We start from the raw sequence: 72,089 nt of genomic DNA, 5'->3' as shown, positions 1-72,089 counted from the left end.
TACCATTATAGGGTGGTTGTGTACATTCACTGCCAACACACATTTAAGTTTAAACAACATGTAAAAGTGAATTTTGCATAATAGGTGCTCTTTAAATCTTCTTTCTTCCGCATTCTGATGCTCCTTTTTGACTAATTGTCTTGAACTACAGGTGCATCTTAATAAATTACAATGTCATGGAAAAGTTAATTTATCTCAGTTATTCAATTCAAATTGTGAAATTTGTGTATTAAATAAATTCAATGCACACAGACTGAAGTAGTTTAAGTCTTTGGTTCTTTTAATTGCAATGATTTGGGCTCAAATCTAACAAAAATATACCATTCATTAGAATAATTTATAAGACCAAAAAAAAAAAAACCTTTTTAGTGAATTGTTGGCCTTCTGGAAAGTATGTTCATGTACTCAATACTTGATAGGGGTAATTTTGCTTTAATTACTGTGTGGCATGTAGGTGATCAGGTTTTGGCACTGCTGAGGTGGTCTAGAAGCCCAGGTTTCTTTGACAGTGGTCTTCAGCTCATCTGCATTTTTTGGTCTCTTGTTTCACATTTTCCTCTTGACAATAGCCCATAGATTCTCTCTGGGGTTCAGGTCTGGTGAGTTTGCTGGCCAGTCAAGCACACCAACACCATGGTCATTAACAAACTTTTGGTGCTTTTGGCAGTGTGGGCAGGTGCCAAATCCTGCAGGAAAATGAAATCAGCATATTCATAAAGCTGGCCAGCATAAGGAAGCATGAAGTGCTCCAAATTTCTTGTTAAACGGGTGCAGTGACTTTGGTTTTCAAAAAACACAATGGACCAACACCAGCATATGACACTGCACTCCAAATCATCACAGACTGTGGAAGCTTAACACTGGACTTCAAGCAACTCTGGCTATGAGCTTCTCCTGAAAAGAGGACTTCAGACCACTGGATAACAGTCCAGTTCTTCTTCTCCTTAGCCCAGGTAAGATGTCTCTGACCTTGTCTGTGGTTCAGGACTGGCTTAACAAGAGGAATACAACAACTGTAGCCAAATTCCTTGACAGGTCTGTATGCCTTGACCACAGCCTCAGTCCAATCCTTGGGAAGTCCTTGACAATCCTCATAAGGCTGCGGTTCTCTCAGTTGGTTGCACATCTTTTTCTTCCACACTTTTTCCTTCCACTCAACTTTCTTTCAACATGCTTGGATACAGCACTGTGTGAACACCCAGCTTCTTTGGAAAATGAATGTTTGTGGCTTACCCTCCTTATGAAGGGTGTCAATGATTGTCTTCTGGACAACTGTCAGATCAGCAGTCTTCCCCATGATTGTGTAGCCTAGTGAACCAAACTGAGAGACCACTTGAAGGCTCAGGAAACCTTTTCAGGTGTTTTGAGTTGATTAGCTGATTGACATGTCACCATATTTTAATTCGCTGAGATAGTGAATTAGTGGGGTTTTTGTTAAATGTGAGCCAAAATCGTCACAATTAAAATAACCAAAGACTTAAACTACTTTAGTCTGTGTGCATTTAATTTATTTAATACACGAGTTTCACAATTTGAGTTGAATTACTGAAATAAATGAACTGTTCCACGACATTATAATTTATTGAGATGCACCTCTATGGATGCATGCCTAAATCCACTAAATTTCTGCTATGATTAGCTGATTAGATATTTGTCTTTACAAGCAGCTGAACAGGTGTTTCTAATTAAGTGGTTTATGTGTGTGTGTGTGTGTGTGTGTGTGTGTTTGTGTGTGTAATGATCACAAACCCCCTGAAGTTCCACCATGAACCTCTAGGGGCACAGTTGTACAGTTGACATAATGTTGACAAAACAGTGACAAAATGTATTTGTGCTATTAATGTTCTTTAAATAATGCTCTGAACTGCTACTGCCACCTTGGAAAGTGCAAAAAAAAAAAAAAAATCAAACTCACATCACATGCACTTTATGAATACCCTAGTGTGTGCGTAAAAACAAAGCATACTTTGGTCTTAAGGTTGATTGCTTGGGTGTCTCTTTTATAGGTTTCGGAGCATTGCTAAGTCTTACTTCAGGAGGGCTGATGGGGTTCTCCTACTCTATGACGTCACCTGTGAGAAGAGCTTTCTGAATGTGCGCGAATGGGTCGATATCATTGAGGTATTTCCTACACAAAAACAGTCATAATTCTGCTATGTAGACTTGACCATTATCTAATCTCTCTAGGAATTAACTAGGCCATTTTTACCTGATGCTACTATGCACTTAAGCCTGCTGATAGGATGAATCTTGTAAACATGTCTACATAGATTTATTTTAATGTGAGAAGCAGTCTCCTACATTGTGTGGAATCAGGCTTGGGGGAAACTCTGTTTTTCTTCTGAATATTGATTTGTTAACATTTGTGCAGCTGCACAAACCTATGGAAAATCAGCCTGTCAAATGGGTAGAGTTTCCGTAGCATCAAGCATAACCACTTTCAATAAGTATCAGGGTTCCCATCTAAGATAACGTTGGACCATGAATCTCTGTAGAAGCTCTCCTGATGCTTGTTGTATGTACCTCCCAACCCCCTGTCCAAATCTGGTGTTGGAGTGTTGTGTTATTGCCAATGCTGATTCACCACATTAGATGAACTCGCACCCACAATATCCATTGCTGTTAAATCCACTGCTGTCCCCTTGTTCCAAGTTGTTTTTCAGTAGTCAGCCCGGCCCAAATCCAAATCCAATTTGAATAGATACTGATTGTGATTATTTTCTGGTACAGGATGTGTCTCAGGATGACATTCCCATCATGCTTGTGGGGAACAAAACAGATCTGAGGAAGGAAGCTCTTCTGGATGGAGTTACTTGCATTCCAACCAGCTACGGAGAAAAACTGGCCATGGTTAGTTCCCAGGCATTATTCACTGTTGCTTTCTGTTTGTTTGTTTGGTTGATTTGTTTGTTTGTTTGGTCGGACTATTTACCAATAATGTTTAATTTACAATATATATATATATATATATATATATATATATATTGTTCCCTGTCAAGGGAACTTCGAACTGCGTCCTCTGAAGGGACACTATGGGGAACACCTCGTCGTGACCCGTGTCTGAAGCATACTTTGAAAAACGACAACGTGTTGGCCGGCGACAGCCTCTGACGCCGCTACCGGCGCGACTATAAATAAGCGCCCGTAGGACCCGTCACTTATCTTCTTCGTCTTCATTGACTGTTTTGTTTGAAGCGTGCATCTAAGAAACGACCAGAACGGTAAGAGCGATCTATTATCGTTGTCATGGCATCCACTAGCAAGGCGTTTAAACAGTGTGTGCATCCATGTCAGCGTTATTTGACACCTGATGACGCACACAGTCTTTGCGTCTCTTGTTTGGGTGAAGAGCACGCGCGCGATGTCCTTGAGGGGGCAATCTGCACGTACTGCGAGCGTTTTTTCTGTGAAAAAGCTCCGCTCTTGTTTGTCATCTGGATCTCGCGGCTCAGTACCCGCCATTGCCGAGGCACGGAGGAGAATGAGCTCGTGGGGATCACAGGTGGATCTACACTTCGGGAGGAAGATGCGTTGTCATTAACCCTTTCTGACACTGAAGTTAGTGCTCTGCTGGGTTCTACCCAGAAAGAGCAGGAGATATTTGAGAGTGGCGAAGAAGCTGAGGCTGAGCTGCTCATTTCTCCTGCTCTGCGTATGGGGAGCTGTTAGAGGTTATGGATCGCGCCGCGGCAAAATAAATAAAAAAAATAAATAATAATAATAATAAATAAAAAAAATAAATAAATAAACTTGCCATGGAAGCGTTCCAAAAAGGTAACGTCGCGAGGTAGCCTCGATTAGCGTTATTTATCTGACCATAGCCCGCCAGCCCAGGTGAGCCTCCCATTCTTGCCTTCCAGGATACATCCCGCTTAAATGGTAAATCATACACAGCAGCAGACCCTGAACAACAAAGGGGTCCTGGCCCATCTCGATCTGAGGATCGAAGACGGGCACAGAAGGCTAGTGTCGCGGCTCGTGCTCCTCCCCCGCCTGAGGGCAGGGGCAAGAGGAATCGCGGGTCACGAAGAGGTAAACAGGGTCTGAGGGATGTGATTCAGACGGGGCAGCGTTCTCGTCCGGATCGGAGCGATACCTAGGAGTTCGTCACTTCCATTTGGATGTTTTTAACTTCTGTTTTATTTCTCCCCTGCCTAATTCCCCTGTAGCCACCAGTGCTCCACCTGATCGGGGTTGGGTGGAAAGTTTCTCACATAACAGTCTCCTATCCTGGACCTGTTATGTTTTTGGTTGGTCCTATTTTCATAGTGACCACCTTACTGACGGTCCGGACCAAAAGGGGGCGCCCGTAAAGCGGGACTCCAGTACAGGAGTGTGGGTGAGTATGTAACCCTTTCTGCTTATGGGTGTTATGTTGCTGGTGGTTATGTCTACTAACAAACTTTGTGAGTTTCCTTTACAGTGCTCAGTTCCAGCCTTGTGCTCTGGCCACGATCACAGGCTTTCGGCAGGCGGCCGTGCCGCGTGGGTTCGCCCCCCACCAGGGTGCGACACCCACCGCGGAGCGAGTTCCACGTGCGGGAAGCAAGCGCTCTGCGGTTGCTCGTCCCACACCCCTCCCGAGAAGCCTGGCTGATCGTCAGAACTGGCACAGCACTGCAGGGAATTTCATGTATATCCGGCCAGGTCACCCTGAGGTGCCGCCTGGCGGCTTGGCGCATCCAGGGAGGTGGTAGTTACGGAGTCCTTCTGTATGTACTGCCTCAGGTGATGCTCCCCTCGCTTGAGGGTTGGAGCTCGCCTCTCCCGTGAGATCCAGCGCCTCTGCGATGCTTAGGAACCTTTCTGTACACACGCTAAGCCTGTGTACTTTCTCAAAACCACATGGTGGTAAGGGTTACGCGCTCCGCTTCATTCCCTTTCTTAAGATGATTAGCCCCGAGGTTCCTTGGGCTTCATTCAACCAGTGTGTATTAGTTATACACCCCAATCATCGCTTCCCTCAACATGAGGGGCTGTGTGGACTCCCGCATATTGTGGTTTTTTCAGATAGTAGGCTTCACCAGGTCTCTCTGAAAGCGAGCTCCCACAAACTGTGGTTGTCAGGTAGTAGGCCTCACCAGGCCTCCCTGGAGATTTAGCTTCCACATGCTGTGCGTTTCCACTAAAAAACAAGCTCCCACGGTTTGTGGTTGTCAGGTAGTAGGCCTCACCAGGCCTCCCTGGAGTCGAGTTCCATATTACCTTCCACTGATGTGGTTATCTGGTAACAGGTAGTAGGCCTCTCTAGGCCTCTCTGTAGGTGAACTCCCACATATTGTGGTTATCAGATAGTAGGCTTCGCAGGTCTCTCTGAAGGTGAGCTCCCACATACAGTGGTTGTCAGGTAACTTTTCTGTACACACGCTAAGCCTATGTACTTTCTCAAAACCACATGGTGGTCAGAGTGCACATGAACACTTTGCGCACTGTCTCAAATCCACGTAAGTGGTAAGTGTGCACACAAGGCTTTGCGCACTTTCTAAAATCCTGTATGGTAAGGGTTACGTGCTGCGCTTCGTTCCCTTTCTTAAGATGAACCTCGGGGTTCCTTGGGCTTCATCCAACCAGTGGGTATTTGTTATACACCTCAAGCACCGCCCCTCAACATGGGGGGCTGTGTGGGCAATTCTCGCGGTAGTTTAGCAGCGCTCCCCTTTTCAAAAAGGGTCGCCTATGAGCATGCTGTTCGGGACTCGGAGTCCTCCTCTCATGGGAGACTGAATTCTCGGTTTTTTCATCAGAGCGCTCCAGTACTACATACTGTTTTGAGACGCACTGTGAGAGCAGACATCCTGCTGAGGCAGAGGCTGAGGCTCGGGGAATGGCACCTTCGCACCAAGGTGTTGAAGCAGAGTTAGAGAGGTTGGCCAGACCTGGGTGGATCGGTTTTGCGGCTCAAGAGAGCGTCGCACTATCCCCTCTGGCTTCCTCTGACTCATCCAGCTCCATTGGGGCTGGACGCCATGGTACAGGCGTGGCCGAGGCTTCATCTGTACATTCCGCCCTCCAATTGCTCTGCTCCCGGGCCATTCCATCTACGAGCTGCTCTATCAGAGTGCCACGAGAGCCCCTCCTTTGTGACAGGCAAGACTTGGTAAATAAGTTCTTAGCCGTATCCCTTTAAAGGAATCTTTCGTGATTCCAAGCCTTCAGCTCTACCCCGGGCCGAGGCCCTTCAGGTAAGTTGGGTATGTAGCTTAGGCCTTTGGCCATAAGGGATAATGTCATGGTCAGCTGCGAACCGTCCCAGGGGCGACTCCCGGTGAAATGGTAGAGTTGGTACTTAGTTTTTGCCATGATTCTGGCCTGCACTCCCTTCAGCATGGCGGCGTGGGTATACTGTTCCCCATAGTGTCCCTTCAGAGGACGCAGTTCGAAGTTCCCTTGACAGGGAACGTCTCAGGTTACGAATGTAACCATGGTTCCCTGAGAGGGAATGAGACACTGCGTCCTCTTGCTCCCTGCCATGCTTCGGATGCAAGCTTCACGAAGAAGATAAGTGACGAGTCCTACGGGCGCGTATTTATAGTCGCGCCGGTAGCAACGTCAGAGGCTGTCGCCGGCCAACACGTTGGCGTTTTTCAAAGTATGCTTCAGACACGGGTCACGACGAGGTGTTCCCCATAGTGTCCCTTCAGAGGACGCAGTGTCTCGTTCCCTCTTAGGGAACCATGGTTACATTCGTAACCTGAGACGTTTTTTTAGGTGAACTTACTTTTCTGTTCTTTCAATTTTGTCTGTAGTTGTTGATTTGAATTAATCCTTCACATGAAAGAACATTTTTTCTTTGTTAGTATAAAGGCTTATAGTTAGGTTAGGCTAAACTGTGGCTGCTGTCTGTGTTCAGACATACAGTGCCTTATTCTGTGAGACGAGTGCAAAGGATGGATCCAACATCATTGAGGCTGTTCTTCATTTAGCCAGGTAAGCTCTGCTCCCAATTCAAAAAGAAAGTTTTTTAATCTGATTTACATATTAGTCTACATTTGATTTGTAAACTGAAATAGACCAAATAAACTGAGAAGAATTTAGTGTGTGTGTGTGTGTAAAGCAGTGATGCAATTCATGTAGTAAAAAACAAAAAAAATATCAAAATATTACTTTGGACACATATTCTTGATAGCAGGTTTTGTGAGATTCACCGATAAAGAGCTTTCAGATGAACTGACTGCATATAGCCCCCTTCCTCAAATCTTACCCTGGAGGTCCAATGCACTGCAGAGTTTAGCTCCAACCCTGGTCAAAGTCACCTGCCTGTGATTTTCTAATGATCCCAAAGACATTGATTGGCATTGATTAGCATGCTCAGGTGTGTTTGATTTAGGGTTAGATCTAAACTCTGCTGGAAAGTGGATCTCGAGTTCCAGATTTGAGGATCCCTGGCATATAGTATCGTTTGTAATATTAAAGCCAAGCACAAGAGGGCAGCAGTTTTACTGAGTTTATAATGCCTCGACGAAACTTTGTGAAGTGAATAATAACATGTCCCTATGACTGCCATGCTTTATTATTGTATGTTATGCAGCATGTCTCTGTCTTCAGTTCACATGAGAAAACTTGGCATTTACCTTTGGCTGTTCAATTAAAATAATGATTATTTAACATAATTGCTCACAGACTTTAGGCACAATCATGCATTGAAATGTTTTAATGTAAAACTTTTAAACAAACTTTAAATATGAACTAAATATATTAAACTTTAAAAAATGTTTAATGTATATAACAAAATTACAAATGAGAGGAATAAGCTGAATACATTTTGTGTGTATATATATATATATATATATATATATATATATATATATATATATATATATATATATAATATAATATAATATAATATAATAGATTTAATTAATATAAAAATACAAATAAATCAGATCAAAATCAATAAGCATTTAGGGAGAGGGGAAAGGATTTATTACTCAAGACAAAGCAACAACATTGTTGTGAACCTGATTTTTCCTGCTGTTACCAAATTCCCAGCATTATACTTACATATCAAAACTGTGAATATTGGTGAATGTTTTGTCTGTCCTGCACTTCAGAGAGGTGACGAAGCATGCTGATGAGTACAAGGAGCCCGTATCAGTGGCCAAACTGTCTGGAAATCACAGCAAAAAGATGTCCAACCCTAACTGCTGCATGGGCTGAGGCGACAATGCAAGGCTTCTGCACACAGCTAAACAATTATTTAACCATTCATCTATTCAGATGGGAAATAACATTTAGCGATTTTGACTGTGCTAAGTTTTGTCCTCAGGACTTTCTCTGATTTTGTATTTTTAACTGACGAGTCACTTGTTGAAGCAGATCACTGTGTGTCATGCATTGCCTTTAACAGCCCTCAATTTCACAGCTTCTTAGTAGCATATTAGTAGCATATGGAGTAAACAGACACTCAGGCTTACAGAGCTCTGGATGCTGCATTTAGACTTTATTTATTACATGAAATCTTCCTTTAGCTTAGTGAAAAAGAATAATAGTTCCTTAATGAGTTATAGGATTATTGAAAAGGGTGTGTGTGCGTGTGTGTGTGTGTGTGTGTGTGGTATGTGAAGTTGATTGAAATAATGTGAAAAGTTTGTCAGGTAGGATATTATCATTGCTTTATGCAATTCACAACAGCAATGTTGGCTTTTTAATGCTCACTACATATGTTATGTTATATTCTGTAATAAACAGCGCACACTTTTTACAATAAAAATATTTTCTTGCAGGAAAACATTTGTTAAATCAGTTAGAATGACGTGAGTAAGATTTGAATCCTGATGTATTGTTTGTATTTCTTTTGTCATGTTGTCATATAAAGCTCATTTCACTGTTATCTATCAGAAATGTTTCATTTTCATGATGGTTTCAATTTCAAATCTTAAGCAAAAATAAAAATATTGCAATGTTTTCACTCCAGTTTTATTGTGGCAGTACTAACATATAAAACAATTATTATTATTCTTTACATAAAAACAATCAAAAATCACTTTACAAATTTAATAAGGCGATTCCCAGTGGATCTGGGTACTGATTTTTTTATATATATATTTATACTCCCAGAGTTGTATTTTGAAATTAAATGACAGGCTGTTTTAAACGGAAACATTTATAATGCTGCTAAACATGCAAACAAAACACAATTCACATACACTGTGAAATCAGCAAATACTCAAGATCTCAAACCTCAAAAAAAACAACAACAAAACAAAATCCATACAAGCATTTTCCAGATGTTCAGTTAGTTTGCATATTTTCTTTTTTTATTATATAATTAGCAGTTTTTAAAGGGCAGTATGTGTTTTCATGTTTAACCATATTACGTAAGAAACATCTGACTTTTTTTTTTTTGACACAAAACCCTAATAAAGATCTCAAAGTAAATGACAAGAATTAGCGAATGTTGCTGTTTTTTTTTTTTTTTTTTGGCTTCCCTTAAAAGACAACTGGTTTTAATCACAGCATATACAATTAAGTCAACTCTAAACTGTTATCCTTTTCCATGTCATACTTCATCCTGAAAACACATTAAAATAAAAAATAAAAAAATTGACTACTGTAATGAGAGCAATTAATGTTTTTGTTTCTTCTACACTGTGAAGATGTAGAAATACTACACAATTTTTTTTTTTTTTAAATAAAATAGATTTTGCTATTTTTTTTATTTATTTTGGGGTACATAATAATCCTGAAATGACATTCTTTGTAAGAATTCTCCAGAAACATTAATTGCTAATGAACATTTGAAAACATGACAAGTGTGTTGTTCTTTCAGAAAATGCTGGGATAAAAAATAAATAAAAAGTATTTTGAATTTCCAGTTCTACCAGTGTTCAGTTTTGGTTTTTTTTGTAGGCAAATAAAATCACAGTTCTACCAAACATATAACAAAGAAATTGGTTAAATTAGTCTTGGGGTCCCATCATGCAACAGAATAGCAAGGCTACAAAAACAATAAACACAAAACCCAGTGCATAACATTTCTGAATGCTATACGAAATATGTTCACCCTCTGGCCAGTTACAATGTGTTTTGACATCTATATTTTGCCACACTACGATATGTGATTAGAGATAAGGTTAATGGGTAAATTCAATCAACCTGCTTTAAAACAAATGAAGATCCCAGTCTGTCTGTCACTGAAGCTCTGGCTTCCTCTAGCAGATTGACTGAATGTGGCCACTGCTTCTCTGCTTTCATCGGTCATGATAGCACACATTAAAGCAAAAAGCATGACTATCTATTATTTACACTTTCCACATATGTGATGATTTTATTATAATGAGAACCACAACATTGACTGCAGCATCAGAACAAAGCATCGATGGTGTATTTCTATTATTGACTGCCTGATGAATCTATCAATAAATATGACTCAACCCTGAGCTGAAAATCCAGAGAAACCTGAACACAACACAATAGAATAAAGCCATCGTGTCCTTTTCATAGTCCTATGATCATATACAAATAAGACTCCGATGAGCTAGCTGAATACACGTGAGGGATGAGAATGATTTCTTTTCACAGTATTTACAGATGTTTTACATGCAGAAGAACGGAACTCAAAGAGACCTGGTCTGTGTTTTAATGTACACATTTGGTTTTGTGGATGTTTTCACTACCGGAGAAAAGTTTGGACACACTTTTTTGTTAATAAATTGTTCATCATAATTAATTAGTCATTAAAACTATGAAAGAACGCAAATGGAAGTGTAGGAATTACGTAGTGACCAAATAACAAGGCATTAAATAAAATTAAATAATAAAACAATTCATTTTCTGTAAGTATTTGCTCTGAATTAAAATTTTACAAAGCAATTATCCATAAGACATTAGTTCAAAATTAAATCGTTTAAAATTTATAAAATATTACACCCCGCTTTTCAGTGTTTCTGACTACTACATACTTCAAATAAGAAACAAATTAATTAATTAATTACAAATGTACTAATTGTGTTCATGTTGTTTAGCAAAAAAACATTGTAATTATTGATAGAATTACAGAAAATAATTATATATGTAATTACATGCAGGTATTATTTTTTTTAATATAAAATAAGTGCATTTTATTACATGCCTAATTAAAAGTTAAATTGTTAAATGTTTAATACATTGTAGTTAAAGAAACTTAATATAAACCAATAAGTAATTAATTAATAAGTTAATTGTTTGTAGGGGGAGGTTAAATGTTAATATCAATGAAATATCATCATGAATTAAAGTTATTAAATATATATGAATTTTAGTTCATTACATTTACATACAAATTAAAATTAACAATTTATGACAAATTGTAACAAATTCAGTTAACTGTGTCTAAGCTTTTGTCTGGTAGTGTATACAGTATGATCTTCAAAAAGAAAATGTATTCATGATATATCAGAAAAAGATATATTAATTTACATTGTTGAATACCGATTGAATCACAGGTGTATGCAGTATGATTCTGATTTGATGATGCACACATTGTAATGGTGATTAAATATGAGTCTGTATGAATATAAACCACATGATCCACAAATAACATACAATAGCAATCAAATATCTACTTTGCGGTAATGTATCTATATAAATGCCTGTATGCTAATATGCATATTTGTTTTGTTTTATTTATATATTTTTTTATCAGAAAATAAAGATCCTTCAGTATTTGACATTCGTTCCTGAGAGCGCCACCTGCTGTTAGACAGTAAATATAAGTGATCTGGGTTTATGTTGAATTGGATTCAAACTACAAATCTGTTGAGCGTGATGCATTGACAGAAATGTGTCATTAGCCCTTTTGCTATCACCTCAGCAACAGATGTGACATGACAAGTAGCTTTGTTGATTTGATTAGTTAATATGCTGCGCTGTGAGCCGGCCAGTCCAGAAGACATCAGTCTCATCCTGGACCTCTGAAGGAAACACAAATGTAATCAGGTCATGCACTAGCTTTGATTTAATACATAAAAAGTGTAAATGGAGCAAGTCTTCAAAGATTCTTTAGGTTTGGCATACTGCCATTGCAGTATGGTAGTAAAATTTGCAATTCAGTTTTTTTCTCAGAATTTTTAATTTAATTTTTGTAAATATAAAATTTTATTGTTTGTTTTTTTTTCACACACACAAAAAAAAGATAAATTAAAGTAAAAAAGTGAAAAAGGCAATTCTGACTTCTCACAATTGCACGTTTATATCACACAATTCAGACTCCTTCCTCAATTTTCAGGTTTGTATCTCACAATTTAACCTATTTTCTTCAAATTTGTTTATATCTCAATTTAGCCTCTTTTCCACAAATTTGCGAGTTTATATCTTAAAATTTGGCCTCTTTTCCTCAAATTAGTGAGTTTAATCACACAATTCAAACTCTTTCCACAAAGTTTTGAGGTTATATCTCATAATGCAGATGGATTTCCTCAGATTTGTGAGTTTATATCTGACAATTTAGCCTCTTTTCCTCAAATTTGTTTACATCTCACCATTCAGGCTCTTTTCTTCAAATTTGTGAGTTTATATCTCATAATTTACTCTTTTCCTCAAATTTGCGAGTTTATATCTCACCGTTTAGACTCTTTCCTCTAATTTGTGTTTATATTTCACAATTCAGACTCTTTCCTCAAATTTGCAGTTTTATATCTCACCGATCAGACTCTTTCCTCAAATTTGTGAGTTTATATCTCGCAATTCAGACTCTTTCCTCAAATTTGTGAGTTTATATCTCGCAATTCAGACTCTTTCCTCAAATTTGCAGGTTTATATCTCACCGATCAGACTCTTTCCTAAAATTTGTGAGTTTATATCTCACAATTCAGACTCTTTCCTCAAATTTGCAGGTTCATATCTCACCGATCAGACTCTTTCCTCAAATTTGTGAGTTTATATCTCACCGATCAGACTCTTTCCTCAAATTTGTGAGTTTATATTTCGCAATTCAGACTCTTTCCTCAAATTTGTGAGTTTATATCTCGCAATTCAGACTCTTTCCTCAAATTTGCAGTTTTATATCTCACCGATCAGACTCTTTCCTCAAATTTCTGAGTTTATATCTCACAATTCAGACTCTTTCCTCAAATTTGCAGGTTTATATCTCACCGATCAGACTCTTTCCCAAAATTTGTGAGTTTATATCTCACAATTCAGACTCTTTCCTCAAATTTGCAGGTTCATATCTCACCGATCAGACTCTTTCCTCAAATTTGTGAGTTTATATCTCACCGATCAGACTCTTTCCTCAAATTTGTGAGTTTATATTTCACAATTCAGACCCTTTCCTCAAATTTGTGAGTTTATATTTCACAATTCAGACCCTTTCCTCAAATTTGTGAGTTTATATCTCACAATTCAGACTCTTTCCTCAAATTTGTGAGTTTATATCTCACAATTCAGACTCTTTCCTCAAATTTGCAGGTTTATATCTCACAATTCAGACTCTTTCCTCAAATTTGTGAGTTTATATTTCACAATTCAGACTCTTTCCTCAAATTTGCAGTTTTATATCTCACCGATCAGACTTTTTCCTCAAATTTGAAGGTTTATATCTCACAATTCAGACTCTTTCCTCTAATTTGTGTTTATATTTCATAATTCAGACTCTTTCCTCAAATTTGCAGTTTTATATCTCACCGATCAGACTCTTTCCTCAAATTTGTGAGTTTATATCTCGCAATTCAGACTCTTTCCTCAAATTTGTGAGTTTATATCTCACAATTCAGACTCTTTCCTCAAATTTGTGAGTTTATATCTCACAATTCAGACTCTTTCCTCAAATTTGCAGGTTTATATCTCACAATTCAGACTCTTTCCTCTAATTTGTGTTTATATTTCATAATTCAGACTCTTTCCTCAAATTTGCAGTTTTATATCTCACCGATCAGACTCTTTCCTCAAATTTGTGAGTTTATATCTCGCAATTCAGACTCTTTCCTCAAATTTGTGAGTTTATATCTCACAATTCAGACTCTTTCCTCAAATTTGTGAGTTTATATCTCACAATTCAGACTCTTTCCTCAAATTTGCAGGTTTATATCTCACAATTCAGACTCTTTCCTCAAATTTGTGAGTTTATATTTCACAATTCAGACTCTTTCCTCAAATTTGCAGGTTTATATCTCACAATTCAGACTCTTTCCTCAAATTTGTGAGTTTATATTTCACAATTCAGACTCTTTCCTCAAATTTGCAGTTTTATATCTCACCGATCAGACTTTTTCCTCAAATTTGAAGGTTTATATCTCACAATTCAGACTCTTTCCTCTAATTTGTGTTTATATTTCATAATTCAGACTCTTTCCTCAAATTTGCAGTTTTATATCTCACCGATCAGACTCTTTCCTCAAATTTGTGAGTTTATATCTCGCAATTCAGACTCTTTCCTCAAATTTGTGAGTTTATATCTCACAATTCAGACTCTTTCCTCAAATTTGTGAGTTTATATCTCACAATTCAGACTCTTTCCTCAAATTTGCAGGTTTATATCTCACAATTCAGACTCTTTCCTCTAATTTGTGTTTATATTTCATAATTCAGACTCTTTCCTCAAATTTGCAGTTTTATATCTCACCGATCAGACTCTTTCCTCAAATTTGTGAGTTTATATCTCGCAATTCAGACTCTTTCCTCAAATTTGTGAGTTTATATCTCACAATTCAGACTCTTTCCTCAAATTTGTGAGTTTATATCTCACAATTCAGACTCTTTCCTCAAATTTGCAGGTTTATATCTCACAATTCAGACTCTTTCCTCAAATTTGTGAGTTTATATTTCACAATTCAGACTCTTTCCTCAAATTTGCAGTTTTATATCTCACCGATCAGACTCTTTCCTCAAATTTGTGAGTTTATATCTCGCAATTCAGACTCTTTCCTCAAATTTGTGAGTTTATATCTCGCAATTCAGACTCTTTCCTCAAATTTGCAGGTTTATATCTCACCGATCAGACTCTTTCCTCAAATTTGTGAGTTTATATCTCACCGATCAGACTCTTTCCTCAAATTTGTGAGTTTATATTTCACAATTCAGACCCTTTCCTCAAATTTGTGAGTTTATATTTCACAATTCAGACCCTTTCCTCAAATTTGTGAGTTTATATCTCACAATTCAGACTCTTTCCTCAACTTTGTGAGTTTATATCTCACAATTCAGACTCTTTCCTCAAATTTGCAGGTTTATATCTCACAATTCAGACTCTTTCCTCAAATTTGTGAGTTTATATTTCACAATTCAGAATCTTTCCTCAAATTTGCAGTTTTATATCTCACCGATCAGACTCTTTCCTCAAATTTGTGAGTTTATATCTCACAATTCAGACTCTTTCCTCAAATTTGTGAGTTTATATATCACAATTCAGACTCTTTCCTCAAATTTGTCAGTTTATATTTCACAATTCAGACTCTTTACTCAAATTTGCAGGTTTATATCTCACCGATCAGACTCTTTCCTCAAATTTGTGAGTTTATATCTCACCGATCAGACTCTTTCCTCAAATTTGTGAGTTTATATCTCACAATTCAGACTCTTTCCTCAAATTTCTAATTTTCTCACCCTACAGATTCTTTCCTCTAATTTTTTTTACATCTTTCCATTCATACTCTTTCCTCAATTTTTTTTATATCTCACAATTTAGCTTATTTTCCTAATTTTTTCAGGTTTATATCTCACCATTCAAATTTTTTTCCTCAAATTTGCGAGTTTATGTCTCATAATTTAGACTATTTTCCTCAAATATTTTTATATCTCACAATTCAGACTCTTTTCCTCAAATTGCAGAGTATGTATCTTGTAATTAAGAATTGATTTCTCAAATTTATGAGTTTATATCTCATAATTCTGAAGACAAGATTATGAGATATGAACTCAGAATTATGAGAAATAAGTCAGAAAAGGTAAAAAGTTGCAATTACCCTTTTATTTATTTTATATTGTGGCAGAAACAAGCTTCCATAGAAAACAGCCCGCATTACCAATAAATAATAATAAAATAATAATAAAAGTCAGTTGTGCAAATTAAATCTAGTTTTCAATTTACAACTTTTTGGGGCCAAATGAAAATGGTTTGTAAATAAAATTTAGCTGCACTTTCAATGTTTGAATACGTTCAATCATTTGACTTCGACAAAATGATATTGACACATATTTGGATTTGTGGCGGCTTCGTGCATCTTCTTTAAATGTATTTTGTGTTAATGTACTGTATGTTGTGTGACTGAAGTGGTCAGTTAAGAGCCTCTCAAATGTACTTGCAACCTGCTATCACATCTGCTCATGACATCTGAAAATCTGAAAAAGAAAAAAAAAATGTTTTATACTTTGTGCTATTCTATATAAAAACACAGCACAGCATTTTAAGGTAAATTTGTTGGTGATAAAAATATTTATACACCACCTACTTTTAGTGTAAATCAGTTTAAATAACAAAACTTAAGCTTTTTTGCTGAAAAATATAAGTAACTGTAAGCGTCACATAAAAATGTATAAAATTTTAAAAACAGATATTAAGTTTTAGCATGTATAGCTTGCCCTCTCTCTCATATCTGTGTGTGTTGCTCTGCAAGAGGCAGAGATTTATTCCAATACAGTGTTATGAGGTCAGAATCTGCTAGTCTTATTAGCTGTGATTTGGTTTTTAAGAAAATAAGTCTTGATTTAGGGAAGCAGGTCTGAGCTCATTACCTGTCCGTGCCTCTTCTACATTTGACGTGCATTTTTGGTGTTTTTATGGAGGTTGACTGGGTCAAAGACATAAAATAATTTGAAACTGACTTCTCAAATGTGTTTATACAGGATTTCACACTTAAACCGGCATCAGGGTCCACAATTAACTTTAGAAAGCATCACATGTAAATTAAAATTGGCTTTGATGGATAAGCAAACTTTTTTGTTGCTGTTTTACAGGCCACTTTACTGAACTCATTTAAATAGTGACCATCGCTGATTATAAGTGAATCAAATCAAAGAAATACTGTACAAGACAAACTACGCTAGGAGGCCATGTGGAAAAACATTTCTGCTGTTTAGCCAGCAAAACAGAAATATGAGAAACAAAGTCATAGAGTCAATTTAAAAGAGTTGACTCTAGTAAAATAACAGAAATTTCTTTCTGAATAAAAATATTGATTTCTTTCCAAAAAAAAAAAAAAAAAAAAGACTGTATATAGAGAGAAAGGGGCTTATTAATAGTCACAGGAACACCAAAAACTAAGAAAAACCTGTAAAATAAAATTAATTAAAATAAAATCTTTTATGTCCAGAAAATTCAATTACCATTGTTAATTTTGGACCCTGACTGACACTCTTTTTTTAAGTTTATGACAACAGGCAGATGAAATGAATGAAGATATTGAAAAAGCATACATATCCATCATTGGTGAAATGTATGATGTTCCAATGCATTTCTACCAAAGCTGTGCAAGTCATACAGCTTTAATGAACAATTTAAAGGCTCATGTTGCTGTCGGATAGACACTAGACAACTACAGCACAAGTGCTAGGAAACTGCCTCAATTACTGCTACGAGAACGTATCGCCTTGATCTGCAAAAGATGTAAATGAATGAATCATGTGATGTAGTAGAGCAAACCTGTACTGTCCTGTCCATTATATCCCTGCCCCCTGTTCCCTGTATTTCCCACTGACCCTCAGTCGCCCCAGAGCTGCTCCATCATGAGTTCCAGTTTGCAGAGGAACCAGCGACGCAGGGGGCAGTAGTACTCGTAGTGGAACTGCTCAAACTCGGGCGTCTGTCGGATGTCATGCAAGAACGAGACGTCCAGGTCCGACTCCAGCAGCACGAGCAGGAGCGGAAGCAGAATCATGAGGAGACCCGTGGCCATCACCACCAGACGGGCGGCACTGCGCAGACAGGCTTGCATCTGCTGCCGTCCACTCGACGGGAGGCACAGCGACTGACCCAATGCCACTCTGGCCACTTCCCTCTCCCTCTCGGCCTGGAGCTCCAGCTGCATCTCTGGGTCGGCGTGCAGCTCCTTCAGCAGGCGGGCGGGACTCTGGAACAGCAGGTCTAGGTCGCCCTGGCTCTCCTCCACCGGCGTGGGCACCATGCTGGCACACGGGCTGTACGCTGTGTCAGATATGGTGAGAGCCGCGCACACTTCATCTTCTTGGTCTACGTGTATCTCTCTCCTTTCCTCATCCGCTCTCGTCCTGTTGGCTGCCTCGTCTTCGTGTCTGTCCAGAATGTTGTTTTCCCTCTCCTCCATCTCCACCTCCTCAGGAGTGACCGATGGTTTCAGTGGGGACAGATGAACCGAGTCTTTCAAAGTTGAGAGTCCTGCAGAGTGAACAAACTGGTTGTGTTAATCAATTAAAGTTCACCCTTAAATATATATTAGTACAGACCAAAAGTTTGGAAACATTACTATTTTTAATGTTTTTGAAAGAAGTTTCTTCTGCACATCAAGCCTGCATTTATTTGATCAAAAATACAGAAAAAAACAGTAATATTGTGAAATATTATTACAACTTAAAATAACAGTTTTCTATTTGATTAATTAAAAAAATATATATATTCCTGTGATGCAAAGCTGAATTTTCAGTATCGTTAATCCAGCCTTCAGTGTCACATGTAACATCAGTCGATCACATGATCCTTTAGAAATCATTCTGATATTCTGATTTAAATATACTGTCCTGTAAACAATCTTTGGATGTGTTGTGTTGTGGCAATTTGCAGCACGTGTGTTGTCAAATTGATGTTTTCAATTTGCAATTTGCAAAAAAAAAAAAAACGTTTTCTCTGTGTTTTTTCTATTTGCAGCATGTTGAGCTCTCTCAGCCACCATAAATATAATCCATTTGACACAATAGATTATTGTGTCAAATAATACCCAGCTCTGTAAACCGCCCAAACCAGTACACACCAGTACACACATACACACACAATACTATAAAAATACCAAAACAATGAATTATAAGTATTACAGTAATAATACTAATTCTAATTGTACTAATTATTGGTAATATTGAGAAAACTATGGATTAGTAATACTAATACCAATACTAAGAATAATATTAATACTAATACCAATAATACTAATCCTTAGAAGTTTAAATATTAATATCAATACTAAGAATAATAATGTTATAGTAATAGTAATACTAAGAATACTTATATTAAAACTAACACTACTAAAAATAATGATTTAGTAGTACTGGTACTAAGAATACTAATGATTAGTAAGAATATTTGTGAAATATTAATCAGGACATTTTTTTTTTGTTTGTTTGTTTAAAAAACTGTAAAATTTAATCCCAAAACATTTTGAATACAATGGGTTTGGCACAAAACATTTTAGTCGTTTTGGTCACACTTTATTTTAGGGTCCAATTCTCACTATTAACTAACCATTAACTATGACTTTTGCCTCAATTAACTCCTTATTTGCTGCTTATTAATAGTTTATAAGGTAGTTGTTAAGTTTAGGGTATTGGGTAGGATTATGGATGTCATGCATTATATGTACTTTATAAGCACTAATAAACAGCCAATATGTTAATAATAGACATGCTAATAAGCAACTAGTTATTAGTGTGAATTGGACCCTATACTAAAGTGTTACCATTAAAGCTAATAACTTAAATACAATAATTAATTTCCACTTTTAAGTTATGAAATGTTTATACAGAGAGAGAGAGAGAGAGAGAGAATTCAATCAAATACTTTAAAGAACATATCTAAAGATTTCACATCTACTGCTGTTCTGGTGTATATGTTGTGTGTGTTTATCCAGCAGTTGAGAGGCACAGCTGTAGTCTGTTCTTTGGACAAGTCCGGTCTAAATATAGACCCAGCTTTCAGACTAGTGTGGATTAAGACGAGTCTCCTGGATAAGTTGTCAGTGACGTCGATCCTTCTCCATGCAACTATTCTCTAACACACACAGAGCTCTGCAATGTCCTCTGACCTAACCATCCTCTCATTTCACTGTGACATTTAACATACTGTCAAAAAAATAATGCACATCTCTTGAGATAAAAACTCGATTGTTGGATGAAAAACATAAAAAAAAGACAGGATTGAAAGATTTCAAGGCATCAGCACTGACTGAGCGCTTAACAGCTCCTGGAATGTAATATTAGTCAAACTAATTGGATAATCATGAGTTATCTATTGAACAGTGTTCACAGAAACACACTGAAGTCAGCAGATGCAGACATATGGGCAAAGAGAAGATGTCACTATAGCGACACATAAAGAGGCATTTAACCCAGGAGGAGGAAACAGTCGTCACTAGCAACAGACCATCATGGCTACCATGGCAACAGTTAGATGAAACACAAACTAAATCTGAGAGAGATTCTCCTAAAGAATGTGAAAGACATAAAAGAAAAAGAAAAGAGGAAAATGTCATGTGACACAAAGGTGACTTGCCCTCCCATCCTATTATGTGTCATCAAAGCAAAGTACAAAGAACTAGATAAATCACTCATATTTACATTTCCTTTCAAATAAATAAATAATAAAAATTGTAGCCAGTTTGTCTTTTGCTAAATTGCTATTCTCAGCAACTAAAATAGTAAAATTGAGTAGTTTTAGTATGCATTTAGTCGTTTCACTCAATTTTACTATTTTAGTTGGTGAGAATAGCATTTTAGTTGATAAGAACATGCAAAAAGAATCCAAATATTATAAATTCATATGTATCATCATTTAACAAAAATGTAAATCTGTCCTTGTTGTGAAAACCTGCCCTCTTGAAATAATAATATAATGACTAAACTATTTTACTATAGTGTTGTGGTTTAGTAATTATTTAGCAATTCATTTTGTTTCAGCATTATGGAAAGAACATACCGTAAATGGCAACCGTCAACTGTTACATTCTTCAGAATATCATATTTTTTTTGCTCAACAGAAGAGAGAAATTCATACGGGTTTGAAACGACACGAGGGTGAGTGAATGACAGAATTTTCATTTTTGAAAATTAATTATCTTAATGTGTTTATGTAGTGTTTAATTTTGTCAGTTATTTCAATATTGTTAAGCTACAGACAGTGGAGTCAAGAGTTTTCTGCTGCCTTATAAGTATAGTTCAACCAAAAATGATACGCCTGTCTTCATTTACTCATCCTCATATCATGACGTACTTATTTCTCCAGCACATAAAAAATATATTTTTGAAGAATGTTGGTACAAAAATATAAAATGGACAAAAATACACATAAAACCTTTTTCGAAACATCTCTTTTTTCCCAAATTTGGAATGATATATGAGGTAAGTAAAGGATGACAAAATGTTCACTTTGGGATGCGTTTCAGATTGATGTAAAATTGCCATTCAATGAAATTATGTGGAAATTATCCTGCATCTAATCCATCTGTACAATCACAATTATAAGATGTAAGCGTTGTTAAATCATGATTTCTGAAGCTTCCGTACCGGTTCCTGAGATGTGGTCTACGTGGTCGAGCAGCCGCACGTAGACGTCTCGCGCCGTGTAGTTGGCCATGCGGAGTTGCAGGTTGTGACATGTGGTGATCTTCACCTGACAGCGCATGGCATATCCTCGCTCATCCAAACATTCATCCAGAACCTTGTCTACATCTTCCTCCCGCAGACCTTCCTCAGCAACCTTTTCACAACCCACCACACGCTCCCCCTGCTCTCTGAGAACCTCCATATCAACACCTCCCTCTCAATCCACCTCAAACTCACGGCTCCTGCTGGCTTTAATGATGTCAAACACTGTCCCTGGCTCTTCTGAATGGGTTAAGGCTCATAGGATGGGGTCCTGCTGGCCTTTTTACTTCACCGAAGAGTGGACATGTGAACAAAGTCGGGGCATTAGGGGCCGGATCAGCCCAAATGCAGGATGAGCTATTTATACCGCATCATTCATAGCACAAGGCTTTGCTAATCACAGCGGCTGATTATGGAGAAAAGATCCAGTCCAGAGTACAGTACAGCCAGCAGACATCACACATGTCCGGTTTTGAGGTGTCCTGCTGTAAGTACATCTTCAAATGTAATTTCATGATTACTTCTATTATTTTTTTAATTGTTTAAAATGTAGTGCTGAATGTCAAGCCATGATGCCTTTATTGTAAACTAAAATATACTTTAATGTAATTTCTATTAAAACTTGTATGTCATTTATTTAGAGACGAGGTTGCAATTTAGTATATTTTACTTTAATTGTATTGTTTAAATAACATACTACAATTAAAGTTGTAATGAATTACTTTACATGTACTTTACCGTGTCAGTAAGCAAATATGAAATGTATACATATTTAAAGCACAACAGTAGTTTATAAAAATGAAATGTTTAAGTTTACTTCTAAAAAAAAATTTGACATTAATTCAAAGCGCACATTTTTAAGTGTACTTAAGTGTGTTAAGAAACAGTCATCAAAGTGTCTCTCTTCAAATACACAAACACATTATATTATTTGCAAGTGAAGGTTTTTTTTTTTTTACCTTACTAATATTTGAACCACACCACAAGTGCACATTTAATCCAATTGAGCACACTTCTTTTTCACCATTGCCTCTCACTAGTAGGGTTGGGAATCATTAGATATTTTCCAGTTCCGGTTCTGGTTCTGCCTAACAGTTCCAGTTCCAATTCCGGTTCAATTAAAATCATTAAACAACTATTTAAAAAACATAGTGGTAAGGAAAAATACACAATACTCAACTACTCAATGCTCAATACTAATTATTACTTACTGTCAACTTAATTGAAAGTTTGGCAGTGTCAAAATGCCATTAGAACTGCATGACCATTTGATCGTGGAATTCGATAGAAACTAACCAATGGCGTTCATTTCTATCGAACTCCACGAACCAATGGTTGTGCAGTTTCTCTGGGTGATTGAAAAAGGCTTCAGAAATCAGAGAAAAATGACTTTTCCCCGTAGCGTCTCAGCCGACACAGTACTCATTCCATATCTAAAGGAACCGAGGTTCCCTATCTGTCGGTCACTACGAGTTATGTCGAACGACATATGGGGTCTCACTTGGGAGGCCAATCATCTCTGAGTTTAAGAGAAAACGGCAATGAAAATTGGCTAGTGGATTTAACATACCTGAGCCACTCCCCGTGCCAACGGTTTTAAGGGCGACAGGTGCATCCACTCATTAGATTTTTGCTTCAGAGCCGAGTGGTTGTATGAAAGCTGTTATACTCCACAAAGCCATTCATCTTGTGTGGTGTCGTGAAGCTGTTCTGGTTGATGGTATGGCGCAAACAGCGGTGTCCCTTTCAGCGATTGCCCTGGGCGCTTCAAATAAGAGAGCAGATTTCCTAAAAGAGCAAATCACGGATGATTCGTGTCTTTTTAAAGATGCTGTTTCGTCCGCGTCCTTCTGGATGCGGTAGTTTCCTGTTCTCTGACAATGGCCACAAGCATTGTCTTCCGTGTCTGGGTATTCAGCACGCTGAAGGCGTGTTCGTGGATGGTTCATGCACGCACTGCATGTGTGACCATGGCAACGCTGCGATCACGTCTCTCCTTTCTTAAAGGGAAAGGAGCAGACCCCTCTGTAACTACCCGTTCCGGTTTCTCTGCCACGAGCAGAGGACTGCTGGCTAGTGCTCTGAGAGATTTGAAGGTGAGAGTGAGAGCTTCTCCGCTGGGCCACGCCCCACGGACCTCTTACCCCTTTCGCAGTGTTTGTCCTGTGCAGCTGCTGAGTGATTTTGCAGGGCTGTCTTATGGCAGTGCCAAAGGTTCATTTAGTTTGCGGCCGGGGATCAGATGTCGATTGCAGCATCGGGGATGGCTATTGACCTCTGTGGATGAAGATTTGGCAGGCTGCCCCCCTTGGGTGTTGCACCACTGCCGAATTGGACGCAGAGTTGACAGCCGTGCTTGCCCGGGCAGCTGTGAGCATCAGGATGGAGGTGAATGCACCGCCCAGCCCTGAGTGCCCATGGCTGTTCGATTGGTTCTCGGTGTAGAGCGCGGCTCACAACCGCATTTTGCTCTGGTTCCTTTCTTCCTGGATGTGCATGGGGAAGTGATATAGTCGTGGATGGCCCCTTTTTATGGTCGGACGCAGCCCGTTTCGTTCCTCCGTCCTCACTTCCCTCGATGGCAGGGCAGCTAGGGGTGCATCGACATTCCCCAGCAGGAGAGTGCTATTGCGGTGCACTTGTGTCCGCAAAATGCCGTCACTAGGAGGAAAAGTCTGCGTCTCTCACCTAAGGCCGGTAAGCTGTAGGCCGCTCTAGCTGCCAAGGCTTACAGTGCTGTGGGCCAAGCTGCCTCTGGCCTGCATGCCATGGTTATCCTGCAAACTCACCAAGCCAAGGCTTTAACAAATGCATGAGGGTAGAACCAACCCGAGGTTGAAGCAGGAGCTGCGCACAGCGCTTTCTGGGCAACGGAAGTCACGACGCAGTCCCTCGGGAAGGCCATGTCCACTCTGGTGGTCCAGTAGTGCCGTTTCTGGTTAAGCCTGGTCGGTATGAGAGACGTTGACAAAGTGCACTTTCTCGACGCTCACATCTCCCAGGCTGTCCTGTGTGGCGACGCTGTCAGGGGCTGTGCCCAGCAGTTCCTGACAGAACAACAGCAGACTGAGGCCATACAGCACATCTTGCCCCGACGTGATCCTCCGTGCTGAGAGTTCTTTGAGGCCGGCGCATCGAGCCCCGTGCAGGAGAGCGGCGCCCCCTGTGTCACTTCCGGCTGCAAAGTCCTCTAGGAAGACGACTAAACGGCCCTGACATGGGCAACCCAGAGATGTGGGAGACTGCTCTTTGGGAGCTGGTGAAGACAGTGCCACTCCTTCCTCGGAGGAGGGCCAGGTGGAGAATCCACAGTTTTTGTTTCTTCTGTTCCGCCACTGGTCCAATGGCCGGTGGCACCCACTTTTTCATAAAAAAACAATTTCCCTTTCCTCCGAGTTTCAAGGCAGGTTGACGATGAGAGACGCACTGCCTCAAGAGGTCGCTGTTCAGAGAAGCAAAGCCTCTCCACACATCTCTGGCCAGTTCCTCTGGGAACACGAGGAGCGTGGCCGTGATGACTAGGAACGCGATGCCTTCTGGGCCATCCAACACAACTCCCCATTGCTGCACCACTGCGGGTATGTCGACTGTCCCTTTGGTGCCACCTGTACGGAGATTGGGAGCGTGGCTTGCGCTACCCAACTTGTCACGCTGGCTCATTCGGATGATCCGACTTGGTTAAGCGATTCAGTTCGCCCGGCGACCTCCCAAGTTCAATGGCATGCTCGAGACTTCGGTGGCAGTCCGGGACGCCTCTGTCTTGCACGAGGAGATTGCTGTCCTGCTGGCGAAGGACGCAATTGAGCCGGTCCCTCCAGCCGAGATGAGGACAGGGTTTTACAGCCCTTACTTCATCGTACCCAAGAAAAGCGGTGGCCTTCGGCCTATCCTGGATCTGCGAGTCTTGAATCGGGCCCTGCACAAGCTCCCGTTCAAGATGCTGACGCAGAAACACATTATCAAATGTGTTCAGCCCCAGGACTGGTTTGCAGCGATCGACCTGAAAGACCTTCCTTCCTCGCCAGACCGTTTATGCGTTTGCATTTGAGGGTCAGGCATGGCAGCACAAGGTCTTCCCCTTGGGCTCTCCCTCCCCCCCTGTGTCTTCACGAAGGTCGTGAGTATGATGGCATGGCTCACCAGCGAGCATGCCGAGTCAGTGCTGAACTGCCTGAGTTCCTTCAGAGGCAGGACAGTGGTACCACTGAAACACTTTCAGAGGCTCCTGGAGCATATGGCATCCGCATCCACAGTCACGCCACTCGGGTTGCTACATATGAGACCACTTCAGCACTGGTTGCACTCCTGAGTCCCGAGATGGGCATGGTGCCGCGGTACACATTGTGTCACCATCACATCGATGTGTCGCCGCCAACTAAGTCCCTGGTCGGACCTTGCCATCTACGGGCCGGGGTGCCCTTAGATCAAGTTTCCCGGCATGTTGTTGTCACAACAGGTGCCTCCAACACGGGCTGGGGCGCAACATGCATTGGGCAGGCAGCTTTAGGGTCCTGGACAGGACCTTGACTGCTTTGGCAAATCAACTGTCTGGAGTTGCTGGCAGTGCATCTAGCCTTATGGCGGTTGGCCATTGTTGCTAGACAGGCACGTGTTGGTCCACACGGACAACACTGCGGCTGTTTGTTCATCAACCGACAGGGCGGTCTACGATCACGCCACATGTCCCAACTTGCCCGCCATCTCCTCCTCTGGAGTCAGACGCGACTGAAGTTGCTGTGCGCTATCCACATCCCGGGGGAGCTCAATTGTGCAGCCGACGTGCTCACACGACAGCTTACCTTTCCTGGGGAATGGCGACTCCATCCCCAGATGGTCCAGCTGATCTGGAGTCAATTCGGGGAAGCCCAGGTAGACCTTTTTGCTTCCCACAAGTCCTCCCACTGCCAGCTTTACTATTCCCTGTCCCAGGCCCCACTGGGCACGGATGCACTGGCACACAGCTGGCCTTGGGCTCTATGCAAGTATGCATTTCCCCCAGTGAGCCTGCTCACACAGATGCTGTGCAAGGTCAGGGAGGATGAGGAACAGGTCATGTTGGTTGCGCCTTACTGGCCCACCCGGAGCTGGTTTTCGGAACTCATGCTCCTCGTGACAGCCCCTCCCTGGCACATCCCCCTGAGGAGGGCCCCCCTCTCTCAGGGGCTTGGCATCATTGGGCACCCGCATCCAGATCTTTGGAACCTCCACGTGTGGCATCTGGATGGGACGTGGTAGACCTAAGTGATCTGCCACCAACGGACCTAGTACACCCCTGATTCCTTCCTGGGACCTCTCTATTGTCCTGGCAGGACTTCAGAGGGGTCCCTTTGAGCCACTGGATTCAGACGAGCTTAAGTTCCTGTCTCTCAAGACAGCGCTCCTGGTCACGCTCACTTCCATCAGAGGGTCAGGGACCTCCAAGCATTTTCAGTAAGTGAAGAGTGCCTTGTGTTCGGGCCGGCCTACTCTCACGTGGTCCTGAGACCCTGGCCTGGATACATGCCCAAGGTTCCCACCACTCCCTTCTGAGACCAGGTGGTGAACTTGCAAGCACTGCCCCTGCAGGAGGCAGATCTGCCTTGGCGTTGCTTTGTCCCATAAGAGCTCTTCGCATATACGTGGACCGCACCCAGAGCTTCAAAGGCTCTGAGCAGCTCCTGGTCTGCTTTGGAGGTCAGCAGAAGGGGAAGGCTGTCTCCAAGAAGAGGTTGGCCCACTGGATAAAGGATGCCATCGCCTTGGCGTACCGTTCCAAAGGCGAGCCGTGCCTCCTGGGGGTGAGGACCCACTCCACATGGAGTGTGGCCTCCTTCTATGCGCTGGCACACAGTGTCAGACATTTGTCGAGCTGTAGACTGGGGGACACCTAACACCTTCGCGGGGTTCAAAAACCTTCGTGTAGAGCCAGTTTCTTCCCGTGTGTTGGGTAACAGTAGCGTTTCTATTCCTCCGTAGCGGCCTGTTCCTAGGCTTGCTTCCCCATTGTCTTGCCAAGCTGAAAGAACAAATAGGGAAGATTTGAAGCAATCTTTCACCAAAGGTTGAAATCCCTTCCACTAACTTTGTGTGGGCGGAACAGCCACGTGGCCTTCTCCAGCAGCGATGTACTCACCCTTTGGCCCCTTGGTACCATGGTCAGTGAATTTGAGCTGGGGCTTTGGGAAGGTTACGACCTTAAGCGTAGCTTTTGGGGCACGCCACGGCTTGCCGACAATTGCAGTGCCACAGGGTTGTGACAGTGTTTGTGTTGTGGCGTTTTCCATAGGACCCCATATGTTGTTCGACATAACTCGTAGTGACCGACAGATAGGGAATGTCTCAGTTACGTACATAACCCTCGTTCCCTGATGGAGGGAACGGAGACGTTATGTCCCCATGCCACAACCTTGAACCATTCGCTGTTGCTGGGACACGGGGAATGAGGGTTAAGTACATAACTGAGACGTTACGTTAGTAACCGAGTACTTTTTTTACTATTTTACCTCCATTGAATGTAGTGTTGATGGAAGGTAGTAAGTAATGTTGAGTAATGCTAGTCCATCAATCAGCATGTGCTTCGAAGTTGATGTTTTTTACACTATTAATAACATTTTGCTTTTTAAGCAGGAATAAGCTGATAGTCCCTTGAGGGCCAAGACACTTGTTAATTTTAAAAGCTAATGAAATATAAACTGTTATATACTCATAACCATGTACAGTATACACACACTCCATAAAGACCTTATTTTACAAATAATAATGCAGTCAGGAGATGGTCTGATGCAATGAGTGATTTCCACATTTTTAAACATTTAAAATGCTGCACACTAAATAATCTATCCCTCATACTTACAAAATATGTATGTAAATTAATGACAATATGGGACAAATATAATGTCATTTAGTGGTGGCAGGTGGGATAATAAGGTCATTAAACGATAACTGAAACTAAATGAATATGCAATATCATTGACGAAAAAAGACAAGATTGTAGTTAAAAGAATAAAAACATTATCAAAACTTTTTTTATTTTTGCTGAAAAAAGTGGTGCCAAAACATTTCAGAGTGCTGTATAAGACTCTATTATGCGAGTTTTCATGTTTGCGGTTGCCAGATATCAAGGGATCAAATCCCCCAATCAGGAATGAAAGAGCAACTTCTGATGAAATGCAAAAAATAATTTCCCTAGTGACAACAATAATTGCAATTTAAATCAAAATAATATATATATTTCATCATTTTAACCATTTTACAGTTAGAGAAAAATATAACAAAAATGTGTACGTTTCCACTGACTAAAACTAGACTAAAACTAAAACAGGAAAAGTTGACTTAATATGATAAAAATATAAATTAAATTAAAAAATAGCTGACAAAATGAACACTAGCTCTCACAAGTAAATGGAAATTTTATAAAGTTTAAGTATTTTTATGCTAAAGTTCTAGCTTCCACAGCTGCTGGATTTTAACTGTAAATTTCAAAAATTTTTATAGTGTAGTAGTGATGTCTGTTTTCAAACAGGATGAACAGGGAACTTCTGAGAAGGGCCAGTGTGACATTCAGTCCTAAAAAGCCTGTCCTGTCCTCTGGTAACTGGATCTGAGGAGGCCTTAGCATTGATGAACCAGCCTCAGATCTCCTCACATGGACACCACAGCTTCATCACATGACTAGACCCCTTCATGAAATGCTCAAGTCCACTCTGCTTGAATGATTCCGGATTAAACAGCTAATTGAATCAGTTAACAGACTTCATTGAACCAGCATCTTCCATCTTCATAATCATGTGTATTGTGTCATTGCTTTAACGCACCTTTGACAGCTCAAGCCTGGGCAGGCCTCGTATTAATCACTGCTAACATGCCGTCTACTGGGAGATCCTCAAGTATATTTAAAGCTCTGATTGGAGTCTCCACGAATACCAGCATCTTATCAGCTCAATCCTAACAGATCCCCAGAGAACTCAGGGTGTCATACCTGGTGACATTGTCTATTTTAAAGGTGCTCTAGAACATTTTTTTCTAGAACAAGTGATACAAATGTGATACTAACTGGGATCACGTTAGGGCGACTGTATTTAGTTACTGATGCCGTTGTCAAAATACTAATAACTAATAAACTAATAACAGGGATATTTGTCACCCAGGAACAATTTATTCTTTCCCATTCTGATGCTCGGTTTGAACTGTGTGATTGGCTGATTACAAATTTGCCTTAACGAGCAGCTGAACAAGTGTACCTTATAACGTGGCCATAAGTAGTACCATAAACAAAATGTATGACAAAAAAATACATTTATCTGGTGAAAATGTTGGACATCATAAGGTATTTTACCTTCTTGTAGGATAACAACAGTTTCCGAGAATAATAATGTCAGGACTCGGGTATGATCTGTCCTTCTTTTCTTCCTTTTTTTTTACTTTGTTTATTTTTATATATTTTTTTTCGTTTTCTACTCATTTTTCTACACTTGTTTTCGTTTTGTTTCCTTTTTTCTCTCTCTCTGATTTTTAATATTTTTTCTGTTTTTTCTTCCCTTCGCTCTAGCGCCAGCTGATCTCGCTCAGCAATCTAGGGTGGCAGATTACTCTGTGCAGTTCCATACCCTGGCCGCTACCTGTGGATGGAACACAGAGGCCCTTATCGCTCGCTTTGTAGAGGGTCTCAATGACTCAGTCAAAGATGAACTGTTCTCCCGCGAGGTTCCAGAACGGTTGGATATTGTGATCAGTCTGTCCCTCCGCATAGACGCCAGGAGAGATCTACGCCGTCGAGTTCGAGCAGACTCCGAGCCTGTCACGTTCGTCCCTCCATCCCAGACTACAGAGGAGTGTGAGCCTATGCAGGTGGATTGCTTGCGCCTCACGCCCAAGGAGAAACAGCGCCGCCTGTTGGAGGGTCTCTGCCTGTATTGTGCGGCTCAAGGACACCGAGCTCACTCCTGTCCAGCTAAGGCTGCTCGTTCGCCACATAGAGTTAATTTGAGTGGCACTGCCAATTCCCCCGCTCACAGGTCACGCACTCTTCTGTCTGTGTCTCTGTTTACTAAACACACTTTGTTTAAGGCTTCAGCACTCGTTGATTCAGGAGCAGAGGGCAACTTCATAGATGAAGAGTGGGCACGCGTTCGGGATATACCCATCCAATCCCTGCAGTCACCTATAGTCGCTCACGGACTCGATGGCAGGCCACTTATGCAGATCTCTCGGGTCACTGATTCAGTGAGTCTTCTTACCTCCGGGAACCACCGGGAGGACCTCAGATTCCTAGTCTGTAAATCTCCATCTATCCCTTTGGTATTGGGTCATCCTTGGCTCATTCGCCACAGGCCGAACATTAACTGGGCAGACAATGTAGTTTTGTCATGGAGTCAATATTGTCATACACATTGTCTTCTGTCTGCCTTCTCCCCGGTCTCTGTTTCTGTTTCCCTACAGGAGGAGGAGGCGGAACTTTCTCGAGTTCCTGCTTGCTACCATGATCTGCGGGCGGTCTTCAGCAGGTCCCGGGCTGTATCTCTTCCTCCTCACCGACCGTATGACTGTGCCATCGATCTCCTCCCTGGTGCTTCTCCACCTCGCGGACGGCTGTATTCTCTCTCCGCGCCCGAGCGCGAAGCGATGGAGAAGTATTTAAGTGATTCTCTGGCAGCCGGTATTATTCGTCCCTCTTCTTCTCCGGCCAGTGCGGGGTTCTTTTTCGTGAAGAAGAAGGATGGCTCTCTGCGCCCCTGTATAGACTATGGAGGGTTGAATGATATCACAGTTAAGAACGGGTACCATCTGCCGCTGATATCTTCGGCCTTCGATCTCTTGCAGGGGGCCGAGTTCTTCACGAAATTGGATCTTCGCAATGCTCACCATCTAGTGCGGATCAGAGAGGGGGACGAATGGAAGACTGCGTTTAACACGCCTAGCGGGCACTTTGAATATCGGGTTCTCCCCTTCGGCTTATCCAACGCTCCAGCTGTCTTTCAAGCACTTGTCAACGACGTGCTGAGGGACATGATCGACAGGTTGTTTTTATTTATTTAGATGACATCTTAATTTTCTCCTCTTCTTTGCAGGATCATGTCCAGCACGTAAGACAGGTGCTTCAGCGGCTGTTAGAGAATCAGCTGTTCGTTAAGGCGGAGAAGTGCGAGTTCCACGTTCAGTCAGTTTCGTTCTTGGGACACATCATCTCGGTGGGGGGGATTCACATGGACTCTGCGAAGGTGAGGGTTGCCTCCGAATGGCCGACACCTGATTCCCGCAAGGCGTTACAGCGGTTCCTGGGTTTCGCCAATTTCTATAGGCGATTCATCAACTTCGGGCAGGTGGCGGCCCCTCTGACCGCGCTAACCTCCACCAAGGTCAACTTGCGTTGGTCAGCGGATGCCCAAGCGGCGTTCGATGAATTAAAACATAGATTTACTTCAGCCCCCATCCTGGTAACTCCAGATACTTCCCAGCAGTTTGTGGTGAAGGTGGATGCATCAGAGGTCTGTGTCGGTGCCGTGCTCTCCCAGGTATCCTCCATAGATAACAAATTGCATCCTTGTGCTTTTTTTTCACACCGTTTGTCTCTTGCAGAACGAAACTACGACATCTGTGATCGCGAGTTGTTGGCAGTTCGACTGGCTTTGGGGGAGTGGCGTCACTGGCTGGAGGGAGCGGCTTTCCATTTCTGGTGTGGACTGACCACAAGAATTTGGAGTACATTCGGTCTGTACGCCGGCTAAATGCCAGACAGGCTCGGTGGGCGCTCTTCTTCGGGCGCTTTGACTTCACCCTCTCTTATCGACCCGGGTCCAAGAACGTTAAACCCGATGCGCTGTCTCGTCTTTTCGCTTCTCCAGGCGATCCGCCCCCCGACACTATAATACCTCCGGGGTGCATGCTGGGGGCGCTTACCTGGGGAATCGAGAGGCTCGTCAGACGAGCGCAGGGGGGAGTCGGGTGCCCGCGGGGTGTCCCACGGGCCTGCTCTTCGTGCCCAGGTCAGTTCGCTCCGCCGTTCTCCAGTGGGGTCACTCCTCCAAAATCATGTGCCATCCAGGAGTGAGGAGGTCGCTGGCTGCCATCCGCCAGCGGTTTTGGTGGCCTGCCATGGCGGAGGATGTTCGCCGGTTCGTGGGGGCGTGCCCGGTCTGTGCTCAAAATAAATCCTCTAATTCTCCTCCCGCTGGTCTGTTAATGCCGCATCCCATCCCATCCCACCCCTGGTCCCATATTGCCCTGGATTTTGTAGTAGGACTCCCTCCATCCAGTGGCAATACTGTAATTCTCACCGTAGTGGATCGCTTTTCCAAAGCTTTTCCTAAACTCCCCTCGGCTAAAGAAACGGCCCGGGTGGTCATTGATCACGTCTTCCGGATTCACGGCCTTCCGGAGCACGTGGTCTCTGACAGGGGGCCCCAGTTCGTTTCGCATTTTTGGAGAGAGTTCTGTCGACAGATTGGAGCGTCTGCGAGTCTGTCGTCAGGCTTTCATCCACAGACCAACGGCCAGACCGAGCGTGCCAACCAGGATCTCGGTCGGATGCTTCGCTGCCTGGCATCCCATAACCCCTCCTCCTGGAGTGATCAACTCACCTGGGCAGAATATGCTCACAACTCGCTACCGGTGGCGTCTACAGGTATGTCCCCGTTCATGTGTAGTCTGGGTTATCAGCCTCCTCTGTTTTCTTCCCAGGGCTCCGAGGCAGCTGTCCCCTCAGTTCAGGCTTTTGTTCAGCGTTGTCGCCACACCTGGAGGAGGGCCAGGGAGGCGCTTCTCCGAGCTAGGGGACGCGTTAAAACTGCCGCAGACCGCCACCGAAGGTTGACGCCCCATTATGTCTGCGGACAACGCGTGTGGCTCTCCACCAAGGATTTGCCACTGAGAGTCCCATCACGAAAGTTGGCACCTAAGTTCGTGGGGCCGTACCCTATCTCCAAGGTCATCAACCCGGTGACGGTCTGTCTCCGGTTGCCCAATTCTCTTCGTCGTGTGCACCCTGTCTTCCATGTGTCCAAAATTAAGCCTGTCTTGTGTTCTCCCCATTCTCCTACTGTGTCTTCCCCTGTCGCTCCCCCTCCCCTTGTTATGGTGGACGGTTCTCCTGCATATAGGGTTAAGAGAATCTTAGACTCCAGACGTCGTGGGCGGGGATATCAGTACCTGGTGGACTGGGAGGGGTACGGTCCGAAGGAGAGATGCTGGGTTCCAGCCCGGGACGTCCTGGACCGCTCGCTCATCGACCAGTTTCACCAACGCCGCCTTTCCTCGGGAGCGCCGGGAGGCCCTCCTGGGGGAGGGGGTACTGTCAGGACTCGGGTATGATCTGTCCTTTTTTTCTTCCTTTTTTTTACTTTGTTTATTTGTATATATTTTTTTCGTTTCTACTCATTTTTCTACACTTGTTTTCGTTTTGTTTCCTTTTTTCTCTCTCTCTGATTTTTAATATTTTTTCTGGTTTTTCTTCCCTACGCTCTAGCGCCAGCTGATCTCGCTCTGCAATCTAGGCTGCGGCTTGTCTGACGCACCTGTTCCCTCTATCTCATTACTCACCCTATTTATTCTGCTTGATTTTCACCCATCCTTGTCACTGTGTTCTGTGACCTTTTGGCGTTTGGCTTCGGTTCTGTTCTGGTCAGTTCGCTTGTTGGTTTGTCTGCCCAGTTAGTGTAACCTGTGCTTTGCCCTCAGAGGATTTCGGACCGCTCTTCTGGTTTTCGACCTGGACTGTTTTTGACTCTGGTACTGCCCACCGTTCTCAGCCCTGTCTGCACCTCGCTTGACCCCTTGTCTGCCCGACTATTCTCCTGCCTGCTGCTTTGGATTTGTTGCCCCCTCTCTCCTGGCGTTCTCGGAGGCTGAGCGCACGACCTGCCCGCTGAGCAGTGTGAAGTCAAGACTGATTTTTCCCCCAGTGGGTTATTGTTTTGTTTTTTGACGTTAAGACGTCCTCATTAATAAAATACTATTTTTCAGCCTCATTCCGCTCTTGGGTCCTCATCTGTCCTGACAAATAATGTGACTAGATAAGTGTTCCTGTAGCTCAACTGGTAGAGCGTTAGCTAGCCCAAGGTTGGGGGTTCGATTCCCCGGGAACACATGATGTGAAAAAATTGATAGACTGAATGCACTGTAAGTCGCTTTGGATAAAAGCGTCTGCTAAATGCATACATTTAATCATATAGAATTTAGAATTTTTAGAAGTACTTTTCATTTATTTATGGGTTAAAGTTCTTTACAGTGGAGAAAGGTGTGTATGTACGCAGGCATGTTACCGTTGTCTGCAGAGGAGTCTCTGTTTTCCCTGCTGGAGCTCAGTGCTGGTAGAAGAGGCTCCATGTTCATTATCAGCTGTTTATGACTGAGCGAAGTAAAGCTTCTGCTCTGACCAAACTGAGACCTGATACAGCCATAGAAACAAACAAACATGTTAAAACAGGAACTTCGGAAAGTGAAAGAGAAATAATTAGAAAAAAAAGGAGTTTTTAACAAAAATAATTTGATCGATGTATATTTTTAATGTAGACTATGTAGACATGATATCATGTTCCCAATACAAGATGTTAAGGTCCAATTCTCACTATTAACTATTAACTATGATGTTTGCCTCAACAAATTCGTAATTTGCTACTTAGTAATAGTTAGTAATGTAGTTAAGTTTTGACATGTGGTCAGATTAAGAGATCTAATACATAGTCGTAGAATAACGCATTAATATTTGATTTATAAATACTAATAATCAGCCAATATGCTAGTACTATTCAAGCTAGTTATTAATGAAAATTGGTTCTTTAAGGGCACCTATTATGCCCCTTTTTACAAAATGTAACATATGTCTCAGATGTCCCCAGAATGTATCTCTGTGAAGCTTCAGCAGACAGAAAGCAGCTGTCACAAGGCATGTGAGTACTAAACTAAGTTTTCTTTCACACAATTTTATGTTAAAAACACACATAAGTTAGAAAAACGGTTATGTCTGTTTAAACAGCTGGGAAAGAAATAAAAGTAGAAATAAAAGTAATAAAATAAAAGTGTAACTGCTCTGTACGGAACAGCTTCTACAGCTGTAATAAGACAGCATTTCTAATCTGAATGCTGCTTTTAAATGCTCTAGCGTGAAGAAAAACACAGTTGATTGTGTACGGCTCACTGAGGGTGTCTCTGCTAATACAGCAATGTCCATCAACGGTCGTGGGTGGGGCTTGCAAAACACTTTAGAGATTCTGTGATCAGTAAGTTCTGAGACACTGCTTGTGATTTATTGGGATTAAAAAGCGGGTGGATTTTTATCATTATAGGGTGGTTGTGTACACACATTTATGTTCAAACAACAGAATTTTGCATAATAAGTGTCCTTTAAAATAACATGTTAGTTTCTTTGTTTATATTTAAACAAGTTTATTTTTCTTGCAGTCTTTTAGCCATGATGAAGATCTGTGTGTTGAAAAAAGTATTATTATACTTGATAGTTTCACCTTCTGATTATTTTGACTTCTCCATTCCGTAAGTGTTGCTGGTATCACTTTGAAATACCTTTATTATTAACGTTGTCATAGCATACATAAGAATCAAAAACAGAGTCCAAATTTGTTTGTTTAATTGGAAGGGTAGGAAATAAGATAAATTGGGAAAAAAAGGCTAAATATATATTGTGGCCTTTTTAAACCATATGAACAGTATATATATAAATATCATATATATAAATGGAGGCTGACCTGTGTACAACAGGAGGTTCTCTCTGAATCTTTGAACTGGCTTCAATCACTTCTTTAGCCACCCGGCCACTGAAATCAAACGAGAAACAATAATATTAAATATCAGCTTGTCTGATTTATGGTTTACTTCCACCAGATCACTGGACAACCTCACCTGTAGCGAAATCTGCTTCCCTTGAAAAATATACTACTGCTGGACACAGTCTTGATCTGACTGGACTTTGCACATCTAAATCAGAAAAAAAAAAAAAAAAACAGCTTACCAAACAGTAGCCAACAATTTGCCTCTGCTACATTTATATTTAAACCTGTTACAATTGCTTTTATTCTGTTGCCAAAAAATAGCAATGTTCTCATTTCTGTTTAATCTTTTTTTGCTATATTTAAATCACTTCTGCAGCTTTTCCCCTACAGTGTGGCCAGACCAATAAAAGCAGCTTGTGATTGACTGACTGATGTGTGTGTGTTAATATGAAGACAGTGTTGTTGTTTGACAGAGGCAGGCCTGCTGTCTGGCTGGCATTTAGGCTCTTAATTAAAGGGCTTTCAACAGTAACATAACACCCCTCACACAGAGTAAGACATCAAGGCACTTATATCAGGATCATTCTCAGCAAACCGTGCCATCTGTGTGCTGCGTTTGTCCCCATGACCTCATACTGATATAATTACCAGGATCCACAGCTTAGTCACATTATAAGAAAGATGTAAAGATGTAACTGTTAGCATGGAATGCAAAATCTATCTCCAAAATGTATATTTCAAGCTTTCATTGATATATCAATATGATATACTTTAACAATACAAAATATACCAATACTGACATATCCACTTGTTGTTGATGAATGACATCATAAAATATTCAAACCATGGTACGTTTGAGTTGCATACTATATTTTATTATGTTTTAGACTTGCATTGGCCTCACTGTTGCAGTAGTCCATCAAATTACAGTTTTAATGAAAAATAGGACTGTAAAAATACTGCCTGTAAATAATGTGGTGTGGTGTAATATATTTGCTATTAGACATTTTTGCACTGATCTAAAACACCAAAAACATTTGTATTTAACAAAGTCATTGAGTCCTTTTTATTTAGTTTGAAAGGAACTGCATAAAAAGTTTTTTTTAAAATGCTACTTAGATTTACATTATGATGAAGAGAGAGAGAGAGGGAGGGAGGGAGGGATGAAAGGACGACTCTCACTTGTAAAAAGCCTGGTTTTCCACGGCACATTTCCACAGGTGCTTGCAGGCTGCTGGTGTGGAGGTGTGGAACGTCAGAACCAGTTTCTTCTGCAGAGAGATGAAAGGAAAGAATGAATAATTGATGTGTGGAACAGCAAAGGTAGATACAATCAACTTAAGTGAACGGGGAAGGTCACAGCGAGTAAGGACATAAAAAATCTATAAATTACACAGAGATGGAATCTGAGCACAATGTCATAAATAATGAGAGACCCAAATCTGTGTGCATGTTAGTGAGAGTGATGTGTGTGCGGGCAGCAGGGCGGCTTTACCGGGAACAGAGCAGGGAATATGAGAGTTCGGATCAATATAACCTCATAACGGCACAGTCAGTCAACCGGTTAGAGACGCTTTGACTGGAACGAACACTACTGTATGTACACCACACTTATTAACCATCGTTTACACTATAGACAGCAGTGGCTTTTACAAGCACTCACATTAGTGTAATAAATTAGTTAACCCATGAGAAGCTGTGCATCCCTGTGATTTGACAAAGATTGTGAAACGTTGTTAGTCACTATCAACAACCTACTGTGTGATGAAAATCTCAAAAGGCCAATGAAAGTTACATTTATTATGATTAACAGTCGCAATAAACAATTCTCCTGAGTAATATAGTTATTAGCCAGTTAATTGAATGTTGAATCAGTTTAATGGTTCATAAAAACTCTGCTATCAGTTTTATATTTTATCACTAAGATAACAGATGGTGTTATACTGGGGATACAAGTAGAGGATGTTGTTAAGACCTACAGATGTGACTATATTCACACACTCTCCCAAAAAAAATAAAAAAAGGTACAAAATCTGTCATTGTGGCAGTATATTTTCAAAAGATACTACTATCTACCATTTAGATACTAGTATGTACATTTAAAGTGGTAATATGAAACTTTAAGGTAATAATAAGCAATCTTCAGGGGTTAATAAGGTACAGAAGTGCACCTTTTGTCACAGCTTTTGTAACTTTTTTCTGTGAGTGATATAACACAGTTGTATATGCCTTATTGATTTTGCTAAACGGTTGCTAATATTACAGATCAAACATTTTCTTCCGAAAAGGCTTCTTAATTTCCAGGCAATTTTATGTTCCAGGGCTGATTTTTATTCAAGCAAATACATTTCAGCATTTTTAACTGGAACCTTAGAGGCTTTTTTCGATTTTAAAATCCATTACAAGTGAATTATTCTATGTTTTATGCAAAGCTGAATAACTCCAACTTTACTCCAGTATTTAGTGTCACATGATCCTTCAGATATCAAAATATTATGCTGATTTGCTACTCAAGAAACATTTATTATTATCGCTTAATATTTTTAATGGAAACCGTGAACCTTTTTTAGGATTGTTTGAAGATCAGAAAATAAAAATAAAAAAGAATACAGTATATATAAATTAAATATGCAAACAAAATCTTTTATTTTGAATGCGATTAATCGTTTGATAGCACTAATATATAACAATTTAAAGGCGCAATATGTAATTTTTCTGCTTTAAAAATAGCAGAAATCACTATATCTATGTTATATATATTTTTTATTTGTGTACTTACATTATCCCGACAGTTTCCACGAACTTTCAAATCCGGAGAAAATTATAGTTTAATTAGAAGACACGGCACGTTTCTTTATTTCCGTTTTGTCGCCCGTCTATGACGTCATATAAACTTTGACCCCTCAAGTTTATCTAACTTCCTGCAGAACTGCCAAATACAAAGGTGAACAGAAACAAAGACGAGACGAAGAAGAAAAAGTAGTAGCCTTGATCGAGACTATTATATTTTATATGTATATTGTTTATATTCGTATTTAAACCTCAATCAATAACTTAGTTATGGATCATGATTATGCTTTGCCTGCACGTTCTGTGAAGCGCAAATGCACGGGTGAAATAAATGACCCGAGATGGTTTTGGGACAAGAGAAGCAAAAAGACACGGGTAAATATTGGAGTTGCATTTCCAAGATAGAGAGAGCTTCGTGACAAGCTGAAACTACAGAGAGATGCCGAACTCGCTTGCATTCTGAAAAACAGGTATGCATCCATTCAGCTAACTGTATCTATCCGTATATTTTGTGAAACGATGATGTCTTGTGTAAAATGCAGACGGACTAGCTCTCATGTAAATCTACATTTGTTCTATATCTAGCTGAATAAAGTAGCTTCAAATGCAGTTCTCTAACTTGTTCGATATCATAGTATAACGTAATTATAATTATTAACGAAAGGCGACCGTGTTTTTTAACATATATTACTACTAGCTAGATGGAATATTGATTTGATAGGGGTCTCATAATTCATATATCTCTCCGTTCGAAAAGACGTGATTGTCAAAATACTAAGTTAGAATGAGTGAGGAATGATTGGGAGCGACATGGCACGTGTTCCAATGAACAACAACTCCCATGAGCCTTACGCTATTTCCCGACGTCATCAAAGTACGTCTTATGTTATTATTTTGATTGAGTGACCCCTGGTGGCCCAAAAATTCCATATTGTACGTTTAAAGATCTTTACTATCACTCTTAATTCATCTTTGCTGTATAAAAGTATGAATTTCTTTCTAACAATAGTGCACACAGAATATACAATATAAATTGTTGTATATCATGTATTTTATCACCACTCAGGAGGACATGAACTGGTTTATAATGAGTCACATGTTGGATTAATAACCATGCATGAGAGGACGAAAGCTACGTCAGTGCTGTAATGAAAACGTATAGTGGGTATTGGTTTTCTGCAGGGTCAATATGCATTGGATTCCCGTTGACACGTCTGAGATTACAGTGGGGTAAATGTGCTAAACTACCAACCGAACTATGTGACAGCCTGAGCCCAGCAAATATATGTTTTGGATCAAACGTCCTGGGCTGAAGCGGGGGTGAAAATGTAAGTGTTAGGCCGACGTGACAGAGATATATATGAGGCCTGATAAAGTACTGTAAAAAAACAGACGTGTCAGGAGAAGAATCCCATTAACCCCACGCATCGTGTAATCTAAGACTGGAATCGATAGATGGAGTCCTGAACAGAACAGTGAATCCAGAAAGAAATCAATACAAACCACTTCCAGGCCGTTTAGCATCAAACTGCTGCCCCTGCAATATACTGCTGAACGCTCACACTGAGATTACGTCACATCATTAAAACAAATCTAAATGTCAGAGCTCTCACCCAAGCTATGACAAGAGATGGACCACTAACCATCTGGGTTTAGGATGGGCATCCCACACTAAACTAACTGGGATTACAAACTGTGGTACACAGAGTGAAGTCAGGTGGTATGTATAGCACAACCCTAAAAACATAACCCTGTTAACCAGAGCTGGGTAGTAACGGATTACATGTAATCTTGATTACATAATCAGATTACAAAAATGTTGTGCACGTTGCATTATATTACTGTAGATTTAAAAATGCTCAAATAATGTAATATACTGTATTTTCTTTCTGTATTCTGTACACTGTATTTCCCGTCATAGTTTAACATCAAATTATATGCAATTTTACTGTATAATATTGTTAAATTTGTGTTTTTCATGTAACATCGATTTCCCTGTTGGTGTTCCAATGGTGTTCCATGTTCCAAATTGATGATATTTCACATACAATAAAATTGTATATAAATAATTTATTTATTATTATTATTTGAGTAATGCATTTTAGGATTTTCTGTGTTACATTTAATGCTATTTAGATTAGATTATTTTATTTTATCTTTGTGTGTGTGTGACCCTTTGTCTATTATATTATTAATATTGTATCACTTTTTTAAAATATAAAAGGTTAAAAGTTGAAAATTTTTATAAGAAACACTGGATTCAGTTTTGAGCATCATAGCAATGATGAAACCAAAGATAGCAATTATATTATTTATTTATTTCATGTAGATGTCGACATATTAGGGATTTTATTGTTTCATGAGGTGGGAGATATTCTTTTTAAAAATTAACAATAATGACTTAACTATTAAAAAATTAATTATTAAATAAAATTAATTTTAACAAAAGCAATGCCTCATTATTGACACACTGGCATTTTTATTATATTTAATTTCCTTAAATAAATTTTATTGCTATATGAATTATTCAAATTATCTACAGGGAGCTATTTTTTTTTTTTTATTGTCCTGATGAAAAAATAAATAAATAAAATAAAATCCTCAATAAGCCACACATTTTGAGGTATAATTCATGTCAGGAGCGCAAATAGTGCTGGATGAGTTATATAAGAAGTCTCTAAGATCTTTTCAAATGCCTGACTCTAAGTATATGAATAATAATTCAGAAATCATTCTGTGAGATTCGAGTAGGAGAACGGGTCAGCCGTTGCTCAACCTCCCGGGATAGTGAACAGTCTGCACTTCAACACTTCTGGGCAGAATAGTGTCTATCACAGACAGACATGTGCACTTGTGTGTGAAATACAGTCACATGTCCGGTATAAGTAAATGCACACACATCAGTTTCAAGTGTGTGTGAACATGCAGAGAAAGACACTTCAGTGACAACAGCACACAATGATTTTCCCTGTTCACACATACAGTATCAACCCAGAGACTCTCAGGCTTGCATGGGTGGTGACCCAGACAGGCGAAGGTATAGTGCACAGAAAGAACCAATCACACACACAGATCTAGACATACACTTTAGTTTCATACCCATCATATAATATGCATAACTTCACAAGCAACCCAAGAAATATGTAATAGCTTTAAACCAGAGGTTCTCAACCTTTTTGACTCCAAGTCATTTGTGATTTACTGGATAAGGATTAAGTGTGCATAAATTATAATCTTTTTCTTCACAATATTGAAGAGACTGGAAAGCTTATTTTAATGCTTGTTTTGTCTTATTTTAATCTAATTTAAGTCATGTCAAGGGCCCCTGGTTGAGAACCACTGTTTTAAACTATGTAGATAATTTAATACGTTTATTATATCTATATACTAAAGTTTGGCAACACAATGTCAGGTTTTATATAATTTGAGTTTTCTATTATAACAATGTCAGTAATATAGCAGTGCATTTAGATTCATTCCCCCCAAAAAAGGAGGCTTTAGGATTTATTTCAATAATTTATTTAAAAATATTTATTCCATACTTTTCAACAATATTGATTTAAAATATTTATACAATCTTTAGTAAAACACTCAAGAGCAGAGTAATAAAAAGAGAAAGTAAGGAATTTAAGAAAATGACCCCCTATTGTCTATAAAGGATAATATGGCACAAAAAAAAAAAAAAAAAAAAAAAAAAAAAAAACATATATATATTTTATTTTTATTCCAATTTAAATCAAAAATGAATATTTGTTTTTTTTTTTTCATTAGGATATTAAGCAAAATACTGCATGCTTTTCACAATTGTCCGGTCCTAGCCGACAGTGTTGCCTGTGAAATACTCATGAATACTCTATGTTGGGCACTACAACTAAAGACTGATTAAAATCAGCACAGATATGTGGGTGAGGAAATGTACTAAGGCTATATAGTCATAATTCATGAGTTCATCAATGGCCATGATGTATATGTTTACTCACCAGCAATGGAAAAGTGCACACAGAGAAAAGAAGACAGAAGCACATGTAAAACTAGATTTAAAGCGTGACACAAACAGAATGCCAGGCACAGGACGCTGAATAAAGACCTGTTCACACCTAGAACCAACTATAACAAAAACTACAGTATGTTAGTGCTCACACAAATGGATGTTTTGTCTATTATAATATTCAGTTTTGTCATCTGGAGTCTTAAATGCTTGAGCTTTTCAAAGTTCTCACTGTCAGTAATTTTATCGTTTAACAGCTGGTTGGAAAAAATCATTCTGACAGTGATTCCAATGATTATTGTTCCTTGTTATCATTATAGTTGTCATGTGGACATCTCTTTTTTCATATAATCAGAACAATTATAAAAACTTTATAATTGTAGTTATCATTAAACATATTGCCCTTAGTGTGAACAGGACTTAAATCTGTACTGGAAAAACAAAGCCGCTTTGCTATCTGCATTAAAATGGTGAGGTTTAAGAGGCAGTTTATGTAGGGTGACCATATGTGGCTTTCTAAATTGCCTAAAATGTATAGGTTTGGGCTTTGTTTTTCTGTTTTCATACTGTTCACAGTGTACAGTAAGGCAGGATCCACAGAGAACTGTTAAAGCAATGTATTGTACACGTACAGATAATGTATGAGGACTGTAAAGAAACTGTCAGTAGTAAAACAAAGGCAAAACCAGGACTATTTTATTATTATTTGTTTTCATGAAATCCTGACTAGGACACATGAGGGCATAAAGAGGATGAACCTGTTTACTAGGCTTTATTCTTTATGAATGCTTTAAATGAATTTATAATTGTAGAATGAAGAATAGGGGCATGGGAGTGTTAATAAATATATAGGACAGTGCCAGTGAGTTTACCAAAGCTCTCAAATGAATGTAAGATAACACTATTGAGTTTATAATGTCCTTATGATGCAATGCAAAGCATAATGATAATCCAAATGGCTTTAGGTCAGGTTTCATCGGTATTATATGGTGGGTAAATGCATTATGAACCATATGACAAAAATGAATTAGAGTTTTAAAAAGATAAGGTTTCTTACCTCTCTTTGCACTCCAATCACATAAAACGTTTTCCCTTCAAACTTAAATTTGCTGACATCTGCCCTGCAAGAGTGAGGGATACAAATGAAAGTTACAAGTGTGAGGCGTTCAGTGTAAAAAGGTTGATGTCAACAGACACTCTAGCGCTATGAGAGGGAAACTCTTCAAAAGCATTCATCGGCTTGTTGACTGTGAGCTGGTGTTAACAACCGTACAGAACCTCATATATCATACAGATCAGGAGCACCCACAGACCGCTCACCCATCCGCCGATCGACTGGCCTTACATAATGTCTGTGAGTCACAGCACACAGGCTTTCAACTGTCTGTCGGAAAACAGTTTTATTTACAAGCTCTCAAGCTGATTTTGAGGAAGAAAAGATTCTTATTGCAACTCAATTTGCAAGGTTATTGCATCAGATCTTTAAAAGATATTCAAGACTTTCATTGGCGATGCATCCTTGATATATATATATATAGAGAGAGAGTCTGATTTCAGAGTCAGAGTCTGATTTCAGGCCTGTTTACACCAAGGAGGATATCTATAGTGATAATAGCTAACATTTTAATTCCACAAGAATAGGAAATTCACACCACTGCTAACATTAACAACACAGAGGAACAATGTTGTTGGAATCACTATCAAACCTTTTTTTCAGCTCATGAACATTTAATAACACTGGCAGCAAATCAGATTCAACTCTAATTTAAAAGAGATCAAGCATTTAAAACAGCAGATGACAAATCTCTACAATGCACTTCCCAAATAGAGCATTATCATCCACTGGTGTGGACACTAACATGGCTATAGTTATTTTTATAGTTATTGGTGTGAGAGGGCCTTAACATACAAACCCGATTCCAGAAAAGTTGGGACACTGTACAAATTGTGAGTAAAAAAGGAATGGAATAATTTACAAATCTCATCAACTTATATTTTATTCACAATAGAACGTAGATAAGATATAAAATGTTGAAAGTGAGACATTTTGAAATGTCATGCCAAATTCTGGCTCATTTTGGATTTCATGCTATACATTCAAAAAAAATTTTGAGACAGGTAGCAATAAGAGGCCAGAAAAGTTAAATGTACATATAAGGAACAGCTGGAGGAACAATTTGCAACTTATTAGGTCAATTGGAAACATGATTGGGTATAAAAAGAGCCTCTCAGATTCGCAGTGTCTCTCAGAAGTCAAGATGGGCAGAGGATCACCAATTCCCCCAATGCTGCGGCGAAAAGTAGTGGAGCAATATCAGAAAGGGGTTTCTCAGAGAAAAACTGCAAAGAGTTTGAAGTTATCCTCATCTAGAGTGCATAATATCATCCAAAGACTAAAACTTTATAGGTCAAAAAAAGAAGCCATATCTAAACATGATCCAGAAGCGCAGGCGTTTTAAAATGGACCGTGGCAAAGTGGAAAACTGCACATACTGCATCAATTACAACATCATGGCTGTGTAGAAGAAGAATCCAGATACTGAAATGGCCAGCCTGCAGTCCAGATCTTTCACCCATAGAAAACATTTGGCATATCATAAAGAGGAAGATGCAACCTAAGACAGTTGAGCAACTAGAAGCCTGTATTAGACAAGAAGGGGACAACATTCCTATTCCTAAACTTGAGGAAATTGTCTCCTCAGTCCTCAGACGTTTGCAGACTGTTATAAAAAGAAGAGGGGATGCCACACAGTGGTAAACATGGCCTTGTCCCAACTTTTTTGACATGTGTTGATGCCATGAAATTTAAATTCAACTTATTTTTCCCTTAAAATGATACATTTTCTCAGTTTAAACATTTGATATGTCATCTATGTTGTATTCTGAATAAAATATTGAAATTTGAAACTTCCACATCATTGCATTCTATTTTTATTCACAATTTGTACAGTGTCCCAACTTTTTTGGAATCGGGTTTGTACTCCTACACCAAAATTAGCAACTATCAGAATAATTATACACCAATGGAAGGGTAACTACTGTTTATTATTATCATTGCTTATAATGGTCAAGCTTGTTTCAAGTTGGGTGGATTCTGATCAGCTGGAAATAATAATTCTAAAAGTGTTGTTTTCTGTGCTGTTGTTGTTATTATTACTCACAAAATTAGAAAAATTATTATAATTTTCCAGTTATAGTCATCATTATAGTTGTCATCCATCCATGCTAACCTCTGCAAGACACCAGCCCTCCAGGATCAAGTTTGGTGACACCTGACGTAAGAACTTTGTTCATCTTCAGAAAACAAATTAAGATATTTTTGATAAAATCCGAGAGCTTTCTGATCCTGCATAGAGACAGCAACACAACTGAAACATTCAAGGCCCAGAAAGGTAGTAAGGACATCATAAAAACAGTCCATGAAGTGACAATAATACTTAAGTGCTCAGAGAAAACAAAAATAAATAAATAAATATATCAAAATTGTTGGAAAATAAATTCAATTAATTCATCGGTCTTTGATACATTTTCATTTTTGCTCTCTTTGCCCAAAACTATTCTAGTAGCTTCATAAAATCATGGTACAGTAGAACCACTGATGTCACATGGACTGGTTTACCAAAGTCCTTACTACTATTCTGGGTCTGGGAACATTTCAGTTGTATTTCTGTCTATGGGAGAGTCAGAAAGCTCATGGATTTCACCAAAAAGATTTTAATTTGGGTTCTCCAGATGAATGAAGGTCTTACGGGGTTTGGAACGACATGAAGGAAAAAAATGAGAGAATTGTAATCTTTCGGCAAACTAGCACTTTTTGATATACCAGAATAAGCTACAAAGTGGAGACTAGACTTGCGGTGAGATCACTTTTACTGTTGTTCACCAAACTGTTGCATACAAAATCCAGTATTTCAATAAGAATCCACAAAGCCAACATAATTTTGTGCCAGGTGAAAATATTTCCCTATGGTGATTTCACAGCATGTTCAAGGATTTTATGGATTTGTTGCATTGACCAACATAAAGCTGATTGGTTTAAAAGTGACTTTTGTTTGAACTGTGTTTGACACACTAATGACAACCGACAGTCAGCTTTTTTGTCTGGAAAGTAAAGTAAGGTAAGGTAGTGATGGCAAGTGAATCTGAAAAAAATGAAGATATATAAAAGTGATAAGATGGTTACCATTTTAAAAGGTGGATCCGCTTATTTCCCTGGAAAACCACAAACCCTCTTGCAGTGAATCCCAGAAAGGCTGTGGATCCTGTGAAATCCTGAAATCAATTAAATTAAGCTTCAGATTCATGATGTTTCAGCTACAGACAAAATTAGTTTTTTTTTCATTTCATTCCTTTTTAATTGAAATTTTATTTTAACCTTTTTATTTGTTTGTTTGTTTGTTTTTTTGTCCATGTAAATTTACTAGATGGACGATTTATTTTTCTTTTCCAGCAGATGAAGTTCAGCTGCTTTGACAGATATTTGTTTGGTCGAGTCAGTACCTTGCAGGGATGTGGGTCGACTCCATATGTGTCCAGTGTGTGAGCCCTCTGAAGAAGATTTAACTCGGCGAGGGCAGGACACTGTCCCCTACAGAAACAAACAACTCAATCTTACAATACGATCTAGTACAACTAGGTCACACCAAATCTTTAAAACTATAACTCTAAATTATTAGAGATAGTATTGTCAGTATTGACAATACTGGTCAAAAGTAAAAAAAAATTATAATATTCATCAAAGATGTGTTAAACTGAACAAAAGTGACACTTAAAGGGATAGTTCACCCACAAATGAAAATTAGATGTTTATCTGCTTACCCCCAGGGCATCCAAGATATAGGTGGTTTTGTTTCTTCAGTAGAACACAAATTAAGATTTTTAACACAAACCGCTGTGGTCTATCATATAATGGAAGTGAATGGGAATCACGGCTTTGAGAGTCAAAAAACATATGCAAACAAAACCAAATTAAACCCTGCGGCTCGTGTCGATACATTGATGTGTAAAAACACAAAAAGATTGGTCTGTGCAAGTAACTGAACAGTATTTTTATCATATTTTACCTGATGTCTGAACTTTCCTGAGCACGTTCATGCATCCTTTTTCAGTCTGCACATGAGGCACTTCTTTCTTCTTCTTGCTTTATGGCGGAATGCAAACGTATATGTGCTATACCGCCATCTATCTCTCAAATGGACCATTGACACTCCTAATCGAGATGGTAGATAGAGTGTCAGTGGTCCATTTGAGAAATAGATGGCTGTAAATCAGAGGCTAAAACAATATAAATACTGTTCTGTTTCTTGCACAGACCGATCAATTTGTGTCTTTACACATCAATCACAGGGTTTAATTTTGTTTTGTTTGCATATGTTTTTTGACTCTCAAATCCATGATTCCCATTCACTTCCATTATATGACTGAACGACTGCAATGGTTTGAGTTAAAAATCTTCGTTTGAGTTCATTTTTGGGTGAACTATCCCTTTAAGACTTAAATTGTTAGAACAAAATATTAAGCGCAACTGTTTTCTAGATTGATTATATGGCTTACACTTGGTGTTTTATTTCTTCTCACCTCAGCTCATTCTGGTGGATCTCCATGATCTTGCGCTCTAGTTTGAGGGACTGTTTGGGGAAGAGCTTGAAGTCACTGATGTAGTCTACAGGATGCTCCTCAGGATCGTAGTCCCCAAGCTCAGCTAAAACAAGACAAACAAAAAATCATCAATGACCAGGTGAAAAGCTGAGGAGCCAACAAGAGACTTCCAACTGTTCCTGATCTAAATAAGGTTCATATCCATCGCTGGTCACTTTATGACATGTGTAAAGAGGATTGAAATATGACTTTTCATTAGTTAAAAAGCTTCCAGAAGAAAATGTCTCAGTAACACCATGTTATATATATTTCATTTCTTTCTTCTGGTTTTTGGAATGAAGTATGACCTGACCATGTTCTTGACAGCTTTCATGAGACTGATTATACTGAGATCACACTGCTTACTTTAACATGAAAGCAGCCGCAGATCAGCCGTTCTGGCTTCAGCTGTAAAGTTAACATGCTCTTTACAAATGAAACTGGAGTCTGAAATAGTACTCAAGCTTTGGTTACATCAGAAAATGTAATGAAAAGTGTAATTGACTGTAAAATTCATCTGAAGATGAGATTGTATTCTTACCCTGTACTATACAGGCTCCAAGATACGCAGCATCAGCGAAGGGACACAACAGCCTACCGTGGTACACATCTCTCTTCAGCTGCAGGTACAGAAGATATCTGACAACAGAAATAACAGTAGAGGAGACATCAAAACAAGAGTTTTAGTGTTATTTTGACACGAAACATTCACCATGGATTCTCTTTCTTTGGCTACATTCACAGAACAAGCTAAAGAATCAAATTTCAATTTATTTATTTTCTTTTTTTGGGGGGTAAACCCAACTTCAGATTTTGGTTCAGGATGTTGACATAACCCTTTAAATATGGCCCACATCAGACTCTGAATAAGATAAATATGCATCTATCCCAACATGTTTATAATAATATTATTTTATCTTCAACAAGTCTCATATTACATTTTAAAATAAAATAAAAATGTTATTATCCCTTATTATTATTTTAACTTTTAATTTGTTAACCACTTTTGACTCACCAAAGTAGGACAAAAAATAACACATCTCTATTTTATAATTGAAATATAGTTAAAGTGCTCTCACCAAACATAAGCATTCATGGTATGCTAAATACACACACACACACACACACACACACACACACATATATATATTAGAGTTAGGGTTAGGTACAGACCAAAAGTTTGGACACACCTTCTCATTCAAAGAGTTTTCTTTATTTTCATGACTATGAAAATTGTAGATTCACACTGAAGGCATCAAGGGCTATTTGAGCAAGAAGGAGAGTGATGTGGTGCTGCTCCAGATGACCTGGCCTCCACAGTCACCGGACCTGAACCCAATCGAGATGGTTTAGGGGTGAGCTGGACCGCAGACAGAAGGCAAAAGGGCCAACAAGAGCTAAGCATCTCTCGGGGAACTCCTTCAAGACTGTTGAAGACCATTTCATGTGACTACCTCTTGAAGCTCATCAAGAGAAAGCCAAGAGTGTGCAAAGCAGTAATCAAAGCAAAAGATGGCTACTTTGAAGAACCTACAATATGACATATTTTTAGTTGTTTCACACTTTATTGTTATGTATATAATTCCATATATAATTCCACATGTGTTAATTCATAGTTTTGATGCCTTCAGTGTGAATCTACAATTTTCAACGTCATGAAAATAAAGACAACTCTTTAAATGAGAAGGTGTGTCCAACCGTTTTGTCTGTGCTGTATATATATATATATATATATATATATATATATATATATATATATATATATATATACACACAGATATATACAGTACATATATACAGTACATTTTATATATAAATATATACGGTTTGCGGGATATTTCAAGCCATTTCAGAGGTGAAGCAAGTTATCACATTTGATGAAAAATTTGATGAAAAGAACTATTGGAATAATGTGCCCTCCCAAACAGATTTCATCTTGACTTACGGGGTTTGCACAACAGGGTTACAATGCATTGGCCAAACACTTTTTGTGCACTTGCGCATTTCTGTTTTCTCCATTCTCGCTCTTTCTAACCCACTGCACTCAAATCTATTCTTTATATTAAATATTAAACAGAGAAAGAGTGGGAAAAAAAGACCTATACTGTAGCTGTTTTCTATGTCAAACTGAGTTTTAGCAGAAAAAAAAAAAACTGGTGCGGAGAAGAAACAGCTTGAATGTTCACATTAATGCATCTCTTGTCCATCGCAATCCCTTCCTTCCTGTTTCACATGATGTTCCCATTTAACTCAAATAACCCAGGCTCCCTGTTACACTCTCACACACATACGCCTTTGCACTCTTTCAAGCTTCTGTCTGGCCACAGGAACACCCCGGTTTTGCAGCGCGCAGAGAAAGAGAGGAAGATCCAGAAAGACAAATACATTTATCTTCACAGTTCAGATGGTGCACATGCACTGAGCATCATGTTGTGAGAGCAGCACTAATGAGTTAGTCACACTAACAATCTGCGAGTGTGTATGTGTGTGTTTGTGTATCTATGCAGATGTCCGTGTTTGTATGTGTGTGTTTGAGATGGAATCAAAGCTCGCTTTTGGACCGTAGCTCTCTGATAATGTTAGAGGAATATGTGACACACACTGACAGTCTATTCAGAATATTTTGCTTCCTTTTGAGAAAAAATAAATAAATCCTGTTAAAATAAAACTGAGGAGTAAACATGTTTCATATTCATTTTTGGACAAATAAGGATGTCCAAAATTATGAAAAGAAAAATCTAGTTCAAAACAGAAAGGTTTATGTCTAAGTAAAAAGTTTTTGACATTTTTCTAAGTATTATTTTTTTTAAGTATTATTAATTAAGTATAGAAACAATATTATGAACTCAAACTAACCTTGTCATTGCCAAATTAACTGATATTTTTTGTGTGGTTTACAGTTTGGCCTCTGTGTAGCATATTTATAGTTTAATTATTTTAAAACTTAAATAATACATATATTAAAACAGAAGTTTTTTTGTTTGTTTTTTGATATTATAAAAGAAAGTCAGGAGAACAGGGTCTAGGAGGACCATGGCTTTTGGCTCTAACATAACATTTTTTTTTTTTTTAAGAATTAAAAATAATGAAGGCAAATATCTAAAACCTCACTGTAAGTTTTTTTTTTTTTTTTTTTTTTTCATGGTTGTCTTCATTACAAAATGGTCATCTAGATATTTTCCCCAAAAAATATTAAATAGATATCCCTATCCCTATCATATGTTGCACTGGAAATGTCAATTTATTCTAATGAATCGTTTCATCCTTAAACACAGTGCTCTCTCTCACGTGTAGCTCTGGAAAGATTGATTCATTGTAATAAATAGTTTCATCCTAAATGCTGCTGTTCTCATATGACACTTTGAAAAGTTTGATTCATTGTAATAACTCAATTCATCCTAAACAGGCTTTCTCATACAAAGCTTCGGAAAGCCTGATTTAATGCGGAGAATTGATTCGTTCTGACAGTTCATTGTAAATAAACAGATTCCAGAAAGATTATGCAGTTCGAGTCCCAAAAGCATGTATTTTTGTTTCATCATCTTCAGCTAAATCAGGGAGTGTTTTATTTTTTTTATATAGTGCGCATAACTGTATCTTCTCAAATTGAATGTTGTTTCCCTAACGAGGCTTGTTCATTCAAAAACCCACATTGATATATATACAGAATAATGATCCAAATATTTCACAAAGACCCACCCACCTAGAGATTTCAGTCCTCGTCACTGAATAGAGCGAGGCGAACACAATGAGATTTTGGAATATGTGCTTAATTATTCTGAAAATAATGTACAAAAAGTAACAAAAATTAGTTTCTCTTTTATTTTGCACAAGATATATATACAGTATATATTTTATTTCTTCTGGTTTTTGGAGTGATATGACCTGAGTCTTGTTCTTGACAGCTTTCATGAGATTGATTATAATGAGATCACACTGCTTACTTTAACACGAAAGCAGCCGCAGATCAGCCGTTCTGGCTTCAGCTGTAAAGTAAACATGCTCTTTCCAAATGAAACTGGAACAATCTGCCCAGGAGGCATTTTTTAAAATGCAAATCTCTTCCAGAGGATCCTCCGTCTTGTATTCTAGACTTGAGAGATTCAGCGCTGTTTATGCTGTGACTGGCCCGGGTTGTTTTAATCTTATTCTAATGCCATTTGACCATTAGAGCACAGTCCTGTTACCTTGTCAGCTCTTCCTTGATCTTGATCGGCTCCTGAGGGTAGAACTTCACCCTGAAGCACATAGTGTACGGCTGCTGACCTAAAAACAATCAGACGAGAGCAGAGAGAGACTCACTTGAGGGTAAGCCAGTAAATGTGAGAGAGATTATGCAGAGAACTGTAACCGAGGGCATGAGGGGAGCTAAAATGATTATATTAATCCATGAGATGAGGGAAACCCCTCTGGTGAAGAATGAAATGAAGTCTTCAAAGATAAACGTAATGAGTCTGAGAAGTTCAAAGCTTGGAGGGAAAGATTGATTTCATTGACGTCACCACGTCACTTCAGAGAACGTCTGCTTCGAAGAGTCATTTCACACTTTGTCTGCAATCTCTCTCCGTCTCTTTTCTGATTGGGAGTGACGTTTAACTTGAGTAAGGTTGGTGACGTTAGCAATATTTCTGTGACATTTCACAGTTTTCTACATATATTTACGCTTTGATGTGATGTGACTGACACAGAAGATCGTAAGCTGTCTGCACACAGCTCATATTCTCCAAAATGGCGCTACACTGATGTGGAGAGACGCAGAGGAGACAAATTGTTGAATAAAGTCTATATGTTTGCTTTATTCGCGTGCAGAAATTATTATCGTAGCTTCATAACTTTACGGTTTATGGTCTGGACCTTGACAGTTTAATTTACTTGGCAGTCAATGGGACAGTCACAAGCCTCCTGGTTTTCATTCAAAATATCTCAAATTGTGTTCCGAAGACGAATTACGTTTTTATGGGTTTGGAACAAAATGGGGTTAAGTGATTAATGACAAAATCTTCATTTCGGGGTGGAGCATCATTTTAACTTTCATGCTGAAAGACGACCACTGGCTTAAGTCTTGCACAAAGTTTGCACATTTCTAAAATATTTCCAATATTGCGAGACACCCCCGTTACCATCCCCCCACCCCCTATTGTATATTGCGCGCAAATGTGCGCATCTAACCTTCCTAGCACACATGATTTTAGTTTTGATTTGATCTCTTCACAAATCATGCCTCCCATTTTTATCTTGTTTTTATTTGTTGACCAAAAACATCACTATCGCCATCATATTTTTTGCTTTATTTAACTTAGTTCATCACCAAAATGAACACCGTTGAAATGACTGAATTTTTCCTGCGAAAATTTGCCTGAACAACCCCGTATCAGATCTACAGGTGGAGCTGGGGAAGGGGAAGGGTTTCTGATGCACCATATAGAGTTCCATGACAGAACTTGGTATTTTTGTTTCTAGATATGACTCTCTCCTGTACCATAAGTCTGTACTATTAGCTGTGGTGTAGTGGTCAGATAATGATATGCTAAACTTTTGACCTGTGATGCAACATTGTTTGAATTTGTGTTACAGTGCAAATGACAACAATGCCACTATGTTCACAATGTCTACTGATACAGCTGAATCTGCCACACTAAGGGCAAAAACCAAATAACTTACATTTCATCTGTTTCACGACTGGTTTGCTCGGATCCAACCAATGCTGTAAAACAACAACAAGAGAGAAATTATTGACTGCTGTTCACTGACAGCTAAAGATGGTGTGACAAATCAAATTTTTTATGGCAAGCACTTTGGACAATCATCCTGCTCGGGAAATGATCGTAAACAACATTCCCACTCACATAACAGACATTAATATTACAACATAAATGACTGTAAATAATTCACTGCAGTGCTGCTGGGAGGTTTTCTGCTTGACTGAAGAAACATTGTCGTACATACAGTAGGGTAAAACCCCTTGGTCGGTTGCTATGGTAACTTTGCTCTGAATTTAAAGCCAGTGTGATACTTAAGGATGAAATATCTACCCTGGTGAAAGTGTGGAAACAAGCATGTTTAAGATTTGTGAGATTGTGTGCTGTAGTTTACATTAAGGTTCAACAGTTTGGATGTTATTTCCAATAAATTCTACACTTAGAATTTTCTATTCATCAACAAAATCCTGAAATCACAGTTTCTATAAGCAGAAGAAATGTTTTCAACATTGATAATAATCAAAACGGTTTCCTCAGCAGCAAATCAGCCTTTTAAAATTATTTTTGAAGCATCATGAGTCACTGGATTGATGATGCTCAAAGTTCAGCTTTGAATAAATCACACGAATAAATTTTTTTTTTTTTTAATATATTCAGAACAGAAAACAGCTGTTTTAAATTGCAACAATATTTCACAATATTACTGTTTTTACTGTGTACCCCACATTTTGCCGGTAGTGTACTTGCTACTCAAGAGACAGGATTTTAAATTATTCACAAATAATGTTCTTACCGTTAGTTTACTTGCGCAGTTGTGTTAGTGTAATTAGTGTAAAAACTCCTGCAGGAGTTCATTTTAGATGTTGATGCGATATTGTCTTACCTAATGCAATGATATTCATCTTAAGTAAGGTTTAAATGCTTAAACAGTGTATCTGTTGAAGTTACCTAAACGTATATGTCAGTATTTGCTTACTGAATATTGAAGCCATAGAGTTGTGAATGTGTACTTACCCTTTGCTTCTCTGGATCCACATATCTGATGCCAAAGTAATCCTTCTCCAGCAAGCTGTAGTGATTACACACATGATCCAAGAGAAACTGTCCTTTAGTGTCTCTCTGGAGAGGAAAGAAAAATCAGATGACTACAAATCAAAGCCATAGTCAAATCTGAATCAATTTCAGACAGGTCATTACATCAGAGATGTGGGATAAAATTAAACAGTGAGCCAGCTCTTACAAACATATTATCATATTCACTGTTGCCTGTATAATGTCATCAATTTACAACAAGGACTAAATGTAATAACATTAGGGACAAAATATGACAAAAGTCAATATCTTTTTAATATTATCTAATTTATTGACTTTTTATTGTGCTATATTCACTCATAAAATACAACCAGTGTAATCTGATTGATTAAGAAATGTCCTTTGAGTGATGTCTGGTTATTTTATTCAACAACACAAAATGACTTACAGACTCACAAGTTATCAATTTAAATCATTCACTGAATGAACTCAATTAATCCATCTGAGCTGTTATCGAATCAACATCTGACTCTCTCACTGAACCACAAGTAAGAATGTTTTGTGTTCTTATCAGTGCGTTCTGTCCACATCGCTATGATCATGATCCAACAGTAGCTGCACAGATCTCAGGCTGCCTGGTGGACATCATGGCATGGATGAAAGAACATCACCTACAGCTCAACCTGGCAAAAACTGGGCTTCTTGTGTTCCTTGCCACTCCAACTCTAAAGCATGATTTCACCATTCAGCTAGGTTCTTCTACAATTACCCCATCAACTTAGGATAGAAATCTTGATGTAATCTAATTATGACCAGCTGACCTACGAAGACTACATTACAAAGTCTGCTCAATCTTGCAGGCTTGCATTGCACAACATCAGAAAGATCAGGCCCTTTCTAACGGAGCATGCTGCACAACTTCTTGTCCAGGCCCTCGTCATTTCTAGGCTGGACTACTGCAATGCTCTTCTGGCTGGACTTCCATCAAGAACAACCAAACCTCTAATAATGATTCAGAATGCAGCGGCATGGCTGGTCTTCAACAAGCCCAAAAGAGCCCATGTTACACCTCTCTCATCTTCTTGTACTGGCTACCGGTTGCAGTTTGCATCAAGTTCAAGACATTGAAGCTTGCATATAGAACAGCCACAGGTCAGCACCCACCTACTTCCACTCACGATTACGAGTCTACATCCCTTCCAGAAGTCTGAGATCTGCGAGTGAGTGACACCTCGTTTTACCATCACAGAGAGGCTCAAAATCACTTTCCAGAACATTCTCGTTCACCATTCCCGGCAGTTGGAATGATCTTCCCACCCCTATCTGGAATGTTGAATCCCTGACAATTTTCAAGCGACAGCTGAAAACTCATCTCGTTTCGACCCAGCTTTTAAATCTTTCACTTTATTTATTCTTTCCCTTTCTAGCTTGTACTTATTTGAACAATGCCTGAAACTTGAGCACTTCCTGTGTCTGTTTGCCTCTTTAAGAAGAATTGCTTTATCTGTTCCCCAATCTGTTGCCCAAAATTTTAAGATTTGCATAAAAACATCCGCAAAATGACTACATGTAAATATAAATGTACAATTCTATAATAAAAAGTCAAACATTAAAATTGAATCAAATCTTTAAAACGTTAAAATACAGAAAATGTATGTTAAGGTAGTGCAAGATGATGCACACTAGCGTTCAGTGATGATGGCTTTATGGTCTCATACAGGACAGTGTTTCTGCTCCACTGAGTTGCTCTAATGACCATCAGCGTTTTGACCTTGCTGTTATTATATGTGACGCAGGGTGCTATAGCACACTCCTGATGTGTGAAACACATCTCACTAAGAGCAAGGTCTCAATACCACAACAGAGAGGCTGGGCTAGTCATTCTACTCTTATAGTATATGAAGAAAAATATCAACATCTTTCTGAAAGCTGCAGATAATGCATACAAAACAAGTTTGTCTTATTCTGCACATGTGAAATATAGGTCAAGCTCTACAGTGGACAGAAATAAGAAGAGATTTCTCATATCATTGCTTGTCTCTTCTCTTACAGTGAAAGACTTATTTATTATTATTATTATTATTATTATTATTATTATTATTATTATTATTATTATTATTATTATTATTATTATTATTATATAGAAATAACTACATTATTCAACTGTATTAGTAATTAGTTTGTTACCACAATTCTAAGGTATTGTGTCTAACAATCTAAATGCCTTAGCAATCACATAGCACCACTCAGAACAGCTTAGTGAAATAAACACCTTGGCAAACATTAACAACACCCTAGAAACCACAAATATCACCCTAGAATTGTAACAATACACCAACATCCACTCAGAATACCATAACAACCAAACATCAACACCATAGAAACCCCATAGAAAACCCTACAATAATGACCTGTGATTGTTGGTGTGGTGCTATATGATTGTTGAGGTGTGATTGCTAGTTTGTTGTCACTATTGTAGGATGTTGTTCGTGGTTTCTATGGTGTTGCTATGTGGTTGCTAATGTGTTATGAATAATTGTTGGTGTGTTGCCACTATTGCAGGGTGTTATTTGTGGTTTCTTTTTTTTTTTCTATCTTATTTTTGTTTGTTGTGAACATTCATTTGAGTACAATCATGTAGCATATTTCAAGTTACATACAATGCTCAATGCAACCACGGACTATCTTGTACAATTATGTTTTAACTATAAATTATATGCAACCTTCATTAAATTATTTCAAAGTATAACCTGTTTTTCTTTTTACAAAGAAAAGTAATGTTGGTCTCTCTTGTTTTAACCATTTATGTGTAATTGCTTTTTTCCTACTGGCTGCCAAAAGCACACCCATCAGGTATTTATTATCTGCTGTATATTATCTACTATCTCTGGACATATGCAGCCAAATTAAACAGTTTGCTTACTAGAGGTATGTCTCTTCTAAAAATATATTTAAGTACTTCCTGTATTTCTTTCTAGTATTCTTGAATATACTGTATAGGGATTCCCAAAATATATGATAATGGTTTGCTTCATTACATCCACAGTTTCGCCAACATTTTGAAGAAGTATTACTGTATTAGACTATTTGTACAGGTGTTTTAAATATCTATCTAACGTTTTTTCCAACAATATTCCTTATGATTTAATGAACTTGTTGATTTCCATTGAAATGTCCATGTATTAGACCACGCTTCATCAGTACAGATTATTCCACAGTCTGTCCTCCATTTCTCTTTGATATAGGTTAGAGTGTTTACATATTGTCCAAACTCTTGTATATCTGGGAAACTAATTTATATCTAATACCTGATGTGTGGATCTTCTTAAGTAGGTCTATCAATGGATTCAAATTGTCTTTGAGTTTTCCTTTTTTATTTGTATCATAATAGTTTATAATCTGAAGGTATCTGCAGAAATCCTGTTTTCTAGGGAAAATGTTTCCTTTAGCAGTTGAAAATTGTAAATTTCAACTTTCTCAATGATGGCGCAAAAATGTTAATTCCCTTATTTGCCCACAATTTAAATCTTTTATCCAGCCTGTTTTAGTTGTGGTTTCTAAGGTGTTGCTATGTGGTTACTAAGTAGCTCTGATTGAATTTTGGTGTGTTGCCACTATTGGTTTTAAGGGTGTTGGTACGTGATCATTGCGGTGTTTAGATTGATTGTTGTGGTGTTGCTAAAATACAAAGGTATTCTGAGCTGTTACTTTGTTGCCACTATTTCACGGTGTTGTTTATAGTTTCTAGGGTGTTCCTATGTGGTTGCTAAGGTGTTCTGAGTGTTTGTTGGTATGTTGTCATTAGGGGTGTAACATAGGGTGACCACCTGCTAATGAGCCCAAGGGAGGACAAGGGGTATGTTTCTGAGGGACAATGTGGGACACTGCCTTGCGCGGTAGTGCCCCCACCCCATGGGCAGACTCACTGATAGTGGTTTACGCATTTCTAGCACATACCACCTTACATGGTATATTAATAATGCCCTATTGCCCTAAACATGTGTAATTGCTAATATATGCTCATGACAGAATTGACAGATGCACTTCCACTTACGATTTACTTTAGCTATTTAATTTTATTTATTTTTCATTACAATTTATTCACTTTAAATAAATTATTATATTAAATTATAGGATTAAAATGAATTGTAGTTGCTCAACACCACTGAAACAGTTAAAAAAAAGTCTAAACTCACAACTCACGGAACGAGAAGGGGGAGAAAGGATGGTGAACTTGCATGTTAGTAAAGGCAGGCGCATGAAAAAAAAACAGTTTGAAACAGGACATACCTTTTCTTTTTAAACACTTTCTCCATTTTTCGAATCTGAACAACAATTCAATTTAAATTCAATTCAATTTAAATTTCATTTAAATTTTTAAATTTATTATTTAAATTTTAAATTTCAATTTAAATTCAATTTTGAATTTCAATTCAATTCAAAAAATTCAATTTTTGAATCGAACAACAACAAAAAAGCTGACAACAACCTAGTCAGCAGTTCAACTGAGGGGTGGGTGTGGCAACAGTAGCGTGCTGAACGGTCAAATAATGTATGTAGGATGTAGAGCGACCAACTTTTTTTGAGCAAGCATTGATTATGCGTGACACAGTCTCAATTTGTGGGACGCATGAATTGGGCTTCAAACGCTGTGCGAGCACGCCCTACGCGGGACGGGTGGTCACCTTAGTGTAACAATATACCGGTATTGATGATAATCGTGATATTCAAAGCGTGAAATATCAATATTGTGTTAATTTAGGGTGTGACGATATACTGTTCTTGGCGATAACCACAATATTTAAAATGAACAGGACTTCTATGATAACCAGGTAAAAGTTGCGATTGTTTTTAACCTGTTAACAGTGGTTTTCGGTGTTCATATATCTAAATAAAGGGTGATTCTTTTAATACGTAATGCGTTTTCTTTAATTTGTCTTTTGTTTTTTGTTTTTTTTTGCAATAAAGTCCTGGTCAATATGGCCTGTGTGTAGCACTTTATTTCTTTGTTCAAATCTATTACACAATTAGAACTGATGTAGAAAAACTGAGCGACCACATTGCTATATTAAACTCTGTAAAATGTTAAGTTGGTTGTAGTGCCATGCACTTAATAATCTGCAGCCATTCCAGGCACACATAAACCTGAATTAGCAGCGCACTTACTGCATGACTTCATTGGGGATGGTGCAAACGATCTAAAGAGCTTAAATATGCATATGCAAATTAACAGGTTAAAGTATGAATTTTGATGATAATATTTATTCATCATACTGTTGAACTTGATAGTATTTTCCCACTTGTTATTTTATAGGGAGCTTCACAGATTTCTTTCTTCACAGAGAAAGCCTGAGTCTTGTGCCCTGTGTTTATCAGCATCCTAATGTTTATTGGGTGAAAAAGAAAAACTAAATAAAGTAAAAATTAATTTAAATGATAAATTTTTTCACCCCAATGTTTCTATAGATATCACAATATATCGTTATGGTGAATTCTTTTGACCACAATAAAACCATGGTGTGAAATATGTAATAATGTGACAGCCCTAGTTGCCACTGTTGAGGGTGTTATTTAGTTTCTAGGGTGTTACTAGAGTACACTAATGTAGGATGCTGTTTGTGGTTTCTGTGGTGTTGCTTGCTAGTCAAGATTTTCGCAAAATCTTACTTCGATCTGTTCAAATCACATTGGTTCAACAATATAGAGCTGTTGTTAATAGTGTTATGCAGTTGGTGGAATAATAACTTCTGTTTATTAATCCATTTATAGATTTTTGTTAGGTTTTAGTGTAATTAGTGTCAGATTATTGCTGGTAATAATTCACATTTTAAGGGACGACTGTCACAGTTTTTGTTTTCTTTTGTTTTGCTTTATTTACAGAGACCAGTCTTCAGAAACTGTACGTTCTCTTGACAAACTAAAAGAAGTAAAATGAAACTCCACATGTCAAACTAATAAAAAACTCTGCTTCTTACCACGGGTTGATCCACAAGTTTTTTTTTTTTGTTTGTTTGTTTGTTAGTTTTTTTGGAACTATGCTTTTGGGAAACACTGAATTGTTAAACCCGGTTTAGAAATGTTAAATGTTATGGTTTGTTTAAATGCTAATTCTATACACCAAATGAGCACTAGTTATAGTGATGCTTGCTTTAACAAACACCTCTAATGAATGAGCATGCATGCATGATGGAGAGAGAGGCAAGATGAGGAGAGGTTATTAAATATTAAGGAGTTTAACAAGATAGCATGAAAGACAAGTTGAAACACAAAGCAACCACACTGCATTGCTGCTTTTTCTTTAACTCTCCACCTTCCAAAATCCCTCCAAGATTCACTTAGCATTAGCAATGCTTCTGTCAGCAGCTGAACAGTCTGAACAAACAGAGTTTAGGACCGTGAAAGCTTTGCCCTAGATAAAATGTTCAGTAATTAATACCCATGCCATATCAATTATAAGTGTGTCTCGCTTAGAACTAAACGTCTAATGTTTGCTAATCCAGAGTTCGCAAGGATCTGCTCATATCATTAAGCAGAGGACATGGAACATGAGCAAAACAGGGAAGAGTGTAAATTAATAAATCTGAGTAAACAAAAAAGAAAAGAAAAAGAAAATAGAAGATTATGGAAAAGGCAGATGTTAGCATTTTGCAGCATGCATACTTATTTGAGCACCTGACCATGTGTGAAAGACAAACCCTTTGTCGATTCCCATTAACCCCTCGTTTTCTCAGAATGGTTTAGTCTGTCCTTGGCCCAAATGCATAGGAAGGACTGGTCAATGTTAAAGGCTTGTGGGTATGGTGACGCATATACATATCTTACATATCTTGAGGGACCTACCTAATTTGGGATTCTTAAAATCTCTGCATTGTAACAAGAATCTCTACTTATTTCGCTGGATGCTGTTCAAAGGTCCACACATGGAATAAAATCTCATAGTATCATATTTTTAAAATAAAAAGAATGTCTGTCTGCCAGCTTATCTATAAAATTAGTGTGATTAACTTTAAAGAAGGAGAACAAAAAACAACGCAATTAAATGTATAGCTCATCCAATAATGAAAATTCTGTCTTTGCTTACGTCTAAACTCTTATGAGTATGATCACTAAAGAACACAGTAGAAGATGTTTTGAGGAATGCTCATGATGTTTTTATCAATTCAATTAAATGCAATGGAGTCCAAAAGATTCTAGCTCCAAAAATAAAATGGACATAAAAGAAGCGTAAAATTAATCCAGGTAACTCCAGTGGTTTAATCCAACACTTGGCGAATCACTGATGAATTTTTAAAAGGTCTATTGTCAATAGTGAAATATGAAGTACAGCTCACAGAGAAGTCACTTTTAAAGCAAGCAGCTTTCTTTTGGTCAATAAATTCAATTACGCTAGACCAACCAACTGCAAATGACCTCCGGAAATCTTTCACACAAAATTCCTAATCACATTCCAATTGAAATGATTGGATTTCATCCAGATTTATTGCAGACTTACTGTAAATGTGATCACACCTTTCTAAAGCAATTTCTATAGGATACATTGTAAACAACTATAGAAGGGCTCAGAGAGGAGGAGAAGGGAAGGAGATATGCCGAAACTACTGGCAATGGAAAACAGTAGAAGGCTGCTTTTATATCCCGGTATTAATTAGGAGATTAGATGGACATACTCCTCCCAAAATTCAATCAATCACCAAATATTTAGTAGGCCAAACATCAAACCTTATTGGTTTTTGCATGCCACATGACTTAACATGTCATGACACAAACACCATGTAATGACACAAACAGCCTGTAAATTCTTTAATAAGGAATTTTCTATCATCTGAGATATTAAAGCTTGAACTACTGCCATGAGCTACTTCTTATGGACATACTGTCTTTAAAAAAAATGAGGTGCTCATTGTGCGAGATGTTGAATTTTTGTTGTTGTTGTTTTTTGCTTTGTGACGTCGATATCACAGACATTTCACACTGCAGATTCTGAATCCATTTAACAGTCCTCCTGAATTGGTGTGGATCTGACCCTGATGACCTGTGCAACATTTATGGCTATAATGGGAGCAATCTTGAAACCATAGAAGCATTTCTCTGTTCCCTGAGTAATCCCTGAGCACAGGAAAGTGGATTCTGCTGACAACAGGTCTGAAGTGAAACTGACCTGCTGCAGTAAGATGATGCCTTTGTCCAAGTCTTTCTTCTGTTACTGTCTGTATCTCATGCTCCATTAACAAATAAAAATCTTAATTTGATCATCAGCTACTTCACCTACAGTATCTTGTGTTTTGAAAGCCAAAGTGGACTAATGTATTTGATGTTTTCATGATTTATAATTAGATACTAGTGCAACATAACACTCCATGTTCACTGATTTACATTACATTCAATTGCCATTTTCGATTATGCATGCAGACCTGAAGTCTGAATATGTCGTCGGCTGTATGAATAATTGGTGAGTTGACATTTGCCACATTTTGCTTGCAACCCATTAAGCTATTCCTGCATTAGAAAAGAGCACAATAATTAGTGCATGCAGATAAAGACAGCATGTGACTGTTTCAAAGATGTTATGGTGTCACAACTTCACTCAAAACACTGTCATTAACGATGTTAATAGTTAAAAATGTCAAGTTGAATACAGAAAATCATTTATAAAAGAACATTTAGGAGGAAGTACGGATGCCACAGTGAGTGACTCACTACTTCCAACTGATCGGCTGTGATCATTCAAGACTATTAAAGTCACGTCATGCTAGAAAAATAACCGAAGGATGTTCTATTTTAACTAACTTCAATGATTAAATTGAGTAATTAAATTTTTTTATTGATTTAACCTAGCATTTAAGAGTGAATGATCATTAATACTGCTTGTGAAGACAACAGGATGCTGAAAATGGTAAGCGTGGTTCTTTTGTTCTCAAAATGAATGAATCTGTAACAATCACAATGGTTCGTGACTGCATCATAAAACATTTAATGACAGCTTGAGTGAATTTTCATGTTGTTTTCTGGGTTCCCTCGTGAAAAAGAAGTAAACTTTAGCATGTACTTTTAAAAAGATGACTTATGAAAATATTATACTTTAAAAAACATATACTTTATACATTTTCAACACATAATTAAATGTTAATGGATAGTTTAAATTTATATTAAATGCAATTAGTTGAACGTTTTGACCCAGCTCTTTATATTTAATAAAAAAAAAAATACTTCTATTGTCTTTTAGGGTTTTAGTTTTTAGGATTTAAAAAAAAAAACAAAACAAAAAACATTATTTTTGAACATTGAAACTCATTTTAAAAATGAACTCTTAATATATACATTTTTATTCATCAAAGAATCCTGTAAAAAAAGTATCATAGGTTCCAAAACATTATTAAGCAGCACAATAGTTTCCAGCACTGATAATAAATCAGCATATTAGAATGATATATACCAAACCACATATGAAATAAACAATCTTAAAGCTTGAAATGCAGAACATCAGCTGAACGGGCTGTTCTACGGAGCGTAATATGCTTTCATTCCAGCAGAAGTGCTGTAAGTGACAGATACGAGTGTGTATCAGTGTGTGTTTGTGTGTTTAACGGGTCATATATCCCCAATGGCCAAACATGCTGTTGTCTCTTAAAATATCTATCATCACATACCACACACTGTCACGGCACTGCCTCGGGCTACTGATGTACAAACAGAGCGGGAGGACACACACACACACACACACACACACATGCTTTCTATCTAAATAAGGACATATCATAGACAGTATTAAAAAAATGACTATAGACTAAACCTATATGTCTACCATTAAAAAAAACTTTTTTACCATATTTTAGGTTTAAAAGGTTATACATTTGTCACATTTCGCTTATAATTATGGAATAATATTGCGGACAAATCGCGCATTACCGTTTTAATTTTCGTTTAAGTGAACGCACAGTGTCTGCCAAATTTTAAATGGAAATGCAACGTCCGTTTGCAATTGTGTTTCCCATATTTTAATCGTCCACAAACTGAAAACGCAATTGCAAATACAATTTGCAATTCCTTTTGAATAAAGTCCGCAATATCATTCCATATATATAATTTATCAATTATAAATCACTTTTTCAATGTCCACAAAATATTTGCCAAAAGAAATGCGTTTGAGCGAAAGAACAAGAACAGCTTTACGAAGCACTAAAACATAGTTGCGCTCTAGACACAGACGTGCACACTGTCTGAAGCACAGAGCTTAGTCTATATTCACAGCACATCACTGACACATCGTTCACCGCCACAGCTATCACGTCATTCATTTACACCCCTCTCCCCTCTCTCTCTCTCTCTCTCTCCCCGCCTGCTTTATCATCCCTTTTTTCTTTCTTCAGTCATTCTTGCAAAATAATCTCATCAAAGCACATGGAGGAGGAGGATAAGAATAGCATGTGCACTATTAATAGTCTCCACCACAACACCACCTTCTCTCCTTCTTGCTCTCCGGACATTTATTGATGAAACGAGAGAGGATGAGAGATACATTTCTGCAGATGGGGCAATTTGCATTTGGTTTAATACCAAAATAGCAATGTTTAATCAATGATGACACCGCTGCATTTTTAAGAACAGCACGAGCAGAATTTACCATGTCTAAAGCTACAACATGCACCTAATAACCCTTAGAAAAAAATACTGCGGTGGTACCATGGTACAGGGATGGAATCAGATGGTAAAGCCATGGTACTCTGGTTGATTTTTATATATATATATATATATATATATATATATATATATATAGATATATATATATATATATATATATATATAGATATATATATATATATATATATATATATATATATAGATATATATATATATATATATATATATATATATATATATATATATATATATATATATATATATATATATATATATATACACTGTATACAGTACAGAGCAAAAGTTTGGACACACCTTCTCATTCAAAGAGTTTTCTTTATTTTCATGACTATGAAAATTGTAGATTCACACTGAAGGCATCAAAACTATGAATTAACACATGTGGAATTATATATGGAATTATATACATAACAAAAAAGTGTGAAACAACTGAAAATATGTCATATTGTAGGTTCTTCAAAGTAGCCACCTTTTGCTTTGATTACTGCTTTGCACACTCTTGTCATTCTCTTGATGAGCTTCAAGAGGTAGTCACCTGAAATGGTCTTCCAACAGTCTTGAAGGAGTTCCCCGAGAGATGCTTAGCACTTGTTGGCCCTTTCTCCTTCTGTCTGTGGTCCAGCTCACCCCTAAACCATCTGGATTGGGTTCAGGTCCGGTGACTGTGGAGTGCAAGTCATCTGGCGCAGCACCCCATCACTCTCCTTCTTGGTCAAATAGCCCTTGATGCCTTCAGTGTGACTCTACGATTTTCATTGTCAGGAAAATAAAGAAAACTCTTTGAATGAGAAGGTGTGTCCAAACCTTTGGTCTGTATTGTACATTTTAATTTTACAAATTATGTTTTTACAGTACCATATACCAAAGGATCACCATGGCATTTACAATAGTATATAGTAATTTAAAGAACATGCTTTCAAACTCTAAAGTTCCAGACATTCAATGTTATAAAAAAAAAAATGTTGATTTCATATTTGATATCCCTTAAGGCACTGCAAATGTTGTGTGTGGCTTGATTTAGTGGGGTTTTGTCTGCGTGAGGATTGTAAAGGCATCAGTAGCGCACGAGTGATGCAGCAGCTACACTGAAGAGCATGATCTGCCTTAATAATGCATCAGCGATCTGTCCTTCAGACACACACACACACACACACACACACATTTACTTCTTAGACACTGAAATATGCTGATTCCTCTATCACTGACGCGGCACTGTCTAGAACTTGACATGGTTTCATTCTGTCCAAAACAGGCAAACACAAGCAAATGTTTTTGATTAAGACCAGTACATTTCTCATGACAGAAAACTAGAACACACCGCCCCAAAAAACTCTACAGTCTAAATTATTTCATGGATGTTTCAATTGCAATTTTTATATATATATATATATATATATATATATATATATATATATATATATATATATATATATATATATATATATATATATATATATAATACAAGTGAATAAATAAATAGAGTTTTGCATTTTTTTTTTAAATTTTTCAACCCATCAATGTTTTGGTACAGTCACATACAAAGGTTCTTTATGTGATCGTTTTTTTAATGACGTTCTTGTCACGCACATTTTCAGGTTACAGAATTTTTGGCTCCAAAATAATATTTAGGAAAAACATGACAGTCACACAATGCTCCTAAATTGTATTTTTCGCTAAGAGAGAATATTAAAAAAATTATAAAAGACATAGTAATGGTAGGAAAATTAGATGAATGGGGAAATTATATATATAAAATTCCGATTTTGAATTCGCTTACAAAATTCACACTCCCCTGATGAACTTTGTTTGCAAAAGGTACTTCTTTTAACATTGCCATTTTGTGTAGAGCTCCCTAGATTGCGTTTCATTCTTATAATTTTAACATAATTATCAAAATAATGGCGTGTGGTCATTCACCGTGTTTTGCTCTCTCTCTTATGACTCATCTAAAGCCATATGGAAACAGAAAGTTCTGTTGTAGTTCTGTTGTACCCCACAGGATCACAGACCAGCTAATATTCAGACCAGCGGACATTGCTTTTCAACAAACGTTTAATAAACAAGAAGTTCAAATTTAGATATTTTAATTTTACTTCATCTATCCTTCCCAAAAACAGTTGTTCCAAACAGAGAAAAAAAAAAAAAAACTTGTGGTCACACATCTCAGAACAATTAGTAGCGGCGGTTCATTCCTAAATGAATCAGTGTAATGAATCAGTTGAGTGAATAATTCATAACTCATTCATAAAAAGAGTGTATCGGTGAAATGTGCAAAAAGCAGCTAGGTAGGAACTGATTACATAATCATATTCCAAAAACGAATATCTGTAGATTATATTATAGATACATATTAAAACACTCTAATAATCAGACTACAGTTTTTTTTTTTATTCATTACATGATTGCATATGATTTACACAACAGAAAAAACCCTGCAGTTCCTTCACAAACCTTGACATATTGTAATATTTGTAAAAGTAATCTAAAAGTAATCTTATTATATTACCTAAAATGTGTAATGTCATAGATTACTGACTACAAAGTTTGTCATGTAATTTTGAATCAGTAACGGACTACAGTTTGCGAGTAATCTACCCAGAAGTGTTTAAAAGTTACGTAATCATTCCCTCTAATGCACAGACTGACCACCTTTCATCGCAATTAGCATCTGCTTTATGTTATGGTGAACTGACGCCTAATTTGTATGAATTTGTGCACTATTTTTTTGACACATTTTCATACAGTCTGCCCAGAGGGGAAAAATGGTCCACTTCCATGAAGTACAATTTTTTCATGCACAAATTTTGTACTTGAAATTTAAACTTAACTTAAAACTGTTTTAAACAATGGATTTAGTGTACTTTGAGTGGTAACTAAATATTTTTTTGTTAACAGCACATTTTATTTCATATACATGGTGTCTCACATTAGAAAAATAAAGTTTTAATATAAATAAAGTTTTAATTTTAAGCATTTTTGATTTTCCACGTGCGTGAAAATAGAGCACTTTGTGTACATTATGGAAGTACACCTGGGTGCTTTTTTCCATACATTTCTGTACAAATCACATTGCATGAATTCAGTCTGTCCTGAATGAGCAAACACAGTGGAAAGTCTCTCTTCACGCCAATCAAACTCAAGGACCAGAACTAACTGCTGACCTACACCATACACGACACAACGGACATAAACTCTGCATTTAACTCCTCATGTAGCTGATGAAAAAGTAAGAACCGAGTGCTTATAACATGTAAAAGTGCACCGACGGAGGTGCAGCCTCTGTCAATGAGGATGGTCATGAAATATGCAGGAGAAAGCCATCACAGAACAAGAAGCTATTAGAGCCCCGTGGCTTTCTGAAATATTCATAAGACCAAACAGAACGCTCCTGCTTTTAGCTCAAAAGTTTATAAACACCACACCGGAGAACGAGACACAATGTATTAAAAGAGACCGGGATGCACATCAATCTTCCCGTCATTGCTTCCTGTCACTTCACCTCTTCCACTTTTTACTCCTAAAGAAAAAACACTTCAGAAAAGTAGAAAATATTTTAGCTGCTTTTACTGATCCAAGAGTAGCTTGAACCCGAGGTAGAACCATAATACTTCACCATCATAGTGTAGTTTTCTGAAAATGAAAGGCAGGAAATAGATGTTCCTTCCATTAGCGCCAGCTAGACTACACATCCACATCATCATCAGTTATCATCAAACACTTACCTGTAAGCCTGCATCAGTAACTGCATTACAGCTGCCTCCTGGCCTTAACAGATTCAATTATATTTTTATTAGCAAAACGACATGCAGATTTGCAGTGGATTGGATGTTTCTATTGTTTCCAAGAATGTTTTTAAAAGGAAGTGCACTGTCAAGAGTCTTTCCCAGAAACGGGTTTGCTCATTTATCTCGACTGGAACATACTGTAGAGAGCATGATGGGATGAAATTAACCGGCTGCGTCTCAAAAACTAGTGAGCCGCCTGCTCAGACAGGATTTTCGGGGACCATCAGTACATTGAGACGTTATGCAGTGCTTCCATTGGTTTTCCAAATGCAGTGCCAAAATCTCGGTGACTAATGAGTATGTGATTAATAACTGCGTTATTCAAGTCTCAAGTGCAGTAACATCATGGGTGTTTTTTTGTTTGTTTTTTCATGCCATAGTTGCCCTTGGTTTGTGAAATATACGTACGCTTGTATTCAAAGTTTCACTTAAAGTGTACTTAAACATTTAAAAGTAGGCTATATTTGAAAAAAATAATAATAAAGAAATACTTACAGATAATATTAATGAAACAAAAGACCACTTAAGAGTACTTAAAGAATGTACAGTTTCATAACTGTTTCTTAACAGCGCAATATGTGATAATGTCAAATTAAGAGTCTTGCTTCAAAGTATATTTCAGTACGGTAAAGCTGTAAAGTTCTTGATCATCATTTCAACTGTAGTTTTATTTTGTATTTTAAAGTCATATATATATATATATATATATATATATATATATATATATATATATATATATATATATATATATATTTAAATGTACTAAACTGCAACTTCATCATGAGTCATTACAAATATATTTAAATACATGACATACAAGTTTCAACAAAAAAGACATTAAAGAATGTTTAGTTTATAAATGCAGCAGCACACTTTAACCATATTTCAAAGACAACAGAACTAATTACTAAATGACGAATAAAGTCCTACTTAAGTGAGTAAAAAAAAAACTTTTATGTTCAACAATTGTATTTAATAATTTGTAAAGTCTAAAGTCTCTCTCTCTCTCTCTCTCTCTCTCTCTCTCTCTCTATATATATATATATATATATATATATATATATATATATATATATATATAAACTCATATCATTTTAAATAATATGCAATTATTTGTCCGAAAACAGTTAAGAATAATATCACTTAAGTGCATTCCTTTAAATCGTTATGTAACTATTATTCTCATAATTATTAATTGTAGCTACTTCTTTTTCACAACTGCTTTGGAACACTGTTGCTTGGTATAAAAAAGGGACTAGACTTTACAAATGAAACAGACAGTCCCCACAGCAAACTGTTGTCCATCACAGACTTTCTCAGCGATCTTTCATCACTTGGAAAAGAAAGAAAGATGATTCGGCGCATGAGACACATTTACACTCAGAGAAATAAAGCTGCTTCACAGCGAGACCAGAGAAGAACCGTCTCTTTCTTACCTTTTTATAATCTTTCGGCACAAACAACCTTTTATGCAACAGGAAGGTTCTTCAAGGTGTTAAAGGATCTTGAACCATTTAAACAACAACAATAAAGGGTTCTTCTATCTATGGCATCGTGAAGCACCTTTATTATTAAGAGAGAGTACGTGCTGCCTTGCATCATGTTCTCCCAAAACCTCCACAAAACACCGCGAATTCAATTACACAGCGTTAAAATATCCAACAGGCTTTCACCAGTTCCATTTTGCGCAGTTCTGTTATTAATAAACGAGTGTATGAATCTTTCTTGTGTACAAAGAAAGTCAAGGGCGTAAACTGTTTAACAGGCGATCCAGTGATCCAGGCAAAAATGACACGCGCAAACCCTGACGAAAGCGTCATCATCACTCTCGAGACGTGTTCCACCTGAACAAACCTCAAAGAGGCCAGTCCGCCAGTTTAATTCAGATGCATTAATAACAAGCGCTATGTCAATTAATCGCAGTACAGTACAGAAGCGCATCGCGTGTCTGGGCGCGCGCTTACCTGGATGCTGCACGCGATCTCGGAGTCGTCGAGCAGGCGAACGGTGCACCGGACCTCCTGTGTGAGGGAGGAGATGCTCGGACTCCGGAACCGAAGCATTTTCATGGCTCTGGGTCCCGCATCGCAAAGCAACAAATCGCTGATGGTTTGGGAGAGGAGCACGGGGCGTCGGTCGCGCGTCTCTTATGTCGCCAGCGGAAAGGAGGAAAGAGAAACGTCGCGTTACTACCGGGAGAACGATCCCCCTTTTCGCTTTTCTCCCCTCCCTCCTCCTCCTGAGCTCCCTCCCTCCCTCCATCCCTCCATCAATTCAATCCCATCATAAAATGAAATGTGAAGTAGTATGCTTTTGTTGTAAAATACAGGAATTTTTAGAATGT

The 72,089-nt window shown here is 38.3% G+C and overlaps 2 protein-coding genes across 3 annotated transcripts in view; one reads left to right on the top strand and one right to left on the bottom strand.

The window, feature by feature from the left end:
• LOC113107421 (ras and EF-hand domain-containing protein) overlaps positions 1–10,979 on the top strand; it is a 24,872-nt gene extending 13,893 nt beyond the window's left edge. Inside the window, exons 14-17 of the mRNA XM_026269916.1 lie at positions 2,007–2,121; positions 2,731–2,850; positions 6,851–6,927; positions 8,052–10,979. Of these exons, the coding sequence (XP_026125701.1) occupies positions 2,007–2,121; positions 2,731–2,850; positions 6,851–6,927; positions 8,052–8,157 (418 nt within the window). The 3' untranslated portion in view covers positions 8,158–10,979. The remainder of the gene's footprint in view (positions 1–2,006; positions 2,122–2,730; positions 2,851–6,850; positions 6,928–8,051) is intronic.
• Positions 10,980–15,093: 4,114 nt separating this feature from the next.
• Positions 15,094–71,814, bottom strand: LOC113107420 (FERM domain-containing protein 3). 2 transcript variants are annotated; one of them, XR_003292656.1, is made up of 15 exons: positions 71,710–71,814; positions 55,284–55,388; positions 54,232–54,274; positions 52,758–52,836; positions 49,112–49,209; positions 48,511–48,634; positions 47,434–47,521; positions 47,117–47,205; positions 43,991–44,054; positions 37,338–37,426; positions 36,286–36,360; positions 36,132–36,200; positions 34,692–34,816; positions 17,555–18,265; positions 15,094–16,254 (listed from the first exon to the last, which is right to left on the bottom strand). XR_003292656.1 is itself a non-coding variant. In XM_026269915.1 (14 exons), the coding sequence occupies exons 1-14, from the start codon at positions 71,812–71,814 to the stop codon at positions 17,613–17,615; spliced, it is 1,806 nt and encodes a 601-aa protein (XP_026125700.1). In that variant the 3' UTR covers positions 17,115–17,612. The 2 variants fall into 2 exon arrangements, 1 of the variants encoding a protein (XP_026125700.1); XM_026269915.1 differs by lacking the exon at positions 15,094–16,254 and having other exon boundaries at positions 17,115–18,265.
• Between the last annotated feature and the right edge of the window lie 275 nt (positions 71,815–72,089).

This window comes from Carassius auratus, chromosome 8 (genome assembly GCF_003368295.1).
Source record: "Carassius auratus strain Wakin chromosome 8, ASM336829v1, whole genome shotgun sequence".
NCBI classification, from domain to species: Eukaryota; Metazoa; Chordata; class Actinopteri; order Cypriniformes; family Cyprinidae; genus Carassius; species Carassius auratus.
Note: the sequence above shows the minus strand (reverse complement) of the source record. Positions and strands in the feature narration are given on the sequence as shown.

What these genes read in the sequence shown, in the direction of transcription:
- LOC113107420 (XM_026269915.1), bottom strand. Translation starts at nt 71,814, where the DNA reads ATGAAAATGCTTCGGTTCCGGAGTCCGAGCATCTCCTCCCTCACACAG. An exon ending in TGATTGGAGTGCAAAGAGAG is followed by an intron (nt 37,427 to 43,990) that starts GTAAGAAACCTT and finishes ATCTCTCTGCAG; the next exon opens with AAGAAACTGGTTCTGACGTT. An exon ending in GAACCTCCTGTTGTACACAG is followed by an intron (nt 34,817 to 36,131) that starts GTCAGCCTCCAT and finishes TGGCTGTATCAG; the next exon opens with GTCTCAGTTTGGTCAGAGCA.